This window comes from Emydura macquarii, unplaced genomic scaffold (assembly GCF_026122565.2).
Source record: "Emydura macquarii macquarii isolate MOO-44397 ecotype Brisbane River unplaced genomic scaffold, CSIRO-AGI_Emac_v2 contig_2531, whole genome shotgun sequence".
NCBI lineage: Eukaryota > Metazoa > Chordata > Testudines > Chelidae > Emydura > Emydura macquarii.
The window spans coordinates 3,049,937-3,122,025 of NW_027132668.1; the positions used below are offsets into that span (position 1 = coordinate 3,049,937).

The 72,089-nt window shown below is 38.6% G+C and overlaps 1 long non-coding RNA gene across 1 annotated transcript; it reads left to right on the forward strand.

The window, feature by feature from the left end:
- The first annotated feature begins 13,048 nt into the window (after positions 1-13,048).
- LOC137163353 (uncharacterized) lies at positions 13,049-44,193 on the forward strand. The gene is made up of 3 exons (XR_010922693.1): positions 13,049-13,141; positions 43,729-43,843; positions 44,088-44,193. It is a non-coding gene; the product is annotated as an uncharacterized lncRNA (long non-coding RNA).
- Positions 44,194-72,089: the final 27,896 nt, after the last annotated feature.

Consider the following 72,089-nt stretch of genomic DNA (forward strand, 5'->3'; position numbering starts at 1 on the left):
ACGTATCTGCTGCTTCTGTACTCTGTGTGCAATTGGGAATACACTCTCTTCTGCTTTCAGTCCTGGTTCTGTTGCTGTTTGCTGATAGTGAAGCAGAACTTTCTTGCTTGACCCAAATCCTATCATTCATGTTCTTTGTTCTTCTTTTATGCAAAGCTGACCAAAAGCTGACTTTGATTGTCTTTTGTTCTCATTTTGTTGGGGCACTGCATGGACAAAACTAGAACTGGGTGAATAATGGATATTTTGGTTGGCTGGTAATTCTGAAAAATCAAGTTTTGTTTTGGCTCAAACCAAAAACATTTTTTTCCAAATTTTCATTTTATAAAAACATGAGAAGCCCCTTATAATCTGTAGCTAGTGATTAGGATATGCTTCCGGGATGTTGGAGACCCAGATTCAATTCCTCCCTCTGCCTTAGGTGGAGGTAGGATTTGACCCTGGGTCTTCCACATTGCAGGAGATTACCCTATTCCCTGGGCTATCTTTTCTAAGACAGAGCTTCCTCCCCACCCTATGTGATTTTAGAAATTAAAATGAAAAATTTAGAGTCAGACTGAAACATTTCATATCAACATTTCAGTTTTTTTGTTCAGTCAGAACTATTCAGCTAACTCAACAGAAATTCACAAATAGTTTAGGGGTTTTCTGAAACTGTCTTTTTCAGCAAATAAACTATTTGCCAATTTTTTTCCCTAGTTCTAGGCAAAATTCTTACACTTACATTTCCAACCTTCCAATGGTCAGACTACTCACACCAGGGTGAAATCCTGACTCCACTGAAGTCAAAGACAAAAAGTCCTATTGACTTCAGTGGGGACAGGACTTCATTGTATATGTGTGACATACTTGGTGAATCAGCTTTGAGGAACTTGGGTAGGGAGGAGATGAGTAATAGCAGCATCCAGCAGCATAACAATATCCTTTTCTGACTCTGTCTCTGATCACCTGTGCAAGTTGTACAGCACTTCCACTTAAGTTCATGAATACAAAATTTTGAGCAAAAGGTGGTTTCTCATTTCTTCAGGGGAACAGAAAAGTAACATTTCATGGATGCCACATTGCCTGTAACAAAATGGAAAGCTGAGCCAAGTTTTGTGAAAACATTTTTATTCATTTTTGTACAGCTCTAAAATTAGCCACACTAACTGAAAACTAAACTTAGTTAATGTATGCGAGCTGTAAGTTCTTTTGATTTATTTATAAACAGTGAATATTTTAGAAAGTTGAATGGGTATTGCAAAAAAAAGGGGGGAAAATAATGAATATTCACTCTAGTTTAGACATGTGTTTCTTGTGTTCATGCTTCTTCTATGTTCATTTTCTATGAGTTTTCAAGTGATTGGAATTTAGTTTCCATGGACATTTGTATCAAACTCTAATATGCTTGAGTATTCAAGGATAGTGAATTTAAAACAGATTAAATGAGTCCAGAGCCGGATTTAGGAGCAGGCTACCCAGGCGACCACCTCGGGTCCAGGCTTGGGAGGCACTGGGCTCAGGGTTCTGTTTTTGTTGTTAACAACAAAAGGGAAAATAGAATGTTTGAAGTAAAATGTTTCAGGTACTCCCTATGTGAATTCATTTTTCACTAATCTCCTAGACCTTTGTAGAATCTTGTGGAACCTTCCAGATTTCCTGAGAACTACATTTTCCTCAAAGCTCCAAGATTGTTGTCAGCCATGCTCTCGCAGGTATATAAGGGGTGGGCGTTGCCTATCAATCATTGAGATATAGAAATGAACTGAAGTGAAATGAGAACCTAGCTGCAATATTGTGTTCCTTGTTTTATTGTGTAATTGTGAAAGTGTACTGAAGTCATGAAATGGGCTATAAAGCAATAAAAGATAAGGTATTCAAAAGTTTAACAAATGGCGGGAGGCATTGAAGACACTACTTGCCTGAGGTGCCATTTGGTCGAGGGCTGGGCCTGAATGAGTCAAATAACAATGTGTTCTGACCCATTGTAATGAGACTAAGACTGCACACAAACATACAATCACTAGGGCTGGTCAAAAATTTTCAGATTGCATGTTATTCACTGGAAAATGCTGTTTTGTCAAAACTGAAACTTCCTATAGGAAGATGTCAATTTCCACAAATTACATGTTGGGGGGAAAAGGTTGAAAACAAGTATTTTGATAAGGTCAGAATACTCTGTCTTGATATATGCAGAACGGAAGATTTTGATTTTTCAGTTTTAAATGATTTTTCATTTTGAATTTTTGTTTTATATTATAGATATAATATATTATTAATATTTTATATAATAAAAATAAAAAAGCCAGAATTGAAATGAAACATTTGATCTGCAACAAAATAGTTTTGGAAATTTTATTTTGTGGGAAACTTCAAAATTCTGTTTTCATTCTGATTTGGAACAAAACAAATTTAGAAATCATAGAATTTCCCATGAAAGGGAAATTCCAGTTCTTGCACAGCTCTAACAATCATTCTGTCAACAGTTGTAGTGATGATAGAAAATTACAGATTAATGCTAGGTATTACATTGTTGTTCAATACAGAGAAGTTAGTATGTTTCATAGAGGATTGACCTCTGATGAATAGAGAGGAACAAGGTTCCCAAAACCCCTTGCCAGAACCCTCACATAGGAACAATTGCAAGAGCCAGGCAAAAATTATATGCACACAGTTCACAACTAGGAACACCTCTATGTTTTTAACAGTGATGCGTGCATCTGAAACTAATGTAATTCCTAGTTAAAGAAAACTTAAGGGCTAGACCCTTGAAGTTTCAGCAATCAAAACTATGTCTAAAACATATCTTGTGAATGTATTTTTAAAAAGGAATACATCTGTTAAGTTATGGAGTGTGGACTGTAAATATGAAATAACAGCAAAAGAAAGGAATCAGATAATGAAGACAATAAATACTGGTTCTAATCCTCAACAAATAGCGCAAGTTCAGTATTGTTTAGGTTACCAGATGTATGTTTCTCCACCTGAGTATACTGAAATACATAATATTGTCCCACATATCTGCATGGAATACAAAACAACCAGGATCTCTTTCATACACATGGTATGGGACTACTGGATGGTTAAAAGTAAATAAATAATAAAATGGAAAACCATCCTGAAATAAATAAATAAAAATATTAGCTATAGAACTTAAACAGGACTTGAAGATTTGTATTGAGAGTTGGCCTGTTAAAGAGATTCAGACCAGGAATAAGGAAGTTACTCCTGTTCTTGCTCTTTAGAGGAAAATAAGTGGCCCATTAACACCCCTGTAGTCATAGGACACAAAGGGGGGTTAGTGGGTTACAGGTTGTTGTAATAAACCATAAATCCAGTGTCTCTGTTCAGACCATGATTTTTAGTGTCTAGCAAAGTTATGAATTTAAGCTCCTAAACTCATTTTTTGAAGGTGTTGTGCAGGTTTCCTTTGATGATGAGGACTAAGGAGTCAGATATAAAGTGAAATGTTCACCCACAGGTGATAGGATGTTTTTGTCTTTTATCATTTTCCTGAGTGAGTTCATTGGAGTGTGTAGTGATTGTCTGGCTTCATCCACACAGTTACTATTGGGGCATTTAGTGCACTGGATGAGGTATACTACATGTTGTGATAAGCATGTGTAGGACCCCTGGATCTTGAAAGGTGTGTTGTAGGGGTTGTTGATCATTGTAGCAGTGGAGATATTATCTCACACACCTTGACTCTCTAATATCCTGGGACCGACACAGATACAACAACACTGTATACAACAATGAAATTACTGAGATGTTTTGAAGTAAACACAACAATCCTATGTTTATAGAATAGTCAAGAAGGATATACACAGAGAACATCCCTCCTTCTGCTTTCAATTGCCTTTTTTTGTTTCTCCTGTGCTGGGACGTGCACAAGGGGGGGCAAGCAGGGGCATAACCCCCTCCCCCTCAATAACTGGGGGAGGGAGGAAGAGCTCCTCTGGCCCTAAGGGCTCCAGTGAGGGCACAGAACGTGTCCCTCCAAAAACACTGGAATTTAAATTCCTGCACACGCCCCTGTTCCTGAGACTCTTTCACCCTGGAAAACATTCAGCTTCCACCCCCAAAAATGTTGAATGTTATGAATAGTTTATCATGTTAAGGTTATATTTAAATAAATTTTGAAAAAAAGGAGGGGTAAATTTAATGATATAACAATATCTGGTCAATATTCAATTAGTTGCTTAATATTGTTAATTCGGTAATAAGATGTGTCCCAATTTGTGTCAAGACAAAGTAATTGTAATGTCAATATAAATGATCCAAAGTATCAATAAGGAAAATACTCTCCTCCACCTCCCAAAAAATTAAGGCGAGACCCTGACTTTAAGGAGTCACTTGAGCAGTCACTTGAGCACTGGAACCACAATTGTGATTGACTGTTATGTAGACTGTGCAAAGAGGGGAAGGGACTTCGGCTCCTTGTACTCTGTCCCCTTCCTCCACCCTAGCTATTCACCGACAGGCAAGCTACATTCTGGCCCTAAAGACCGGTATAGATTATTGTGGGATTCCATGTTTATTTTGCCAGTGCTCTCACTTTCAAGAACTACATATCGTGCATAATTTTCTATGATCTCCAGCTAAGACTTTTTCCCTGAAAAAACAATACAAAGAGAGTAAAGGGGGACTCCTCAGTATAGACCTGGAGCTGAAGCATTGTTTGCAACAAGAACAGAAAGGATATATCCTGTTATGACCTTGGCCACCAGCCTGTTAGCAAATATAGTTCATGGAAAGACACCTTACTAAATATGATCATCAAAAACTGGATTATATAGCTGAACTCGGCTCTGATACTGAAGCATTCAAAATCTATTTGGAAAAATGTCAACAATATACTGTATGTATCCATAAGAAACTTCAGGCGGCAGCCTCTGCTTGGGTTATTACACTGTCACCTGAAACCTGCTGTCTGAAATGAGAGTAACTGCAGCTTTCAAACACCTGACTCAGCTCTCATTAGTCTTTGGACTAGTTTGACAGCTGTTTTTAGAATTTCCTAAAGAAGCAATGAGAGGACTTAGAGGCTAAGCAAAGGGCTTTGTGGGTTATTTTTATGTTGTCCCTAAGTTATTGATATGTATTTCACTCTCTTAGGTTGGTAACCTATGGTCAGTTATGAGCTTTCCATTTGTTTTATTCTTGTATCAGCTGCATTTTATATTATTTCTAAGACCCTTTATGCCTATGTCAATTTAAAATAAAATAGGAAAAGATGCAGCATAGGGCAATCATGCTTGGGCTCAAGGTTCTTGATTTATTAGGAGTGTTAGGGAAACTATGCCTGTGTTCTTTGTAAAAGATGAGCTTAAAGGAACCCCACTGAGGCTTAATGGTCAAAATAACAAAGTCAATACTAGCCTACTTTTACTGGTGACCCTAGTAATATTTTTAAGTAAAGGGGCTACTGGTGTACTGAAATTTAGTATTTTGCTGGATTGGGACCTTATTAGAGGAATCATTTTACATTTTGGTTCCAAATGAAAGGAACAAACACTATCAACATTAGCTAGAAAAAGACCAGACACAAAATAAGTTAGAAAAGTATCTATAACAAGTACCGTACATACGAGAAAATGTGACAATCAGTCAGTACATAAAACTGAATATTCATTGCATAGGGAAAAAGCAGTAGCAGGGGTAACTAGTGCAAGCTTCACATATTTTAAATGGTGATATATACGTGTTTTGAATAAGAAGAAATTGTGGGTACATACGCTAAATCAGAGAAGAGACTGGCCTACACAGTTTCCTAACCTTTTCATATTTAAAAACAGTATTGCACCATACATTCATGCAGGTGCATGTGTGTTCAAGTGCATCAGTGTATATTAGTAATCCTTTCCAAGATTGTGTCATACAAAGCATCATAGGACGTCTGAGCCTGAATCCACAGTATGAAGACATTAGTAACAATGGGTTCTCTTCTAATGTCTCTATGGACAGAGTTTTCAGACCCTAAGGAGGCTTCCAGAAGTGTGACAGTCTATCATATGAATCAGTATAGAGAGAGCAATGCCTTTTAACAATGCCTTCCAAATCATAAAAGTCTGTCATATCAATGTACACTATTAAGGATACTTAATGTGCAGATTATGGATCTCAGTTTGTCATAAGAACCCTGGAACAATTATCGTACAATATGAGAGTAGAAAATTGAGCATTTAAAAATAGTAGCTGCATAATGTATGTATAAAATACATAATACTATAGCATCCATAGTTAGTACATGTCATAAAGGTGTTTTCAAAAACTACTGCAGTTGCTGTCTACCCAATGTATCCCCAATATACCAACATTTACTTTAAAAAAATCTTAAATTGGTGTATAAAGATTTAGCAACTCAAGTCCTATAAGCACCAGTAGGAGTTAGTATCCCACCTTGCACCATTTGATCTTTTCTGTAAATTCAGGTAATAAAAGGATCATGGATTAAACATCTGTCTAATTTCGGGTTGTACAAGAAGATTTTGGAATGTTAAAAATATATATCTCTGAATCCACAAAAACATGGTTTGCCCTGCCCTGACAAAATAGCCAATTGAGTTAAACTAAGTTTTGTTTTAATTGTTTTCATGCTGAGGCCATGTATGCCAAATTTCATACCTGTGTGGATTTTTAAAGGCCGGTTATTTGTTTTTCATAGAAATGGTGGCTGAACTTAAACTGTTGTGACTCTGGTAGACAACACTATAATAAAGTGAGGAAAATATCTCTAAAATATAAGGATAAATGATTACTGTGTTGTTACCTCAAAATAAAACCAGATATGAAAGTGAATAGTTCGTGCTTACTTCATTTTAGAATCCCTTAGGTGTGAGAGCTGAGAGTCAGCTGGACTGTGATGTGGTTCTCATATACAGAAAATTACAGGCACAAAACTGTAGCCCTGCATCAAGTGTCCGGATCCTGAGCTCAAAGGGCAAAGGATAAAACTGTTTTAAAATCTTTTTCAGTCAAATGACAGCTGTCATCACCGTTTTGCAATTGACCATTTAGTCCCTGGCGCTCATGAATGCCTGACAAAGGATTAGGTTGAGGCATTCCGATTTACAGACAGGGAAATGAAATTGATAACAGGATTTTGAACTCAGCACCCTTTCACCAACAGAAGGATACCCTTATCGTGAATTCAGCTCATTAGTCTATATGAAAGACTTTGAAGGTATTTTTGTTGTGCCTATCCTAGCTGTTCTCAAGATTGGCAATCTGAAGTCTGATGCCGGTTGGGCCAGAAGTTACAACATTAAATAACACCTTCTTTGTTCCCAATGAAGCCAGCAATAAAAATTATAGAATGAAAGGTTTGAGGCTGGGGATATTACTCTGTAAGATACTGGAGAGAGAATAGTGAAGAATCTGATGGGGAAATAAATCAGTTATACTTGTTGTTTCCCACTGTAAAGAGATGTTCAGGTTAATATGGGCATCGGAAAGACTACAGATTGTAATGAAGCAATGAAGTAGAGAGCTTTACATTTTCAAAGTGCTTTGTAAGTTATGGGCTATCACCCTCAGTCTTTGGGAATTCCACCCAAGTAAGGGCTGAAGAATTTGGCTCTTTAATTAACTTTACAGCACAACTCTCAGATAGGTGCATGCATATTTCTGGCTGAGAAAACTGAACTGAAGAATGCAAAGTCCATGGTAGTGTCCGAAAGAGAAAGTCCATTGTATTTCAGTACTATCTGTTTCAGTAGTCAAAGGAAATAGACTGGGATAAAATTACATTGTTTTCTAGGGTTGTAAAGAAATTCCTGCCCTGTCATAGAACTGCATATTATCTGAACAGGTGTATCAAACTACTGTGTGCAACAAGTAATTAAAAACAAATGTGCTAGATAGATTCTTCTTTTAACTCCTCAATGTCAGATTTTTCATCAGCCATTTAAAAATCTAAATAGCATGCATTTTTCCAAGATTCATTTAGATATACTGAGTGAGTGGTTTCTGAAATACAACACTTAGTGCTACCACAGCAGCAGTCTGTATTCCTCCTGGGTGGTTAGAGAAATTCTCTTGGTTTTTTGTTTTGTTTAGCTGTGTACATGCATCCCCAGTTACATCCCATACCCACCCCCCATCCAGCTATCACACAAAGGCCTTTGGTCAGCCTGTGTTCCCACCTGCTCTTACAGTGTCTTTGAAATTAATAGATTTGTATTAAAAGTTTTGAGTCTACTGGAGAAGCTCACAGCACACAGAAGGTTAAATAACTTAACCAGTAATTACTGCTCTTTAAACATTTCTTTTTTTCTTTAATCTGGTATTCATTCCATCTCTAACCTTGCTCCTGAGATCATTTATTGTTAGTGTAAAACAAAAATCCCTCTTTGTCATCTACACTGAAGTCTTTGAATTAAACCATTTGAATGGGAGATATGTTAGGTATGGTTCCATAGGGTTTATTAATGAAAATTGTCTTAGCAAATATGTCTGTTTCATTTGATTCTGAGGAATAATTGGTTAATGAGGGAATGATTACTTTGTTCAGACATGATTACTGAAGAAATGTTTAGTCCATATGTTCCTGAATAATGGGAAATTCTCCAGTGAAAGAGGACAATGATTAGAAGAAATCAGATAGCTAGAGAATATATTCCCCGAAGTGTTACAGTAGTTTTTGTTAACAAGCCAACTCTAAGGATAGTGTTTCCCTGAACAGGCATGGAAGTTCAAACTACCTAACCGGTTTAAACTGTTTGTTGAAAAAACACTAGGTAGTTTTCTTTGTTTTTTAGATCAAAGAGCTGTAGCTTCCTCTGATAAATGATGTGAGTATCACAGCTGTTTGCTTTCCTAGTTTCCTGTAACCCAAAATCAATCCATTATTGGATCCTTCACAGGCATATACTATACATTAAGATTTACTCATTTTTTTACTATTGCTTATTAGTTTCCTCTTGGCATGGGAATTCAGCTTATTGGGGTTGTGAAGTACAGTGGAGGCACGGACATTATAGCTGATGTGTCAATGCTTATAGTTAAGTAAGAATGGCCAAGTAATGGGTCATTTTCCCGTTGCTTGTACGTTTCTCTCTCCTACTTTTACAGCTGAAATTTGATATGCTTGCTTGCAGTCAGAGAATGTATTTTTTTCTGAAAGCTTCATCAAAATGGCTGCAAGCATAGAAGGAGTGAATAAAATGCAGCTAAGACCAAACAGAAATTGCAACCTTTTTAGACCAGCTCTAACACCTCAGCAGAAGATGATGGAAACTTGAAAACTGGCAGGCATTCAGGACCCAGTTCAGTTAAACACTTAAGCATGTACTTAATTTTAAGATTGCGAACAATCCCACTGACATCCATGGGAGGGGAAACAGAGACACAGAAGCCAAATGACTCACCCAAGCTCACACAACAGCATGGGTATGTGCTTAATGATCACTTCATAGCAAACAGCTTAAAGTACTTTTTTGTTGTTGTTCTCTTTCTTTAGAGGCAATCAGCTCCTCACTGAGCTCTGACTATGGGCAATCAATAGCCAGAATTATACTTCATCAATTCTGCAGGAAAATTTATTGTTTCATTTTTCATAAGCAAAGCAGTAAGTATTTGTCAGTTAAATCCCCAGGTAGTTAGCTTTCAAACAGTCAAATATAAACTTAGCAAATGAAACATCTGTTCAACACTATTATTTTATAATAACATTAATTGGCAGATGTCTTCAAATGACAAAGGAAATGTATCAGTTCTGATTTGTTCTTTTTCCACTGAGCTGAACTTGCGGTCATTGAAAAGTACTTACCTGAAAGAGCATGTCAGCATGTGGAATATTTCACAGGGCTCAGTAATGTGGGATTTTCCATGCAGAAAACTGAAATATGAAAGCCAACTGCCCACTCAATATCCAAAAAAATCACCATTTTGGAGAAAGTTACCCTCACCATTGTCAGGACTGGTATTTCAATCTGCATATAGTTTGCACAGAAGTACTGTGCCAATTCAATTACTGTCTGATTAATGAAGTGTTGCAGGTTTATTTCAGGGGTCTAGCTAGCTATTAATTAGCATATTGGGGCCTATACTCTGCTGTTTTGCCCTGATATGCTTTGAAAAATCCCAGTGCAATTAAATAAACTCTAATATGCTATAAATAGTTACTTGAGAAAACACATCCAGATTTTTTTTTAAACTCTTATGGGATTTTTAAGCACATCCAGATTTATTGTAAAGCATCTAAAGTTCTTTGTAAAAGCCATCGTTGCTTTGGTTTACACTAGTCAGCAAAATAACTCCCCACTCTCTAAAACAAGAGGCTGATTTAGTTCTTGCCACGATCCTGCAATAAGAAGCACTAGTGAGGGCCTTTGAACCCTTGCAGAATCCCACTCCAATCAGTGGGACTCCACAAGGGCTCAATGGTCCCACTGGACCCCTGTAGATTTTTAAAAAGATCAGTTCAGTATTTAGAGGTATACTGTACATATATATGCAAAGCATATGCACCTTACATGTACATCCTTAATGGGTGCCAGAGGGATATTCTATCAGTCGTCATATGTCAAGCCATAAGGATCACAAGTGGGTCAGAGAAACATTTTCTTCCATGGCATTCAATATTTACGATAGGTGAATTATGTGAGATGTATGAACTTATCAGGCTAAATTAATGCAACAAAAGAGATCCAAGTTAGAGAGTTCTGTTTCTGGGCTTTAGTAACCCATCTCCTCTCAACTTGAATGCTTTCCCGGGCTTTCTGTATTTCATCATATACAATTCAAGCTACTCAGCCTCACATTCAAGGCCTTGCACAGTCTTGCCTCTGACTACATTTTTGCTCTCATTTCCTCCTCCTTCCTGTGCTCTGCCTAGCCTCTCTCTTTTTAATTCTCCCTTTGTCTCCTTTTCCCTCTCTCGCCTTCTTGTTTTCTCTAGTCTTTAAATAGCCTGGCCACACACTTTCCTTCATTAAAACGTATGAACTATTTAAATCATTTTTCTCCAACAAATCTCAAAACATGTTTTGTTCACGGTGCCCTTTTTTGGTTGGCCTACTCACCAATGATGTCTGTGTGCTCTCCCACACGTTAATTGTTGCCTTGTGTTTGCTTTTGCCTGAGTAAGATTGTATCTTTTTAAGTCCCCATTCTGCTTCTACTGGCGTCAATGGGTTTTTTGTCATCATCTTCAATAGGAGTAGGCTTGGGCCTTTACATCAGGGGTGGGGAACCTTTTTTCTGTCAAGGGCCTGATGGTGGCCCTGGCGGCGGGGGGGAATTCAGCGGCGGTGCGGTTTCACGGCGGCGGCAGGGTTCCGTGGGGGGCGTGGGGCAGTGCCCACCGCCGAAGTCCCCCCGCCGCCGAAAAGGGACAAACGGCGGGGGGACTTCGGCGGCGGGCACTGCCCCCCCCCCCACGGAACTGCACCGCTGCCGAATTCCCCGCCGCCGCCAGGGCCAGACCAAATGATTTCAGCCCGCGGGCCGGACGTTCCCCTGCTTTACATTATAAACTATTCTCTGCTTTATAGAACACTGTGCTTTACATTGCTACATAAACCCAAAAGTGCTGAGTTTATAGTTAAGGTTGCTAAATGCAAGTTAGGGAAAGTGGTCAAAATAAAGTTTATAAGGGAACTTTCAATGCAACTTTATCTACAGTATCATTGCCATGACTCCAAAGTTTTTTTTTGTTTGTTTGTTTGTTTATTATTATGTATTATTACGTTATGGTAAGGACAAGGACAGAGACTGAAGCTAGTTACTATTCTCAGCAACTTCTTTTTACTGACTCTCCTTTTCGTTTTGTCCTAGAGTCCATGCATAAATATAAATCTAAAAAAAATCAAAGCGTCATCTACGGGCAATTTCCTCTGTTTTCATATATAACTCTTCCAGGTCCCAGTGCAACTTGGAACTTCACCATATACCTAATTTTAAATATATGAATAGTCCTTTTGAAGTCAGTGGAATAATTCACATGCTTAAAGTTAAGCACATGCTTAGGTACCTGTCTGAATTGGAGCCAAAAACTAATCACTTAAACTATTATTGTTTTATAAATACAGAATGTTGTTTCATAGTATAACCTGCATTTGGTTATTTCACATAACTGAAGCAAAGTATAAGGTTGTAGTGGTATTCTAAATTGTTGTACAGTACTAAATAACTTGTTTCTAGTAAGAGATCCTGAAGGTGATCCTTAAATGTATTGATTAATTGACTGACTAGTCCAGCAGGGTACCATTCACTGAAATAGTACTGATAGCACTAGTTCATCCTGAATAGAGGTACTGTCCCTAGCCACCACTCACCCACCTCCTTCCCACCCTCCCCCAGCCATACAGCTCTTTACCAGGTGGATCTCCAAGTATCTTTCTGTAGCTATTCAAGAGGAGCTATTCACGAATGGGACTATGTAATTCAGGCCTACTCTACATAGAGTAGCTTGCGTAGATCCCGTCAACTTCCTAACTTCTATTTACTGCGCGTCCCCACTATGCTCCACCTTCTGGAAACACCCTCTGGTTGACACAGCGTAACTCTTTTTGCAGGGATGGATTAATGCCGTAAACTTTCGGATTGAATGAGTGGGTCTCCACTACCGCTCAATCGATTCTGCAGAATTGATCCGTCAGTGCCATCAGTGCATCAATGTAGACATACCCTTAGTATCATTAGCATACAATAGTTTACAATTCTAAGGAAATGCTTAGATTATCTATGTATCCATCTGTTTCTTTTCTTTAAACACACAAAACTGTGGTGTCTGAGCAATGACCTTGTTTAAATCAAGCAAAAAATGTATCCTTTTAGGGGAAGGTTTTCAAAAGGACAAATTACAGTGAGGTATCCAACTCCCAATGACTTTCAATGGCAGTTAGTTGCATAACTATTCCTTGTGTCTTTGAAAGTCTTCCCTGAAACAATATTCTACACTCTTTCCTTGTTCTTAGCATGTCTCTTTGCTTGCTGTCTAAGTGTAGTTATTGGGGGGGAAACTCATTGAAAGAGATTAATCTCTTAACCTTAATTGTCCTAAACTGACAAATGAATTAATTCTATAATGTCAATCACTCACAGATGAGCCTGCCCTAGTAAAAGGAGATAATGGAGACATTTTGGAAGATGCTTCAAGGAGCTGACTGACATCATTCTAGAACAACTGATTTCCATCCAGTACATGACCAAATAGGTAGGTGGAATGAGACTGAGAGTGACTTTGCAATGACTTTGCTTGGGTTTTAATTTATATTTTCCTGGAAAGTATGCTGGCTGTGACTGTGAGAAAGCAGACTGAAGAGCTAGATGTCCAACACTATTACTCTTTTACCCATCATGTAAGTTCAATTTGTAACTAATGAGTATGCAGTAGCTTTGCTTCTATAATTTGATGGGGGCAGAGGGAGTTGGCTGATGTGAGAGGGGAAAAATAGCTGTTTGTTTGCTTGTTTTCCTCTCTAGGAAAAATGTTTAACCAACTTCATACGGGGAAGAGAATATTTTATGTAGATATATTATTTTCTGATTATAAGGCCATCTTTGCCTTCCTATCTTGAACAGTCAGGGTATGTCTACACTGCAATTAAAAACCCATAGCTGGCCCATGCCAGCTGACTCAGGCTCGTGGAGCTCAGGCCGTGGGGCCATTTACCTGCAGTGTAGACATCTGGGATCAGTCTGGAGCCATGGTTCTAGCAAGATGGGAGGGTCCCAAAGCTCAGGCTGCAGAACATCTACACTGCAATTAAACAGCCCCGCAGCTTCAGCCAGCTGGCCTGGGACCAGCTGTGGGTGTTTAATTGCAGTGTTGACGTACCCTTTGTGACTTACAGTATCTCATAATCACCCCTTACCTGCCTAACAGGCAATGTGACATGAAACTATTGTTCTAAGTTGTTGGATAAGAGAAGTCAAACATTATTTGTGATGTTCTGCAGGCTAACAGAATTATTTTTTTCCCCTGCCTGGCTTCTGGTGTTGGAGAGCCAAGGGAAATCCTCATCGTTTCTGTGATTCTTCAACTGGTCAATCTATAAAATGTGTGCTGTGATCTCAAAGCTAAGTGGATTAGGCTGGGTCAGTTCTTTGATGAGACCTTCAGAGAAAACTCAAGTGCTACATGCAAACAATGGTCTTGGTGATCTAATATATTCTATATATAAAACTGTTTCAGTCAATAATGAACCAACGTCCCAGCATTATGTCAAGGGGCCACTTTGCTGTTAGAGGAGCTATCTTTTGATGAGCAGTAAAAACCTGGAAGATTTGTTTTCACTACATACACATTTACTTTCTGTAAAGCTCAGGCTGTCTAAGACAAATTGCAAATTGGAGAGTTTATAATTCTCCTTATAGTTTCAGTTGGAAAAGTGCTCCTGATTTTCATTGCAACACTGCTGAGTAGTATTGAGGCCCATTGTTATAAAGATGCCACATATACATTTAGAAGTGGCTGCATTTTAATGGTAGCTGATGTGATTTCTCTATATGGTTTGTACGTCAGTTTAAGGCATTGATCCTGCAACTGGACCCATGTAGATGGACTCCTGTGCCTGTGTACAGCTGTGCTAACAAGATTCTGCACAGACAAAATCATACAGCCACACAGAAGACTGTATTATGGGGGTCTAAATTTGTAAAGTACTTTGACATTCTTTCAGATAAAAGTCACTAGTCCACTCAAAGTATAGTCCTTCCACTGACTACCTGCTCATGGCCAACAGAGAACTGGCTGGAAACATAGTGCTGGTTCTCCTCTTACAATAGATTGTAAGTACATTAAATATTTTCCTAATATTACTCTTCCAAGTAAGCAATTGCCATAGCTGGCACAGGAATGCTTGCTAGTGCAAATGGGAGGGGGAAATGGATCAAACAGAAAGAGAGGTGCCTTCTATTAAGAAATTGATGCTGGAGCCATATGTCAAATACATTGTGCATGATTATCCCACGTCACAAGATTAACGTATTTGTTACACACACACACACACACCCCCAACATGTCATACAGTATTTATAGTGCCATGTTCAACTTTCTGGAAATGGAAATGAAGTTAAAATTAATATTAACAGTGAAGGTTTCTTAGTTTTAGTTCCATTGACTAGAGCAGTAGAGTACAACTAGGGATGTCGAAAAGAGACCTCTTTATCCATCCTCTGCTTAATTAAAATACATTAGATACATGGATTTCTTCGAGGCTTTGATGTTAAATGAAGACAAATAAAATGCTGTATGGAAAGTGATGAAACACATTATTTAGTCTGAATAAGCAATTCTGTTCTATCCGTATTTAGACTTCTATTAAAGGATATGCCTTACGCCTATTTAGTTGTGTTGTATGTTACATGTTAAGGCTAATAATGCCTGATGTTGGAGGCAGTTGGCACAAGTGTCTGATCAGGCACACTGGCAACAGGCATCCTGCCATTGCAGGGCAAGAGTCTTCATGATGGGCAGGACGCTTGTGATGTGGAGCACTGTGCTTTGCCTCTGAGCAGGAGCAAAGTGCATCCTGATCTGTTCTCAGCCAGCACATGCTACAGCATACGCACTAGCCTCCTGGCAAGTTGAACACAGCACCTTTTCCATCAGATCACACCTTATGTGGAACAGTATTATGTCCTAGCTACCTCCCACTCTTCCGAGCTATGGTAGGATTCTGCCCAGCTCTTTGCGCAGGGGGGGACTCACCCTCCATTCCCACACCCATATCCATTAGCAGTGGGCAGAATTTATCACGTCAGGTATACTGATTATTTACATGCCTTCCATGTACAGTGTTTATGTACATTTATTGTTTACCAGACAGACTGGCTGGTGACGTGTGTACAAAAATAGTAATGTCAGAAATGTGTGTTCGGCACCTAACTGTGCTCAACAGCTTTTTTCTACATACTCCTGAGTAAATCAACATTGTACTTTGTGATGTTTTCAAAACAGTGTTTCACCCAGTAGACCTGTCTCTTTCCTTTTAAACTATTAAGCTCTATGAGTATAAATGCTAAAGTTTAAAGTTAGCAAATTGAAATTAACAACTGAACTATGCAAATCATTGATCTGAGGAACCTTGGCAATTTAAAGTTGGTATTGTTTTCACATATATGCAGTAAAGGGGCAAATCCAGCCCCTCTTCCATGGCAGCAGGGGGCAGAAAGATGATGCACAAGAGACAGGACAAGAGGCATGGCCTGGCTCATGGGAGATGCCAGAAGCCTATTGCTTTATAGGCTGTCCCAACCCCTCTACTGATGCAGCAATGTGTGTAATGTCTCCATGGAGCTTATTCTTTCTCTTGGCTAGAGTACCCTCCACAGAATGGCTGAGAGTCCACAGAGTCTGGTGAGGTTATGATCCCTTCTCTTCAACCCCCTTCCATGGCTCCCAACCACCCACACCAGCTACTGGGCCCAGAGGCTGAATTTTGCTCCTTACTCAATTTATCCTAATATTTTATGGTAAAATTCAGTGTGGATTTTTTTTGGTAATCAAGGCTGTCAACACGTGCACAATGATGATTATTTAAATGAAATAACCTGTTCTTAAAATGGTTAAAATCAGTCCATTGATGTTGTCCAAAGACAAAAGGCTGGTGAAAATTAGTATAGCTCCATGGAATTCAGTTCAGCTATGACAAATTGACACTGCTCAGAATCTCTCCCCAGGCCTCTTTTGACTCAGTAAGTGAGTGAGGAAATGGCGGGGAGAGCAAATTTTGCAAAAATAAATAAAGAAAAAAATCCTACCTTGACAATCTATGCCAACTTTCAGCCGAGAGATAATTTTTATGGCTGAGATAAAAACCCCTGAAGTAAAAATGCAGAAACAATGTTAAGTATAGTGTTGCAAATGCAATATTGTAATTTTATATGTTAATCTATCAATACACAGTATGTGCAAACATATGTTTATAGACAGAGAGACAGGCATATATAAATGAGAGGATAAAAAATCCCTATTTCTCATTTGGTGCTATGCAATTTCTATCAATTTAGGAATGTCTCATGATTTTATTTTAGGATGACATACTATAAATTGTGCTTATTTGAGAACACTCTGAGGGTTTATATGATAGAAAGGAAAAGGTGTCTTTCAGAAGCTCTCCCGTGACCTAAACCAAACTAATAAATAATACGAAAATTGTGGCCATTCCCTGCAAACTTGTTACCAATATTCTCTTTGAAGCAAAATATCAGCAAGGAAATAGTTCTTGGATGGTTAGGAGTTACTAGAAAATATGATACCTACTAAACACATCAAAGAGAGGTTGTTTAAGGGATAGGTTTTCTTTTATACTCAGATTACAAGAACTTTAGGTGAAGTATTTTACAAAATGGGCAGATGGCTTTAATTTGTATTTGTGGTACAGAATCCTGTTCTAATTTTGTTTTTGACTAGAATGTTCAATAAGTTCTGGTCCTATTAGGACTTCCTCTATGTAAAATGGAATTTGCAAATTATAGATACGATTTTTTAAAAAAATAAATAAAGCTGCTCCAGTGGCTGGGAGACCCTGACTTAGAAGTTGCCTTTGTGACTCTCACTTAAGAGGCTGATAGGGATAAGAACAGCCATGCTAAGTCAGATCAGTAGTCCATCTAGCCCAGTATCCTGTCTCCTGACAGTGGTCAATGCCAGGTGCTCAGAGGGAATGAACAGAACAGGTAATCATCAAGTGATCCATCCCATCAGCCATTCCCATTCTCTCTGGTTGTTTACCAGGCTTCCTGCTTCTGATGTACTTAAAAATAATTTTGCTGTTGCTTTGTGAGTCTTTGACTAGCTGTTCTTCAAATTATCTTTTGGCTTTCCTAATTATATTTTTACACTTCATTTGCCAGAGTCTATGTTCCTTTCTATTTTCCTCAATAGGATTTAACTTCCACTTTTTAAAGGATGCCTTTTTGCCTCTGCTTCTTTTACTGTTGTTTAGCCACAGTGGCAATTTTGGTTGTCTTACTATGTTTTTTTAATTTGGGGTATACATTTAAATTGAGCCTCTATTATGGTGTCTTTAAAAAGTTTCCATGCCGCTTGCAGGGATTTCACTTTTGGCACTGTACCTTTTAATTTCTGTTTAACTAACTTCCTCATTTTTTGTGTAGTTCCCCTTTCTGGAATTAAATGCTATTGTGATGGGCTGCTTTGGTGTCCCCACACCCACCCCAGAGAGATGTTAAATTGTATTGTCTTATGGTCACTATTACCAAACAATTCAGCTATATTTCACCTCTTGGACCATATCCTGTGCTCCACTTAGGACTAAATCAAGAATTGCTTCTCCATTTATGGGTTCTAGGACTAGCTGCTCCATTTAAACAGTCATTTAAGGTGTCAAGAAACTTTATCTCTGCATCCTGTCCTGCAGAGATATGTACCCAGTTAATACGGGGATAGTTGAAATCCCCAATTATAATTTTTTAAATTTTTACAGCCTCACTAATCTCCCTGAGCATTTCACAGTCACTATCACTATCCTTGCCAGATGATCAGTAGTATGTCTCTACAGCTATATTCTTATTATTCAAGCATGGAATTACTATCCACAGAGATTCTATGGCACAGTTTGGTTCAGTTAAGATTTTTATTTCATTTCACTCTATGTGACAAAGTGCTACTCCCCCACCAGTACGACTTATTCTGACCTTCCAATATATTTTGTATTCTGGTATTGCTGTGTCCCATTGATTATCCTCATTCCACCAAGTTTCTGTGATGCCTATTATATCAATATCCTCATTTAATATGAGGCACTTAACTTCACCCTGCTTAGTATTTAGACTTCTAACTTTTGTATATAAGCACTTAAAAAAATTGTCACTTTTTAGCTGTCTGCCATTATGCGATGTAATTGAATGGGACTCTTTTTCATTTGACTGTTTCTCATCAGACCCTACCCATATTTTATCCTCTTCCATCCTCTCTTCCTTACTAGGATATAGAGAATCTCCAGTAATAAAAATTCCCCTAAGGGATGTCTCTCTCTGATCTACATGCTCCTTTGCACCTGTTGGCTTTTCCCCCTTAGTTCCAGCCCTTAGTTCAAAAACTTTTTAATTTTACATGCCAGCCATTCAGTTCCATTTCGGTTTAGGAGGAGCCCATTCTTCCTATATAGGCTCCTCCTTTCCCAGAAGGTTCTCTAGTTCCTAAAAAATCTTAACCTCTCCTCCCTCACCATCATCTCAGACACACATTGAGACCCACACATTGAGACACTGTCTAACTGGCCCTGTGTGTGGAACTGGAAGCATTTCAGAGAATGCTACCATGGAGGTCCTGGACTTCAATATCTTACCTAGCAACCTAAATTTGGCCGCCAGGACCTCTCTTCCATCCTTGCCTATGTCATTGGTTCCTACATATACCACAACCACCAGCTCCTCCCCAGCACTACACATAAGTCTTTCTAGATATCTCGAGAAATCCACAACTTTCGCACTGGGCAGGCAAGTCACCATGCAGTTCTCCCAGTCATCACAAACTGAGCTATGTTTCTAATGATCAAGTCCCCCCATTACTATTACCTAACTTTTTCTAATACCTGGAGTACCCTCCCTTAGAGAGGTATCCTCAGTGCAAGAGGATACCATGACATCATCTGGAAGGAGGGTCTCAACTGTGGGAATGTTTTCCTTTGCTTCAGTTTGATGTTCCCCTTCCCTCAGACTTTCATCCTCCTCAACAGTACAGAGGCTGTCATTCCGGGTGTGGGACCATTCTTTTGTGTCCAGGAAAGTCTCATCTATGTACCTTTCTCTCTCCCTTAGCTCCTCCAGTTCAGCCACCCTGGTCTCCAAAGCCCATGTGCGGTATCTGAGGGCCAGGAGCTCCTTGCACCGAATGCCCACATATGCCACCCGTCTATAGGGCAGGTAATCATATATGTTGCATTAAGTGCAATAAAATGGATAGCTCCCACTCTGTTGCTGGACTTCTGTCTGCATTTTTTATTCCTGCACCTCTTTCTTTTATTGTTGTTTATTTTTTATCGGGGATAGGGGGCCGGGTTATTGTCTTTAGTTTACAGAATATTAATGAAGTGTATCTACTCTCCCACTTTCCCTCTAAACTCCCTGGCAAAACTACCCTGTTTACTAGCTCCTCTGATCACTTAGGAGTAGGCTTTTTAAACCCTGATTCTCCCTGAGTAGTCCCGGCCCCTGGTTTAGGGTTGATGGATGCTAAAGGGCTTAAGGATCAAAGCCTCGTGAAGAAGCTTTCAGCCTTGCCTAGCAGACCGGTAGTATCAGAACACGGTCCCCCAAACAAACAGACCACGCAATATCCTTCAGTCAAGGAGCAAGCACAAACACACACACACTGCAGACCACGAACTGCATGTAGTTGCTCCTCCTTCACCTGGAGAACTCCTTCGCAAAACTCCCCTGTTAGCTGCCTCTGGTCACTAGCTCCGGGATGTGGCAAAATGCAGAGCTGATGCATTTGGACCCCAGGTCAGAAATGATAGTGCCTATTTAAGGAGTATCTTCACTGATTAATTAGTATTTGTAAAGTTCTTAACTAGATTTCTCCTCCATTTTCCCTCAGGATGATGCTTACAGTCTGATTGCGTACTTACTGGGGCAACAGAGGTGATACTAGACCCTCACTGTGAGTCCTGTTGGCTACCTTCTTCCCCTCTCTCCCCAACTCTCTCCATCACTGCCTATGCCTCCCTTCCATACCATTCTACCCACTGCCCCATAGCTGCTGAAGGGGGAACAGTGCTACTGAGAGAAGGGGGAAAGAGAGAGACTGTCTGCCTGCTTGCTTATAAAGATCACATTGGCCCAAAGTGTCTGGGAAAAGATATGGCAGAGGAATTCCCTGCTTGCCCCTCCCACTGCATCTGGATGCCTGAGATTCCGGCAGAGCTGCTGTAACATGTGAAGGGGAATAAATATGTGAGTGTCATGACCACAGCTGGTCAAAATTTTCCAAAATTCAAATTTTCAACAAATTTTGTATTAATATTTTTTAGTTTCTAAAAATCAGACAAAGTTTTGATGAAATTTGCACATCTTTTTGTGTTTCTCTAATACTACAGAGCTGGTTGAATATTTTCTAGTTTCAAAATTTTGATGGCTGAATATTTCAGATTTCATTAAAAATGTGAAAAGCATTTTGACAAAACATTCATACTTTTTTTTTTTGCATTCTGTTTACTTTTTTGTTGTTGTTTTTCGATCATTACACTTGGTAGTTCAGCTTCCTAGAAATGTAGATACGTAATTATTCTAATTGTTGTTATTTATTTATTTTAATAATATACTTCATAAAGGATGGATCAAATCTTCCTCAGATCTTCATCCCCCCTCCCAAAACATTTTGTCTGGCAGGAGACCATATACTTCAAGTGGGAAAGACACTTATGGAAGTCAGAGGAGTCAAAAATCAGGCTGATCATAACAAGTGTTTTATATCTTTAGGATGGAGTCCCTAGCATGGTTTTGTAATAAAGAAGCCTCATGTAGTATTGTCTCCTTTCCATTTCCCAGGAATCTTCAAGGCACTGAAAAGGATGGAATACTGTGATTAGTGTCAAGCTTGGAAAAGGTTTATTCACATTTTACAAGTCAGACAGAAGAGTAGGTAGCAGCCATTCAGCCAGCTTTGTTAGTGGCTTTTGTGGAAAGAAGGATTTAGTACTTAGCCACACATTGTAATTACACTCTATACAATAAACCCAGTCCCTCCATTGAAAAGTGTCTTTCCCAGAAATAGTACTAAGGAGCTCTGAATCAGGCCAATCATGCTTTTTGGCAAGACCCCATTATATTTCAAATGCTGGCAATGGACGTCCCTTTGTATTGTAAATTCTGGCAATAGCCAACCAATTCTACTTAAACCAACAGCTAATGTTGGCTCCATTTGTTTTAAATCCCTTGTTCTCAACAGACCATGTAATCAGAACAACAGGCTACTCATGACTTCCCTGGTGCTCAACTGCATGCAGGTCATGACAAAGCCTAGTTTTTGGGTGGATGGCAGTGCATAATGCCTTGCTACCTGTAAGTAAATGAATCGTGTGCGTGCATGCGTGCGTGCGTGCGTGCGTGAGTGAGTGAGAAGCACAGCAGCCCAATGCTTATATCCAATAAAATATAAAGGAGTGGACACTGTTGTTTCTTTTAAAATTTAAAAAAAAGACTTGCTGCTTTCTTTTGGCAGCCCAGGCAAATCTGCTCAGCCAACATTAAAAACATTATATTATAAACAAAAACTTAAAGGCAAAGGTCAAATTTTCAATGCACGCTCTCTCAAAGAAAAACAAAACACTTGTTAGCACCTGTCTCTTTAGCAAATCATGTGATTACACTGGCTGATGCACCAACCAGACACTATTATTTTATCTGTATTACATTCAACAGTTTATAAAAAAAAAAAAGTCCAAGCAAATGCCACATCATGGACTTTTGTTGTCATGTGGTAGGAATAAGTTACTTTATTTAATTTACCTATTTAAGTTGTTAGTTAAAAGTAAAAGATTCATCACGTGTCACTTCCCTTAACGATATAAATGGACGCGAGTGTCATACGTCATCATTAGTGCACTCGAGAAAGTTAGCTATTGTGTACTTATGGACAATTTGGAGGAAGGGTATATATAATTACCATCCATTAATATAATAATATACTAAATGCAAGAAGCCAAGTTAGTGCAATGTTGAGTTGCGTTGAAATAATTCTAAATAAAACCTTGGAAATGAAAATGCTACGGTCCACCAGCATCACCGCATAATACACATCCAGTATATAGCATTTTGGCAACATACTGTAAACAACAATTACACAATATATTTAACCAGTGTTGCATTAGTGTATTTTTTTCATTTCCATGCTTTTTTAAAAGATTTTTTAACGACCTTTTCTTATTGACATTGGTATTTAATGGTCCCAATTAGGTTCTGCAGTTCTCAGCACACTCAGGTGAAAGAAATGTGGGACAATGAATTCCCTCTTTCACTACTGTTCTTGCTTTGTCCAGAGAAAACAGCCTTGCAAAACAGTCATAAATTTTACCAGCCCAGGCACAAAAACTATTCTCCCACCCTTTACTTTTCTGATGAAGTTAATGAAAGAAAAAAAGAAAACCCATACTAATGACATTTTACTTGCTTTTATGCAGTATTTGGACATTTTTGTTGTTAGTGTTTCAATGAGAGATGGGCCTGAACCAAAATCACGTACCTAAATAAAACTTTGGAGATGTTCAAAATCCCAAACCATGTTTATATCTACAATTCTGCAAATGATTCCTATCTCAGTAATGGCCTGAACCAAACCCAACATCCAAACAGCACCTTCACAGTTATGGGGTATGGATTCAAAATAAAGGTCTCAATTATGAGGCTTGTATCAGTCTCTAGTTTCAATAAGACATTAACAGTCTAAGCAGCAACTCCCATCAGGGTGTGCAGAGAAAATGGACAGTGTTTTACAAAGTGGGATGAGCCTTATTAGGCTCTACCAAAGTTTTAGCATCTGCCCACTGAGCACGCTGAGATCTGATTAAAAACAAAAAACAAAACCCTAAACCATGCAAAGTCACTGGTTCTCAATGAGAGCTATATACAGACCAAGTTTCATGTTGTAGACACTAGCTCATTTTGTCCTGTTCAAAGGACTGAAGGTAGAATCTTTTGCAATGAAAAATGTTGCTTTCACTTTTCCTAATTGAATGAATAAAGTATATAAACACACACACATGAGCGCCAAGTCACAAATTAATGTATTATGTGGCTTACTATGCAACTTCAATGTATGAACGGCTGACCTGCTGACCACCTCAGCAACTGTACGCTGATGACATCTGCCTGGCAATAGCCAGAAAAGAAGCTCTGAGCAGCTGGCGTCCTGCCTGTCATTTGACCTTGACACCTTGGCCAAACGCTTTTTGAAGTGGATACTTAAACTAAAAGCACTAAAGACAGTGCCATCTTGTTTCCATCTCACTCCCCAGTTAGCTCATCAATAGCTGCAGGTCCTGAACAACCAGACAATTTTTTTTTTAATCAGACCCTACTTACTTGGGGATAAAACTTGACCACACCTTGTCCTTTCAATAACACATTGAGAAGACGTGCTAAAATTCAGTTGAGAGTTGCACTCCTCTGCAGGTTTGCTGGCAACTCATGAAGCGCTAGCGCCACAACCTCATGGATATCTAATTATCCCTAATTATCACACATACTGAATACCATGCAGGGGCATTGGCCTCCAGTCATCATTGTGGCAAGCTGGACTCAACAATCAACTCTGCCCTTATTGTCATTTGTGTGACAACTCCAGTTCCCAAACCTGAAGTCCTGGCTGGAATTGCTCCCCTAGTGATTAGGCTTGATGACAGGTCACATTGCTGCATGCAGACAGCTGTCAAGACAGTTTACCTCACAATTTAATCTCAAAGAAACATGAAAACTGCTGGCTAAAGTAAAGATGCCTCTTTTCTGAAATAGTTGAGCCTCTCAGACAGTACATCAGATACAACCTTTCTAAAGAACAGCAGCAACAGGACTATATTTTGGATCAATGACACCTTTCCTGCCAAATAGATAACTTAGGTCTGCGTCCTCTACTCTCTTCGGATCAGCTCTCACATGCCTCTCAGAACAACCATAGGAACCAAAAGATTCTTCTTCATTACAACAAGCCATGGCCGGTTTTACTGGGGCTTCTTGAGCTCCCTATCCAGCCCCCGTGAAGCTCAAGAACAAACAGTATCCCATGGACTGCTCTCTTTGCCGTCCTGATGGTGGATGGAGGTGCTTGACATCTCTGGATGCTGCTGCTGTGATAAAATGGTGCTTACCGGACATCTAATTCATTGTTTGTGCTGCCAGAAGCCAAACACCAGAAGGCTATGAACTTCCTTCTGTGGACTAATTTAACTCAAAATATAGTAAATATGTTTTATTTGTAAATTTTATTGGAGTAATTCCTTGTATTATGTGTCTGAGGGATGAGCCACATCACCCACGGGTGTCTTCTAACATTCCAATTCCCTAAGGAGCTTCAAACAACTGCCATTTAAAAAAAAAGAAACCTGCTCTAGTAACACTTCCTCCACCTTGTCCTCTTATATGCAGAATTTCCCTCCAAAATTACGTCTGTTTGAGGCCCAGAATGGGCAACATATTAAGTCCTGGAGTGGTAGACTTTTCTGTATATAACAGTATCACAATGGTGAAGTACATTATATCATTGCTCCTAAGATATAGAAATGGGATTTTTTTTATTGTGGAAAAGTGGAGATTCCAGATTTCTCAGTGAGTGTCACAGCACCTGTTTCTAGCTGTGGAAGGTCAGGAGATACTGGATATTTAGAATGCTGAGTTTTGTGTACAGAGATGTTTAATTAGGTCGTGTGTGTATAAGGGATGGGGATGGAGGTTACTGGTTCTCTCTAAGCCATGTTCAGTTTAACTCATAATAATGAAGATATCTGTCTTTGCAGTTGGAGGAACACAAAAATAGTCCCATTCATATAATAGCAAAAACAAAATATAAAATAATTTTCTCTGAAACATATATGGTATATCAAAATACATGATATGTAGTGTGGTGAAGAGTTTTTATTGGAACTTGCTTGGGATGATCTGCATCTGTCTCTGATGTATAAGGCCGGTTTACATAATTACATTCTACTGTCCTAACTCCCATCTGCAATATTCTTGCAAAGTTATTTCCCTAAGCTATTTATGTGTGCTGTTAGAGCTGCCAAGTTTCACTACGTAGGTGACTGAACTTCAGTGATGAACGTAATGATTCCTGTAAAGTTTGCAAAGCATTGGGGATCCTTGCTAATGAAAGAACCGTCTAAATCAAAGATATTCCACATGTGAGTTTTTGGAAGCCACAGATCTGATATGAGCTCTTTTTACACTTCTTGTGAGAAAACAGGCAGAGTCCTTAGCAGATCCCTTTCCCTCTCTCCAAGCCGCCAGGACATTAGCTTATATATTTCTTTCTCTATACAATATACTCAACAATGACAGTGTGTGACATTCTACAACATATGCTCATGAGATCTTATGATACATAGCAATGTAATTGTAAAGTGAATGTGTATCCCATTGTACAGCATATCAACACCATGTAGCTTAGTTAGTCCTGAACTGAAGTAAAGTGCTGACCATGGAACATCATAATCAGTAAAATTGCAAGAGCCTGAGGTCATTCAAACTGGATTATGACTTCACTGGAAGGCAGGAGTCAGTTCTGACTTCCTTTAACTGCTTCACCTATCTCTCTTATTACAGACTCAGAATACAGGGAGTGTGAATGATGAATGAGCAATGCAACCAACACTTTCAGCAGGAAATCTCTCTCTCTTATGCCTGTGACCTATTCACTGAGCAGCTGGCAAATGTCTCCAGTGAAGTCATCTTGTTCTCCTCCTACCAAAAATCTATTGTGTAGGCAGTCTTTCCAATGGATTGAAAAGATATATCATTCATATCAATTGGTCTTCTGTATCTGTGGGCAGTGCTTTTTTCAGCTCTAGAGTATTATGCTAAAATGCAGTCCAATATTTATCAAACACGCCATAACAGCAAATGAAAGGGGGAAAAAATGGCTTCTGAGTCATCACTGGTTTCCTCAATGGGAATGGTTGTTTGGGACAGTTTTATTGTGGCTCTGGAATGTAAACAGGAGATGCATAAGAACAGGGAGCATAAATGTAAAGGTAGTTTGTTGCCACAAGTAGAGGTGTGCAAAAGTCAGCACTCCCTAGCCGCCTGCCTGCCTTTCTTTCTTCCAAAAAATGTACTGGCAGTGTGCGTTATGGGTCTCCTTCTGTGCAAGTCTAGGAATTGTTACCGCCCTCAGCTTCAAAGCTTTAGCTCAAGCTTAGCCCCTTATGTGTTTTAGTTCTGGCAGGCCTTGGTTCAATCCCTGGTGTGTTGACCAGGATGGTGGCAGTCACATTTGCATTTCAGTGTAACTCCCAGCATCCTCAAGCTACTGCTTACAAGTGTTAATGTCCGTAAAATTAGTACTTCTATAAGGGCTATCATGATAATGTTGACTGACAGAAACACTCTATGTATTTTCAAATATCACAAAATAATTGAAAATACACAGAATAATATTCTGGGTACTAATTTTGTCTACACTAGATAGGAGTAGGTGGCCAAGAGAAGGAAATTCATGTAAAAAAATAGATCAACATAGAAATAAGAGGGATGTATTTAAAACAATACAGACCAGCAAAAATAACTAAACTACGGTGGCTAGGAGTCCGACAGGAGCCCAAAGTGGCTAGATGCCCAGTTCTCAATGAAATTCAGTGGAAATTGGGTAGTAGCTCCTTTGAAAATCCCAGCCTGTATGTTTAAGTTTCCAAAAAAGAGTTGTTCTTTGTTGTTATGATAGTACCTAAGGACCAACCAAGAACAAGGCTCATTGTACCAGAAACAGTACAGAGTAACAGAAGGTCCCTGGCCTGAAGAGCTTACAATCTAAATAGACAAGACAGACAAAGTGAAGTTGAAAGGGGTATAACATACAAGCAGTGTAACCATCTCCATGTGCTTTTTTTCTTTCCCTCCTAACACAGTCTTGTGTGTGTTTCTGATCTATTTTTTCATTTGTTTTCATCTTATTCAATCAATGAGAGATATGGTCAGCCCACAATTTGGAGAAAAAATATACTAATTTCAATAAAACGTCCTTGGCAGAAAATTATCTATTAACAATATTTTGACTGTGGGACAAAAGGTAGTATTGATCTCCTCATCACCATAATGACAATATTGTATCTTTACACTAACTGTACATTATTTCCTGATCGGACCAAAGGTGCTTTGCAGATTATGGTCTTAATTCAGCTAGTAGCCTCCCTGTCGTATGTTCAGAGAGGGTGAATTTCACCGCTGTGCAATGAGCCAACACATGACCTGTTCATCACTTGAGCCTGAAAATAGGCTTAAGTGGGGCTTAATTAATGATTAGGCCTTGTGTGGGACCCTCTGCATAGAGAGGAATTTCATCCAGAGTGAGGCAGCAGCATTGTGGACTGGGGAGAATCATTAATGACATGCTGAAGATGTGCATCCAAGTAGGAATATAGTACGTTAGTCAGTTATGTTAAACTAAATAACTTTGGACTGTTCATTAAAATAAAACGTTAGAGGGATTGTGAATTCTAGGGTGCCATCACAACTCCATTACAGTTACTGTATTGCAGTAATTGTATTGCACTGTTGTATTGCAAAACATTCAAGTAATGGTTTTCTTCTCCTTTTTTGCATGTGTGTTTGCCTGCAAAAAGGCATGTGTGCTGACCATGCAGATGTGCATTTTAGAGCTGGTTGGGAATTTTCCATCAGAATGATTTTGTGACAGAAATTGCCCTTTTTGCAAAATTGAAATTTTCCACCTTTTGCCCGACTTTTTTTTTTTTTTTTTTAATTTGTCTGTAGGGAAAATTGAAATGAGGGCTGTCCATCTGGAAGGCTCTTGTCAATTTCACTTTCTGCCTGCAGGAGAAAATGAAATTGAGAAGAGATTTCCCATGGGCAGCCTGCAAGCAAAAATATTCCATATTTGTTTACCTAAAAGGAAATGTTTCTGAAAATCTCTATCCATCAAAAAATTCACATTTTTTACTTGTTTTTCCTGGTTTGGGGAGAATTTTTCTGGGGAAAATTATGCATTTTTGAAAAAAAGGATTTCCAATTTCCAGCCAACTCTAATGCATATTAGTAATCTCTAAAATTCCAATAGCTTGGTAGGGGGAATGAAGTGATGCACCACTTTTGCATGTATTTTAGTTTCATTAGTTTATTTTTGTTTTTGTATTGTTGCTGTGTGATCTATTTTCATATTGTAATTTGCTGTTTTGGAGCACAAAGTATATAACATGGAATCCAGGTCTCATTGAAGTCAATGGCAAAACTCCCATTCATTTGATTGGGGCTAGGATTTTGCCTTTAATTCTTTGCATTGTAGGCCATCTGTGCTAGGTGAGGATTTCACAAAATTAAATTTTATAGCAACTGTGACTAAACCATTTCTATTTCTGATGTGATGCATGGGCTGTGATGCAAGATTACTTATTTGCTTCATGTTATTACATGCTCCATAATCTCACAGATTCATATATTATTTTTATCCTATACTCAACCATTGAGCCCAACCCTGCACTTCTTGCATACCTGAATTCATGTTAACTTCAGTGGGAATTTTGGGTGCATCAAGAATGTAGGACCACACTGTCCAACACTGCAGAAAAGACATACTATGACAACCACAAAGACACTGTGCTTCACTCAGCATAGGATGAAACTCTGATATCCAGTGTACCAGGTTTTCTCAGCACCTGCAGTTTTTTCATCAGAATTACCACAGATCTGGAACTCCCTTCCACATGAACCACTAAACACACTACCACATACTAGGGAGATAAGATGTCCTGACAATCCCGATATTCAAAGCTTTTTCTTATATAGGCGCCTATTACCCCCCACCCCCTGTCCCATTTTTCACACTTACTGTCTGGTCACCTTACCATCTACAGAACTAAATGTAACAGTCTCATCTCTTCACATCAGTGTTTTTATAACAAATGCACAGAATGAAAATCAGATACATCAATTGAAGAAAAACATGTACAAATTCTTCCCACTAGTGCTGGTTAAAATTTGTGTGTCAAAACTGTTTAACAATGGAAAACTGTGCTTTCAACCAAATGGAAAATTTTCATGAAAAGTTTCTTCTTTCCATCACTTTTAATTTCATTTTTCATCAAAAACAAAAACAGAAAGAGAGAAAATAAATGCATGTCCATTCTATATCTATAATGGGACAGGCTTCACAATTAGACTACATCTCCCATGATTTACCACAGCCATACACACCCATGACATATCACATCCCCTCACCAAGAGAGGAGGCTGTAGTTCTCCATGGATCTGGAGGTCTGACCAAGGAACCCAGGGGGATGACAGCAAGAGGCATACAAACTACAGATCCTGTTAGGCACCGTGGCAACATTTCCAAATTGAAATATTTTGACTTTTGATTTTTCACTGAAAATTCAAAACATTTTGCAGGAGGGGGAAATATCCAACCAGCTCCACTCTCTACAGACAGGACAGATGAGAGTGGATGAAAGTGGGGAGAATTGTACTGGGGCCCTGAGCTGAGGGGTCCCCCAAAATGTCTAACTTGGGTGAAATGGGAGGAGGTGAGGTCCCAGTGAATATGACCCTAAATTTTCCTCAGTGGGCCTGACTACTGCATCAGGCTGGAGGTAGTATACGATCTTTTAGACTTACTGCTTGCCTTTTGTAATTTTGGCTGGGCTCAGATACCATCATGAGGGTCATGTTATAAAAAGCCTAACTAGGTGATTGGGTAGATAGATCAGATAGCATCTGTAGTGAAAATTCTTATCTAAAACCTACTTTTAAAAAAACCAAACCCTTAAATGTGATCTGTGTAGAGCGTTAGACTGTTGCATTTAACTTAAAATGACTAATTTGCATCCGAAATAATAATTAGAACTGTACACTTGTTGCATTGATCATTTAGAACCAAATCTTATTCTATGGGTCTCATATGAAATGTTTTGTTTTGAGTAACTACTGTTTTGTTTTTAAAAATGAGAGATAGGGGAGATTTCATTGTAAAACTGAAAACTGTGTTCTGTCCACTCTGAGTTATGAGTGCATATTGAATTCTAATGAAAAAGGATAAATAACTTGTCTCAAATTTACCATCATCTACTACATTCAATTCTACCCATTTAATATGTAATAATCTAAACGGTTCAATGTTTTGCTTTATGTGATCATTTACAACTAGTACTAATGCCTGAAAAATTGTCATCTTGCAATAGTTCACATAACCAGTCAATAGGCTCAGACCCATAATTGTACATCTTGATTGAAGAATTCCCATATCTTAAAGCCTAGATAAAAACAAACTGTGACACAGAAGTTATGCTAATTAAAATATGTTGTCAATATTTTAGATCCTGGTCCTGACTTCAACGGCTCTTCACTTCCACTTTAGCTATGGTACTCAGCATTTTTCAGGATTTAGCCATTATTTTTAATGCAAAAAAAGGAGAACAATCCAGTTAAACAATTTAGATATTGAATGCCCCATTATCACATTTTGAATGACTTACAGATGTTGCCTGTTTAATTAAATCTTCCATTCTCTATTAACACCTTTGCCTCTATTAACAGAAATATTATGTTCCAGAGATACTACGGAACTAGCTAGAGCATCTGCCTCATAATACAAATCTTCCATATATTTGCTGGTGAATTCCAGAGTAATGATGGTTGGGGGCTGGGGACAGGGAGGAGAGACTGGAGGAAAGGTAGGTGTAAGACGCTGCCATGGTGACTGGAAGAATTTGACTGAGAAACTTTAGTCTTTACTCTTCTTTGTTCTGTTCATCACAATAGCCTTCATGTCTCTGAGATTATGAAAAGAAGAAATGTCATGTGATGGTTGAAAGTCATTAAAGAAGCTAGTGATAGTTTTCTTCCCAAATACCTCATCTCAGCCTGATCATGGAAGATGGTATGCATCAGAATTCCCACAGAAGTTAGTTGGAGTTGTAGGTGGTTCTCCTCTTTCAAGATCAGGACTTTCGGATTAAAAACCAGTGGTGTAAGACTTGACCAACAGCAGTTCTCTTAGGTAATAGAACATAAGATTGTTTTTCCTAGAAAGTGACATCTGAGAAGGGAATCTACTTTGCATGTATTTTCAGCCCCATTCTTGCTACTATTGATTTCATCAGGAATAAGAACAAACCCTATAGTGGGAAAGCTCCTTCCTATTTTGAAAGGTTCAAGTTAGTGTAAATAAATAGTGAACTTGAGAAGAAATTTCATGTTGAGGAGGGAGAACTCTTTTTGCAGTTCTTATTTCCTGAAGACCTGTTGCTTAGAATATCTTTGAATATATGATATGGATAAGGGCTGAAATTACCAGGTACTTGAAGATATGTACTGTATGAAGCACTAGATCATTAATTTTTTGAAACATGATTATTAGCTACTTGAGAACCTTTTCTGTAAAAGGAACATTCATCATAGATTACTTTTAGAAGGTAGTTTTAAATTGTTTAATGCTGATTCAAAAAGAAATGCCACAGGATGTAGTTAAAGATATTTCTTTAAAGGGAAATGATTGCACAGTTACTGAAAACTTTTTTTTTTTTTTTAATGTTCTTCCACAAGTACTTAATTCTGCAAACAAAATGTACAGCTAATTTTATGGCAACTCCAAAGACTTTGAAGTTTGTGGTTTTATTTCATGGCAGGAGCACTATTTCAGTTCTTTTAAATCAATTTATTTTAAGGATCAGATATGCATTTTTGTGCGTGCCAAGTTCACTACTAGGGACCTCCCTTAATTTTTTTTTTTTTGATGTTACAGAATCTTTCATGGTAACAAAGGACTAGATCTTGCAAAATGCTCAGTGCCCAGAACTCCCACTGAAATCAGAGGATGTGTTTCTTGCCTTCTATGAGAGATTCCATATTTCTGAAGTGACCTATATCTAAATCTGAGCATATAATTATCAGCAAATAATTTGTGTTGATTTTTGCCTTATTTCCTGTATTTACAAATTGTGTGCAAGAAGCTCACAAATATCCCACATTTATTCATTATATGAAATTATCCACATGGGTATGAGCGGTTAGATGTAAATAATTTGTATTCAAAATCTGAGTTGTATGAGCGGTTAGATGTAAATAATTTGTATTCAAAATCTGAGTTGTGTTGCTTAGCTGTAATTGGACATATAGATCACAAAATCTTCTTCTTCTTCCTTGTTTGGATGAATGTAATTCTTAAAGTCAGGCTGTGAACACTTATAGTTGCAAGTTCATAAAGGTTGCCCTCCAGGAATATTCTTCAGTATTCACTTAAAATTTTGTTTCCATGTACATTCCCACCAGTAAACTAATTTGCAGAAAGTGAACACTCAGTCAGCTTACTCTATATTTCCAAAGAAAATCATGGATTTTATTTTGCAGTTTCCTCCCTGCTCTGATATTATCTTTTAAAATTCCTAAAACTCTGCTGACTACCACATGTATAACCTGTCCATGCCTAGGGTAAACTACCTGAAAGTGCTAAGGTCAGGGCAGCCTGCAAAAGAAGAGCAGATTTTTCCCAGCACTGGTGGGTAATATTGAAGTCAGATTTCCCAGTCAGCCACAAACAGTGCTTCTGATTCCCCACACTGGTTATCAAGAAGCTAAAACAAAATACATACAGCCCGCTTTACTGCATTTCAGTCTCTGGCTCCCAATCAGCCACTAGGTCCAGTAAAGAAATAAGTTATTTTAAACTTTATGCTCTTTATCAAAAAGGTTCTCCTGACCCCAAAGGGTCAGCCACAGTACCAGATCAGTATAGGTTTGGATCTTACCTAAAATACCACGCTGCCAGCCAGTCCTTTAGTAACTAAAACTAAAGGAAAGAAAAACTATAAGAGAAATGTTAAAGGATTAAAGCAATCAAATTTGTCTTCCCTGGTGAGAGAATTTTATAAGCAAAATCTAAAATCTTATTGTAAATTGTATATGTCTGTTTCACTGCATTACTTTATTCTTTTGCCATTTTGATAAATACAAATTATTTGAAAGTCCATATATATCAGGTTTTCAGTAGAATTGTGGAGTTTGCACGCTTGTATAGTCCTTCTGATGTACATCCAGTATTTGGATGGGTCTCAGACCTTCGTTTCACAGCTTCAGTTGGAGATGAGTTGATCCAGAGGTAGGTGAAGACTAAAGACTGACTGAAGACTGACTGTAGACAAAATGAATGTGGTGCAGCTGCCTTTTATGTCCTTTGGCCTTTGCCATGCTGCTTGTGAAAATTTCCACAAATAAGATGGAGTCCAGGGACACATGAATAAGTCTTGGTGACTCATCAGGTATAGCCCCAGCTTCTCTCCCCGAGCCCATTGTACCTGCGAGTTTCCTTAATGGGCCATTAAGCAGCTTATTGCTGCTGCCATCCTGTCTGGGAGTCACCCAGAAACATAGCAGAAGTTGAAATACAGATACATCAGACATATCCATAACTTGAATACAAATATGACACACACATAAACAATATCATCATCCTTAGCAAACTATAACCTTTCTAACGGTACTTGACATGGCATAACTCATATGAATTATTGTAATTTTGAAATATTGATGTTAAATAGTATCATAAATGGTCCCCCTAATTCAGCCAGTGGGACATGTGTTTTTAATGAGGAGAGGGAGAGTCATGAACCCATTTAATCTTCCCTTTCCACTTTCAGTGGAAAACTTTACCTTGAAAGTGTTCTGCCCCTTGTATTTCACATGGATGGCTTTTAGTACTGAACATTTCTGAAATAAACATGCTGGATGAAGCCAACAACACAGAGGTTACATTAGCCTCTCTTTTTAGCAGGTCCAATTGAATGATATTTAAGACTTAATGGAGTTTCAAGAGAGTACAGTGACAAAGAAACCAAAGTTCTAATAGAAAAGATGAGAGAGGCAGAACCAAATCAGTACTGACATTTTTATTTCAGAAAGAAATCCTGACTCCATATCAGTGGGTCAGGTTACCCAAGGCAAATGGCAAAAGAATAAAGTAATGCAGTGAAACAGACATATACAATTTACAATAAGATTTTAAATTTTGCTTATAAAATTCTCTCACCAGGGAAGACATTCTTTAAATAGTTGATGAAAATCTCTTCTACTTTCAGCTCTTCCTGCACCATTTCATTTAAATGGTCTGGAAGTGTATTTGAAAGGATTTTCCTTCAATGTTAAAACATGATGTCTCAAAATTGCAACCTGTTATTTGATGTGTCGGACTTACCTGAGGATAAAGTTTTCAGATCCATTTCCTGGTTTCCTGTTATTCAGGACATTGGTCATGTCAGTGAAAATAGCTGAATTTTTTTTAAAAAAATGCAACTTTAAAAAGAGGAAATAGTATTCCTAAAATTAGTAATAATCACTAATGAAGGTGGGGGGAGGGGTCAGATCTCAAGACAATAAGCCAGTAGCCAACATTTTGAATAAATAATGAACCAAATCAAAATCAATCATGCATCTAACTGGGACATTTTCACTACACTGCTTGAGTCACAGAATACTTTCTATGCTAGACATGTGCTGGCAAAATTAAATTATATTATCAGTTTGCAATCTCCTCTCCAGTTTAAAAACTCTGTTGGCACTAGATATGGGTCAAGAAAGCTTTACCTTTATTGCCAGTGGGTTTGGGTGATGAAAAAAACAAGTAAGTGTAAGCCAGCTATGACACCCACTTCAATAAAAGGAGATTCTGTGAATGTGCATTAGAAAGCGTAGGTTAGGCTGAGTGTTCTTGATAAATAATTAGTCTGAATCTCTGCTATTTCCTAACATACTAGCAGGTTCAGGCTCCATCCATGATCACAGCAGTTTTGAGTACCCTGGCATGGACTTCAAGACTCAAAAAACAATTGTATTGTTTAGAATGGCTAGGTAGGGAGTTGGCAACTCCAAGAGGAAAATTAGCAGTACAGTGTCAGCAAATTACTATGACACCATTAAATAAGATTAGGCTTGGAAAGATTAGATTTTTATTGATATGTCGGTAAACGTTGATTTCACTATACACACACAAACTGACACAAATATATTTCCACTGATGATAATTGAAATTTACAGATAGGCAAAGTAAAGAAAAATGCTGCTTGAGAACTTTTTTTGAGAGTTTGATTTAAAGATATTTACTTTGTATATTTTGACATGGGATGTTGACAATTTGTGTTTTAACAGTTATAAAGCTTTAACCTTTTCAATCTTAATATCTGCTATCGTTAATAATTAGTCTGAGCCCCCCCTCAAAATTTCCCACCACTGTGAAAATTTAAATAAATAAAAATGAAAAAAATGCTTAAAAATAAACATCAGTGTTATCTGTCAAAGTTATAAAATAAAAACTGAATTCTGACAAGCCTAAATAAGATGGAAATCTTACCAGAAATACTTTTGAGGTCCTATTGTATAGATTAGCCAGTCTAGTGGCCTTTATCAAAATTTTATTATCTAAGTTGGCTCCAGATTCAGAATTTTTTGAAAGCACAAATATCTTGGGAAGAAGAATATATTTTGTCCTGCAGAAGAGGGTATTTTAGGAATTAAATTGCCAAACTCATTAAAGAAGGAAAGATACTGAAAATCCTGATTCCTGAGTATTAAAAGGCACCGAGTATGCCTGAGTAGGCATTTGCTACTTTGTTGAATTAGCCCTATTTGCTGATGTTATAATTAATAACAAGCCCTGAATAAATGTCAATTTTCTGCTATGCTAATGCAGGGCAGTCTTGAACTAGATCCTTACCTCTGCCAGACCACTACTCAGGCCAGTTAAAGAGGAAAATTAATTCAGGTACTCACTGTGCGGATTCAGTCCCTGGTGTAACTTAGAAAAGGTAACATGGGTATTATAAATTACATTGCCTTGTAATTAGCCCAGGACCACCATAGCATATTCCACATCTACATGAATCCCAACGCACCTTCCATGCCTGGTGGAGGATCCAAAAAACAGCAGCACAGAGCTGACCACGCTGGCCCTGCGCTAGCAGAGAAATGCCCACGTGCCTCTTTGGGGGAGCTTTAATGCGTTTTCAGACATAGCTTTACAGCTCTTGGAGTGGCAAGGAGGGGTCAGAACATTGGCCAGAATCTGGCATTTTATGGTTGAAGTGGCAATGAGCAAACCAATCTGAATAAAATAGGAACCAACCCAAGTTTTCCCTCACACTGAATGTTAACTGAAAGCTTTTCTGAGGTTTAAAAAAGTTTGTTTAACTTTTTTGAGTTTATTTTTTCAATCTGTCTATTTCCTAGACATAGGCAGATGGCTAAACTGGAACAATGAAATATTACAAGAAACTATTCTTGACAGATGTGTGACCTGGCCAGAAAGAAGGAGCACTGGAAATTCTGTGTGAACTCCCACTTCTCACAAGATTCATGGCCTGATACCTTTTAAACCAATGAGTTTTATAATGAACTTTGGCAAAACACACAAGATGCTTACCAGAACCCAATCTCCAAACCTTTGAAAGTTCACCAAGCCCTAATATGAACCTATCCAACTGTGGCCCATAATCATTCTATATATGACAGCAGATCAAGTGGATTTAAAACAAATGTCATTAAAATGTGGTACTGTAGAAGGTAGTCCAGTAATTGCAATATAACATTTGTATAAAAGTAGCTCAATCCTACTCATTTCTTAGAAATCTTATCTTTCAGAGAAGAATGTGGTTTAGAATGTAAGAGATCAGAACATTTGCTATTTGGTAACAATTTTTGGTAACCTCTTCTTTTGTGGGTTGGGAACAATAAGATATATGTTTATAAAGCCATCGGAGGCATTTTTTGTGTTTATTCTGTTATATTTATATCAGCACAAAAAAAGTCTGTAAAAAATTCAGATAGCACACAAGTAGACATAAATACACTGACACAGAAAGAAAGGTAGAAAGTAGGCTAGGTTGAGTTCCCTTACAGAAGCCCTAGGGCTAAATCCTTGGTGTAAATATATTTACTTTAGTAGGGTCACTCTAAGGATGAATTTGGAACCTACCTGTTAGAGTCCTAACCAGTCTGGAGAGAATAATCTGATAAACAAATAACACTTGATTAAAAAGCAGAAAACCCAGAACTAAAACAACTTGATCTTCTTTGTTCCTAAAATTGATTTGGGGGAGCCTTAAGAAACCTCAGAGGCAATTGATCCAAGCGTCAAACAGATTAGTATACAGTTGATATATTTCTGCTTCTTTGTTTGAATTCTGATGCTCAGGGATATTCTCACTGGGTTTTATTCTTACCTCACACACCATTAACTTTATTCGAGTTACTCCTGATTTACACTGAAGCAAGTGAGATCAGAATCAAAATCCTAGTGTCTGGACACCCAAGAATATCTATCAATGCTTTAATCATACAATTCTTACAAAGAAATACTAAACTAAACTATCGTTCTGGCCCCAAATATGGCAGCTTGTAATAGTTTAGGACCATTTCTGTAGAATAACTAGAATTATTTTTCACAAGCAAATTGAGGAGAAGGGGGCATTTTTCCATGGGATCACCAAATCTCCCTTGCCATTTTAGGTTTGCTGCTGGGAAGAAGTAACTCTCTATGGCTGTGTTAAATCTTTAAATGCTTTATTTTGAATTCCAAGCACATATTTGAGCCATGCTTGTCCTCAGATCTATTTTTCAACTGAAAACAAAGTACTATAGTCACAGAGGAGCTGTATGCCAAAATATAAGAAACAAAAAGGAAAGATTAAAACCATCCTGGTTAAATGGCAATGTTCAGAAGTGAGTTAGGGCTAAAAATCCAGCCTTTAAAAATTAGAAATCCAGCACAAATTATGCTTTTAGAAAGGAACAAACTTTCCAACTTGATATCTCAGTGTAGGACCAAGAGGAAGTTCTAGATCACCTTTCTGTGCTCTCCATTGGGGGACTGACCAGGGGTGTGCCAACTCTAGTGTAACTTAAGTGTCATGTCAAGAGCTGTTTTGAGTTATACCAGCAATAACTATTCTTTAGGGACCATTTCATCAGCTGGGACTCACTGGAGTACATTGCACTCTTGTCATCTTCCTTCCCGCCCCCCAGCCCACTCATCTTCACATGCACCATATGCTGAGGGGAATCTCCAAGTGCCTCTTTAGGGCGCTTTCTAGCCAACTTGTCTTGCCTGAGCAGCACAAAGTAACCAGAAGGGGGTTTGAGGAACTCACAATACAGTGTTCTCAAGATTTTTTAATCAAGAGTTTTGTCAACAGTTTCAGTCGACAGGCTAGTTATAAATAATCTTCTCCTTGGTAAAATATGAGCAACCAGTCCTGGACAACAAGCTGGTGTGAGCAAGCAATGATATATTATTGATTTTTGATAATATTGAAAATAACATTGAGAATGTTTCCAAGATCTCTGGCCTCTATCCTCAAACAGAATGGGAAGAGCTATGCATCGCCTACTTTCTGTGCCACCATTTCCATCTGCCTTTATTTTACCGTAAACTTTGTTTTTGCTGAGAATCCTGGGCTGTATTTCTCTGCATCTTTTTGTTTTCTTTTCTTTCCTGGAGGATAGAATTAAGACTGCTGCTCAAGGGAGAGGTGCTGGCATTCATATGTTTCTTGTTTTGACAGTGACCGCACTCATTGGTCTCTTGGTTTGTTCATGAAACTGCCAGTAGTTCCGAGGTGCTAAAAAAAGCCAATAAGTCATTTTAAAATTTCCTCCATACCAGGGATCCTAGTAGCAGAATTAATTAGACCCATCTTGCATCCACACCAAAAAATGATGTTTGTTTGATTTCTGAGTAGTAAATAAGAACATAAGAATAGCCACACTGAGTCAGACCAGTGGACCTTCTAGGCCAGTATCCTGTTTTCTGACATTGGCCGGTGTCAGATGCTTCAGAGGGAACTAACAAATAGGGCAATTATTGAGTGATCCATCCCTGTCATCCAGTCCCACCTTCTGGTGGTCAGAGGTTTAGAGACACCCAGAGCATAGGATTGCATCCCTCACTATCTTGGCTAATAGGCCTGTCCTCCATGAACTTATTTAATTCTTTTCTGAACCCACTTATACTTTTGGCATTCACAACATCCCCTGGCAACGAGTTCCACAGGTTGACTGTGTGTTGTGTGAGGAAGTACTACCTTTTATTTCTTTTCAACCTGCTGCCTATTAATTTCATTGGCTGATCCTTTGTACCTGTGCTATGTGAAGGGGTAGATAATATTTCCTTATTCACTTTTTCCACACCATTCATGATTTTATAGCCTTCTATCATGTCTCCCCTTAGTCATCACTTTTCTAAGATGAATGGTCCCAGTCTTTTTAAGTTCTCCTCCTATAGAAGCCATTTCATACCACTAATAATTTTTGTTGCCCTTCTCTGTACTTCTTCCAATGGGGCAACCAGATGGGGTGACCACAGTATTCAAGGTGGGTATGTACCATGGATTTATATAGTGGCATTATGATATTTTCTATCTTGTTATCTATCCCTTTCCAAATGGTTCCCAACATTTTGTTAGCTACTGTTTTACTGAGTAAACGTGGTCCCCCTTCCCCTACTCCCCTCCCCGCATTAGTGTTGTTCTCACTTATCCATGTTACAAACATATTTTTGTAGTGCTGTTGGAGGTTGTTCAGATCCTTGGCTCTATGGATGATGAGATTTACCATGGATAGTCATATATTTTTAATGTTATCTCAAGTTCAATAATAATATCTACAGTTAACTCAACTCCATTGTCATTTTGGAGCATATATGGAGCATATACTATAACAGAAATAATAGAAATAAATATGCCAGTAGCACCTAATCCCCATTAGGATTGGTGGCCCCTTTGTGCTAGGCACTGTAAATGACCCCAGGAAGCTTACAATCTTAGTATATATTGAGAGACAGCTGGCAGATACAGCTAATAGGCAAAAGGAGCACAAGGAAACTCAGATTATTATGATTAGCATATTAAGCAGCAGTGATAGCACCCTAGCAACCTAGCCAGTGTCAGTTTATTTTGTAAGCATCACAGGAGAGGGAATTTTAAGGAGAGGTTTGAAAGAGGATAACTGAATGGTGACTTGTATTTTTACAGGATTTTCTCCCATGGATAAGGAGTAGCATGGGAGGGAAGCATAAAGGTGTTTGAAGTAAAATTGGACTGTTGAGTGATAAAGACTGGCATCATTGGGAGAGGAGAGGTGGGGTCCACAGCTGGATGGCACTAAGCCAGGAAGGGCCCTAAGATAAAAGACAGGTAGTTTGTTTGATGCAGTGGGAAGTGGATAGCCAGTGTAGGGATCCAAGAAGGGAAGTGATATATTCAGAGCAAGAAGCCAGGAGGATGATCTTTTGTGGCATTTTTTAAGGTAAGAATGGCGAGATGATATTTGTCAAGACCAGAAAGGAGAGGGCTGCTGTAGAGATTCTGTATGCAAAGTTCTGCAGACTCTCTTGAAACATTTCCATTATTACTTTGCAACATCATTTTGTCATATTATAGAATCATAGAAGATTAGAGTTGGAAGGGACCTCAGGAGGTCATCTAGTCCAACCCCCTGCTCAAAGCAGGACCAACCCCAACTTAATCATCCTAATCAGGGATTTGTCAAGTCGGGCCTCTAAGGATGGAGATTCCACCACCTTCCTAAGTAACCCATTCCAGTGCTTCACAACCCTCCTAGTGAAAAAGTTTTTCCTAATATCCAACCTAGGCCTCCCCAACTACAACTTGAGACCATTGCTCCTTGTTCTGTCATCTACTACCACTGAGAACAGCCTAGCTTCACCCTCTTTGAGACCCCCACTTGAGGTAGTTGAAGGCTGGTATCAAATCCCCCACACTCTTCTCTTCTGAAAACTAAATAAGCCCAGTTCCCTCAACCTCTCATAAGTCATGTGCTCCATCCCCTTAATCATTTTCGTTGCCCTCCACTGGACTCTCGCAAATTTATCCACATCCTTTCGTAGTGGGGGGGCCCAAAACTGGACACAATACTCCAAAAGTGGCCTCACTGATGCCGAATAGAAGGGAATAATCACTTCCCTTGATCTGCTGGCAATGCATAGCCACCATGATCTGTGTCAGTATGAGTTTGATTTATGACATCATATATATCTTCTGTCCTAAAAAAGAGTACAGTGACATTCCAGGCATTTGTCACCTGACTCAGTTTTCTTAATGGTTATTTTCCATATCACCACGCAGTAGGATCTCATACCTGAGAAAATACTTCAATAAAATTAAGCCATATATTGTTGTAAAATAGAACAAAATATTTTACTTTGAAACTAAACTCAAATAATTTGACTTTCATGAATATTTGCTTATTTTCATAGAAACATTCCTCTCAGCGATCATGAATATGGAAGTGCAACAGCAAACTACATTATTAAACAGAACCTTCTATTTCACACTAGGCTGTTCACCGTGGAGATCAGAGAGGGAGGCAAAGCTGTCTTTTCATACAGTTGCATTATAAACATGTCCTTAGCTGCTGTTTAAACCAAAACTTGCAAGAAATGTTAAACCACTGCTAGTAACTTGGCCTACTGTGCATCATATGAATAGTTCATGAAAATCATGCATTAACCATTTTACCCTCACATTCAACTTAATGGTGAATTGGGAAGAAGCATGTAGACCAAGGGTTGCAGTGTTCCTGTGATACTGCAACCCCTTGGTCATGCAAGATCTTAGGCCATGGCTCCAGCTCTTTCCTATGCCTGCCTCTCCAGCTCCCTGTGAATTTTTCTCCGCTACCTGTGCTGCTCCAGATTTTCTTGCTTGATCCCACCCCATTGCCATTTACCCACCTAATTCCAACTGAATATTACATATATGTGAGAGGTGTGAAAAATTAAGGGCCCAATTCTCATTTACACTAAGAGTCCTTTACACACTGCTGTGAGTCTTGAAGTAAGTATAAAATACATAAAGGAAAACAGACTAAATTCTTCACTGGCATGGTTGTCTCTATGCTAGAACTCTATCCAGGAGCTTTACACACTCCTAACTATGAAAGGTTTGGTCGCATATCATTGTCAATCTTCTTTTATTGTGTTAATGCCAGAGCTCTGGCCACGGTTATTTGGAAGACAGTCCTGCCCCTTGTTGCTATGTTATTATCAAGCATTGTACAGCAATAGTTCATCTGTCTATTCAGTATATTTATTGAATGTACTGGTCTTCAGTTCTCTGACATTCTGCCTGGTTTGTTACTTTAATTGACATAGATGTGGTGGTGTGCATGTATACATACTGGTGAGTGTATGTTACAGGTTCCTCCCCAGAGTAATCCCAGAGGATATGAGTTGTACAGATTCATCTATAGAGTATTGGCTTTTAGCTCTGGAGGGTCCCAGTTCAATCCTTGGTGTGTTGCCCAAGGTGGTGACTGTCACACATGCACATCCATTGGCCTAGCTGTGAAGTTTGTGGTCAGATTGCCCTACTAGCCTCAGACTCACTGATCTTACACAGGGCCTGGGGAATATCACAGTGAGTCTGTTACATAGATATGGTACTTAAAAGTTATTCTATTGGTATTTGCCTTTACTGGGCATTTTCAGGCATAATGAAAAAGCAAGGTAGATGGACAGAGAAAACAATCTGCCCAGAAAAAAAAAAAAAAGGGTTCTGTGTAGGTGATGGGATCATCAGCATAGCCTTTTTTTGTCAAACCTATTAATGCAAGACCATGGCAATCTGCTGCCCAGAAATCAGTCTGCTTTGTGCACTTTGAGAAGAGCAGGCACACACAAATTGTAGAACCCTTTTAGAGTACAGAAAATACAGGCCCGATGTAGTTTAATTGGAAGATGACACAGGTGAGATCAGTATATCTGAAGAAGATGCTAAAGGATGTGTCATGGGTTTCTTTTCTGAAAAAAAGACTGGATGATGGTGAACCACACGTTCATTGTGGTACACGTTATGGAGCTTTCTGCTTAGGAGCATAAGGGTTACAGTGGGAAAGGACAGAATGCTGAGGAATGGAAGGGTGTAATGGAAGGATTCTTTCAAAGGCCTGGGAAAGAGTTAATGCAGCCTCAAATGGAATTAATCTTCTGCTGGCTTTTAGGTATGGCTAGAGAGGGAGGAGATAACTGGCATTTTTTATTCCTTTCTGTATTCCTTATCCTGAGAGGCTGCCCCCTCCACTGCCTCAGAGCTTTTACTGTATTTACAGAGCTCTGTGTGGCCAGGATGAGGAGGGACACTGCTGCAGAGGCACCTGACTCCCCTACACATTGCACAGGACAAGAGGATTCATACAGAGGACACACTAAGTATGGAAAATACTGGTAAGACCATCTGGCCCTATCTATCTGGTGCTTGTTGTCAGGGTCTACTATATAATATGGCTACATAGGCAGGCTATGGAGGCAGAATTGCAGATAATTTTTATTCTGCAACCTAATTATGCTCCAGACGCTAAGATTTCATTTTTAAAAAAGAATAAATCACTAGCCCTTATGTTTGTAAAGAAAACCTTCAAAGTAGGATCTTAATGTAAATTTATCCATTGATATCTGTTTGAATCTACAGACAGCATGAATCAACAGCTCCAAGAAGCGTGAATAGTTCTATCCATCATAATGCATGTTAACTCTGAAGATGAACGATGGCAAATTAAATTGCAATATGAACTATTTCTCTTCAGAACATTTTAGCAGAATCACATGACTAAAGTGCTTAATTGTTGCTGTTAGAGGTAGTGGCAGATATTGAGGCAGGAGGCAGTGGGAAATTTTGTTATTGTCCAGGGATGCTGAGGGAGAGCACAAAGCAAGGCACTACATCTTGATTCAGAAGTCTTCTAGGGGAAAAATATTCTATTTGCTTTTTTTAATGATTATTTCTTTAGTAGTAAAGATCACATATTTGCCAATGTTCTTTAGGGCTATTCTTTGAAGAACCCAAACTTTAGCTGTATAGAGTATAAAACAGATGTGCAACTTCCTTATGTTTTCAGCCTGTATACTAATTCGTGTTTCAATTAAAAGTAAAATTATTACATTATTTAGTTCATGCAATTTTTGATAGAATAGTGCATTTATATGTTAATTTTGCTAAGATCAACTTTATTTATCTACAGGAAGATATTCCAAGATTATTGTACATTTTCTTTGCTTCTGAAATGTTATCACATTTAATTGCCTGATCTTATTTGGGTTGCAATCATAGTAATTAATTAGCAAGAAGGTGAGGGACAGCATCATATCTAACTATCTGTTATGGCTGCTTTAATGAGGAAAATACCTGCCATCATTCTAAAGGCATCCTGTGTACTTCACAAATACAGCTTGCTGTAGCATTCTCATTTAGACTGTGAACATCAAAGGAAATTGATGTCAGGTGTGAACAGAAGCTGTTGAATATATCTGTTGAAGAATCTGAGTGGTATGTCTGGATGGGAGAGATGAAGGGCAGCTTAAAACATTAACAAAACTACAGGTAATTAGTGTAAACTTTCAAGGGTAAGGTATGCTTGAGGAATAAAAATGTTGTTTATAGCTATTCCCTGTAGTGCTACTATAGCTAAGAGTCTGTCAATGTTTTCATTTATAAAGTCCTATTTTTATGGGATTGTGAGCTAATAATAAAAAATGTGCTTGGGGCTAAAATTTGACAATTTAAAGAAAAAGGTAATTTGTTTTTGTTTTTCTAAATTATCTGAATAACAGAAGTTTACCTGTTTTGAATGCTTGTTTGCCTCCATATAATTCAGCTGTTGGTTTAAAATCAAATTAATGAAATTTGGCAAGCAATTAATCCTTAACATAGACTAATCAGTGCTGGAATTTTGAAAAAAATAATAAAGCAACTGAGATACTTAATGTTTTGCAGGCACAAATAATATCTTTTTTAAAATCATAAAGAATTCTACTGTCTACTTCTCTCTTTATATAGCATATGCCAAACTAATATTTACATTCCAAAGAAAGCGTTACAATATATGACCTGAAAAATAAACTTAAGAAGTGCCGAAATGTAAATGCATTTGATAGATTATAATGGCACTGTACGTTTATTGTGTTATATCTGGCTTACTGAGTGGTTACTAATGGTGTCATCATACCTTGTGTCAGTAATTCATTGTCAATTCCATTCGGTACGATCTTTTTTTCTTTACAAAAATGGAAATTTCCATTTCATAAACCCTTTCTTGAGTTGTTGAAGTTCTTCAGGCTTGTGTCTCTCATAATTCACTTAGGAGACATGCAGTAATAATTTCCCAGAAATGAACTGCCTCTTAATTCTTATTATTTAATTATGGCTGAATATTGTTTCTCTATGGGCTTTGTTTACTGTAAATGACATTTTTCCTCATTACGTTATAAGAATTTTAATTTAAAAGATATAGCTCTCACATATTAGAGTCAGATGCTTTCAAATAGAAGTTTATAGGCCAAACTGTGCTGTGAGTCACACCACTAAATCTAAGAATAATTCCTAGTTCATAGAGAGCTTTTCAACCATTGATCTCAAAGCACTGCAGGAAAGTGATAAGGATCATTACTCCATTTTACAGATGGTGAACCCAAGGCACAGGTGATGTGACTGCCCGAATGGGCCACTGGCACAGATGGGATTAGAACATAAGTCTCTGACTTGTGCTTTACTTGCCAAGTCTCACCATCTCTGGCAACTTTACTGAAGTCAATGGAGTTACACTGGTGAAAATTCAGGCCCTGTGTTCATATATGCCCCAAACATTCCTCCTGCATGTGTGTTGATAGTGCATCACACAATGAAAAGTTGGTACTGTTTGGGAAGTTTTACTGGATCTGATGGTCATGTATATTGACTTACTAATATATTTCAAAATGGGGAAATCATTTTAAGTGCACCCACAGTACCCATTCTCTTCTCAAGTCTCTGAACATATGAGTATATCATTCCACTATAAAGGTCAATGGCTAAACATCTCCTGCTTTTTTATTATGGGAACAATCATTTAATCCGTATGTGACTTATTTCTCTGGACCTTACTCTGTGATCTCTCTTTCACCTCTATATATGTACAGGGGTCACTATTGCAATTTCTTAAATTACCAAAAGTTAGCACCTATGGTTTCTGAATTTTTTCTTATGTTTATAACAGAAAATAACTGTGATGTCTCAGATATTTGGTGTAGCAACTGGTGGTAAGTGGTGACATTGTATTGGTGATGACCATATCCGAAACTATTGATCTGTCTGCCAGATGTAATGCTGATGTTCAATCAATGCTAAGATTTATACAGTTGCCAATGGTTGGAGAGCCATCAAGAGCTGATTGTAAGAAAAGTGGTTCATATTTATTTCCCCAAGAAGCTACAGAGAGTCGTAAATTGTAAAGCCAGAAGGGACCATGATGATAATCTAATCTGACCACCTGCATAACATAGGCCACAGAATCTTACCTCGTGATTCTTTCTTTAAGCCCCTAACTTCTGGTTGAGCAAGGTCATCTTTCAGAAAGACATATAAAGACACCAAATGTTGAAGAATCTACATATCCTTTATGACACTAAGGAACTTTGCAGAACAGATTGTGAAATTTTCTTCCTCACATAATGTGCTACCTTCTAGGCAGAGATATATCTGACCCAAACTGGAACTCAGGGACAACCGGGGGTTTAAAAACCAGTGTCTATGTTACCAGAGGAGCTAGCAAAAAGGAGCAGCAATCAGGGGAGTTTAGCAAGGGAATCTAAAACGGAGCATGAGAGCCAGATACATCTAATAAACATTCTCTAAATTTAGGCCAATAAACTCCATACACACACGTCCCCCACAGGAAAAAACACACACACACATAAACAACAACTAAACAAACAAACAAAACCCTACAAGAATAAAGGCAGAAGTCCAGCGCCAGAGTGGGGGCTGTCCAGTTTATTCACTGAATGCAGCATGTCTGACTATATGTCTTATGAGCAGTTAGCATATTGTGTAAAAAGTTTGTGGTCCTCAGAGACTGAGTACAGGTTCTGGAGACTTGAATGACTGAACAGGGGGAGCTAAGGGAGATAAAGGTGTATATAGATGAGACTTTCAAGGACACAGTAGAGTGGTCCCACCCCCAGTCTGAGAGCCTCTCTGCTGTTGAGGAGGTTGAAAGTCTCAGGGAAGAAGAACATCAAGCTGGAGCAGAGGGAAACAATCCATATTTGGGATCCTGCTTTCAGATGATGTCATGGTATCCTCTTGCACTGAGGATACCCTTCCAGGGGAGGGAACCCCAGTTATTAGGAAGACACAGGTAGTGGTAGTGGGGGATTTAATTATTAGAAATGTAGATAGTTGGGTTTCTGATGACTGGAAAAACCACTTGGAGAATTGTGTGCTGGATGTGAAGGTGGCAGATCTCTCGAAACTTCTAGATAGACTCATGTGCAGCGCCAGGGAGAAGCCTGAGGTTGTGATACATGTAGGTACCAGTGACATAGGGAGAGGTAGGAGAGAGGTTCTGGTGGCCAAATTTAGATTGCTAGGAAAGAGATTAAATTCCGGGACCTCCATGATAGTATTCTCAGAAATGCTTCCAGTTCCACACGCAGGACTAGTTAGACAGGCAGAAGTGCAGGGTTTCAATGTGTTCAGACATCACAGAAACTTGGTAGAATGATGATAATACAATGGGACATGGTAACACCACCAGGATATAAAATATATAGGAATGACATTCACACTGGGGGGGGGAATGGCACTATATGTGAAAGAAAGCATAGAGTCAAAAGTGATAAAAATCTTAAATTAATCAAACAGTACCACAGAATCTCTATAGCTAGAAATTCCATGCTTGAATTATAAGAGTATAGCAGTAGAAATATACTACTGACCAGAATGGTGATGGTGACTGTGAAATGCGCAGGGAGATTAGAGAGGCTACAAAAGCAGAAAACCTAATAATAATGGGGGATTTCAGTCATAAGTGGCACACAGGATCTGATCAAAGAGATGAATATAGCTGAACCACTCTGTAACAGTGACCGTTATGTAATTAAATTTAACATCCTTGTAGGGGGGAAAATACCAAAGAAAGCCACGAAAGTATAATTTAACTTCAAAAAGGGGAACTACCCAAAATAAGGTTAAACAGAGACTAAAAGGAATGTTCACAAGAGTGAAATGCCGGCAAGCTGCATGCATAATAGAGGCTCAAACTATATGTATATCCCCAAATTAAAAAGAAAACAGTAAGAGGACCCAAAATATGCCTCCCTCGCTAAACAGAGTAAAAGAGGTGGTTAGAGGGAAAAAGACATTTTGTAAAAGTTGGAAATCAAATCCTATTGAGAAAAATAGAAAGGAGCATAAAGTCTGGCAAGTCAATTGTAAAAACTATAAGTAAGCAGGCCAAAAAAGAATTTGAAGAGCAACTAGGAAAAGACACACAAACTATCAGCAAAAGAATGCAAGTACATCAGAAGAAGGAAGCCTGCCAAACAATCTGTGCGGCCACTGGATGATCGAAGTGCTAACAAAGCACTCAAGAAGATAAGGCTGAGGTGGAGAAGCTAAATGAATTCTTTGCATTGGTATTCACTACAGAAGATGTGAGTGAGATTCTCACACCTGAGCCATTCTTTTTAGGTAACAAATCTGAGGAATTGTCCCAGATTGAGGTGTCAATAGAAGAGGTTTTGGAACAAATTGATAAATGAAACAATTATAGGTCACCAGAACCAGATGGTATCTACCTGAGAGCTCTGAAACAACTCAGATATGAAATTGCAGAACTATAAACATGTCGTGTAACATGTCACTTAAATCAGTCTCTGTAGAGAGTAAATCAGAGTAAACCTAAGAGTAAATTAGAGAGTAAAACTGTCACTTAAACCAGTCTCTGTAAAGAGTAAATCAGAACGACTATAAGAAAGTTGATGTGATGAAGAGTTTTTAAAAAGGCTACAGACGTGATCCTGGCAATTACAGGATTGTAAGCCAAACTTCAGTATCAGACAAATTGGTTGAAACCATAGTAAAGTACAGAATTATCAGACACGGAGAAAAACAAAATATGTTGGGGGAGAGTCAACATGTCTTTTGTAAAGGGAAACTGTGCCTCATCAATCTATTATAATTCTTTGAGGGGGTCAACAAATATGTGTACAAGCATGATGCAATGTTTATAGTAGACTTGGACTTTCAGAAAGCCTTTGACATGATCCCTCACCAAAGGCTCTTAAGCAAAGTAAGGAGTCATGGGATAAGAAGGAAGGTCTTTTCACGGATCAGTATCTAGTAAATATAGGAAAGTGTAGGAATAAATGGTCAGTTTTCACAGTGGAGAGTTGTAAATAGCAGGGTCTCCCAAGGATTTGTACTGGGACCTGTGTTCTTCAACATATTCATAAATAAGCTGGGAAAAGGGGTAAATAGCGAAGTGACAAAGTTTGCAAAAGTTTACAAAATTACTCAAGATAGTTAGTCCAAAGCAGACTGAAGAGTTAGAGGGGATCTCACAAAACTGGGTGACTGGGCAACAAAATGGCAAATGAAATTCAATGTTGATAAATACAAAGTAATGCACATTGGAAAACAGTCACATATATACATACAAAATGGTGGGATCTAAATTTGCTGTTACCACTCAAGAAAAAGGTCTTGGAGTCATTGTGGATAGTTCTCTGAAAACATCTGCTCAATTTGCAGTGGCAGTCAAAAAAGATAATAAAATGTTAGGAACCATCAAGAAAGTAATAGTTCATAAGACAGAAAATATCATATTGCCTCTTTATAAATTCATGGTACACCCACACCTTGAATATTGCATGCAGTTCTGGACTCCCTATCTCAAAAACGTATGTTAGAATTAGAAAAAATACAGAGAAGGGTAACAAAAATGATTAGGGGTATTGAACAGCTTGCATATGAGGAGAGATTTAAAAGACTGGAACTGTTCAGCTTGGAAAAGAAACAACTGAGGGGAAATATGATAGAGGTCTATAAAATCATGAATTGTGTGGAGAAAATGAATGAGGAAGTGTTATTTCCCCTTCACAGCACACAAGAACCAGGGGTCACCATATGAAATTAATAGGCAGGAGGTTTGAAGCAAACATAAGGTATACAATGCAGTCAACCGGTGGAACTTGTTGCCAGGGAAAGTTGTGAGGGCCAAAAGTATAATTGGGTTGTAAAAAGAATTAGATAAATTCATGATGGATAGATCCATCAATGGCTATTAGCCAAATGGTCAGGGATGTAACCCCATCCTCTGCGAGTCTTTAAGCCTCTGACTGTTAGAAGCTGGGACTGGATGACGGGATGTATCACTCAATAAATTACACTGGCCACTCTCAGATTACAGGATGTGGGCTAGATGGACCATTGGTCTGACTCAGTGTGGCCATCTTATGTTTAGACCTCCAAATCAGAACAACCCAATCTTTGCATTTGTTAAAGATCTGAATCCAAATTTTGCAAATGGATCCTGTCTTTATTATGAAACAAATCCATGGACCCAGCACCTCAACCTTTGAAGAGTTCATATCTTAATTTAGATCAGAATTATAATTTTGTGGTTTATGCTAATCTCCCCCCACTTGATAAATCAGGGCCCAATTCTTTCTTTAGATCCATGCCTCCAACTCCCATCAATGGAAGCTTAGCCTGACTGTCTGAGGGGAAAAACTGGCACACAGACCCAGTATATTCACACTTTCTTTTTATGCACAAGAAGCAATGGCTGAATGCAATAAACACCTGTCATATTAACTAGTAAAGGATATATGACATATCTGCAAACTTAATTGTTAGTCAACTAGGAAACTATAGTAAAGAAACTAAAATTCCAGCAATGGTGCACTGTTCAGGGGAAGGAACGGCAATAATTCCAAATAAATAAAACACACAATATTCTATTGAATTCCAAGATCATCTAAAATTACTCTTCAGCTGACCTTGGAATAGATATGTCCAAGCCATTTTGTTTAATAACAGTATGTCTAATATTAGTATGGAAATGACAAAAAATTATTTTAGAATTTCCTCAGTGACTGACAAGAAGTGATATCCTATGAAAAGCTTGTACAGAACTCTCTTTCACCGTTTCAACAATTATCTTTTTCTCTCTGAAATTAAACAATAGATGAGACCTCCTAATGGCTTTCCATGTGTTCATCACAGCTACCTGTATGAATTTGCAGTAATTAAGCAATCTGAAACACTGACTGACTCAGAGAGAAAGCTATTCCATACCAGTGGTGTCCTTGAAATGTCTTCATCATCAAGCAGTCTCTTCTCTTCATCTCAGCGAAAGCTAATGTCAGCACTACTGTGTATCAACCCTTTTGCTAGAACAGCTATAGAAAACTTATAAGGATGCTAAAATAAAAAAAAATAAAATAACCCCATCAGCAAAGCAATATGGTCGGAGAAAAGGCCTGTGCAGATTTTTTTTGCTATGGGGAGAAAGAGAATGGGGGCTGCATAAGGGGATGATTTTTTGGTCTTGGCTTTAAGGTCAAAAATATAATTAGCATTTGATAGGATGTGAAGATGCTCTACCTCAGGGACTACAATGGCTGAATTTGTGCCATTTAATGTCAACAGCTATCAGAGTTGTGATAAAATTAATAGAGGTTTATGTGATTGATAACCCAGCTCCTCTTCCATTCCGGTACAAAAGTCCCACAGGTTTAGCAGCTAGAAACTACGTTTAGATCAGTTTTGAAAGGAAGATGTTTGAACGATGTACTTATGGACTTTAATTATCTTCTGAATCTGTGACAACATTCTCTCCCACCCCCCCCCCCACCCCCCAAATAAAAAAAAAATACATGGTTTAATTCGTAAGTGTGGAAGGTGAATTTAGCTGATTTATCTGGCAGCAGGGCATCCTTTATGGCCAGTCAAATGTGAGTGAATGGTAACAAAGGCAGATATCCTGCAATGGATTTTTCACAGATATTCTAGAAAAATCATGGTGTGTGAATGTGAGCAGAGAGTGGGAGATTGTGTTTGGTATAAGAAGGCAAGACATACCTAGTACCAGGATTCAGCAATGAAAGAAAATTAGACATACTGTAAATACTGTATACTTTAAACTAGGGCTCAATTTATTTTTTATCAGTTAATAAGTTGCCTTCATTATCTCTAAGTCCAAAAAGAAAGCTCTAACATAGTGGCCATTGTGACTTTAAGAATCTTACTGATTTATTATAGTTTGAATAAAAAATGAAAATGTCATGGTAAAGGGACATACACGGCTTACAGCTGCCATGCCACAGATCTCATGGACAGCAGTTCATATAATTTTGATAAAAATGTACTAAAAATGAAACCATTCAGAAAATATGTTTTGATTTTAGAAGAAACAAATACTGTTAATGTAAAATGAGGTATTACATATACAAATATTTCAGATTTAACCTGTTTCCATGCTTATAGCTCTTCAGATGGCTTTTGTGAACCTTTGAAGAAATAGTAAGATTTTCTTTTTATATATTTTGGTTGATTTCAGAATTAAACAATAATGCAGTTTTTCATGCCCCCAACCTTCCTTTTCGCCTTAAAAATAATATGGTAAAATAATTTGGTAAAAATTTGTCCCCTTTCTTAGTGGATAATATCCTAGATACATACATTTTTGTGAAATGGAATTTCTTATCCAACAGAACACTCTGTGATTGATTAAAAAAAATACTTAGCCTAATTTAAAAATCATAGGACTTTGTGACTAAAATGTTGTGTCCATAGAAAATTCCAGTATCATGTTGCTCATTTAGGGCTTGAATCTGTGTCCGTTAAAGTCAGTAGTAAAGTTCCCATTGATTTCAATGCAGTATCAGGCACTTCAGCCCAATCTCTTAGTTCAGTATCTATGAACATCAGACAAAAGGGAGGCCACATTCATCATCTCCCAATTACTACAGCAATGATTTAGTAAAGACTTATACTGCAGGTCCTTACATATTCCTCAACATTGGCAGCAAAACAAGTCTGTCTAATCTTTCAAGACTAGAGCAGGAAAAAAATGGTGCAAAGGAAGTGGTTAATCAAAATTGAATTTTGATGAAAATATTCATCAAAACTTAAAGCAAAGAGGAATATCCATCACAAATACAATTCTCTTATTTTATCATAGTTATCTAATGCATTCAATAAATGCTGAGTCACTGTGATTTTTCCCATTGAAGGCAAAAAACTACTTGTTTTACTTGGGGAATACACCCTGGAACAAGTAAATAATGATATACTGTCCCTAAATGGACTTAGTCTAGTACTGTGTATGTTTTTAAGAGTCACACAAAATCAACTGAAAAGTAACTGAAATCAAAGAGAAGAAATCTCAGTTATTTACTGTGAAACCAGTACTTCCAGTTCCTCCTTCACAGGTTAATCCATGTAGCTCCACCTAAATGAAACTTAAACTTTATAGCAAGAGTGCATAGTGTCTTACATCATCTTACTCCATGCTATAAATAGTCACAATTACTGTGCCCATAGGATAAACCTCATTCTTGTATACTCAAATATGTAACAACTAATAAGTAACAAAGTCTGAAATGTAGTTCATATAACATGTTTATGGTGTGCAACAAGTATCATATCCAAAAAGAGCTGCATGCAACTAAACAGCAGTCATAAATACATCCAGTCAAATTAGAGAGACAGAAGGTTTAGAAAAAAAAAATTCTGAATAAGATAACCATGAGATAACTTAATGGGACTACCCATATCCCAGCTGATAAACACTCAGCAATCCTTATCAGGATATTGGCTATTAGAAAACTTGATGGACAGAATTATACCGTGCATATTATTTGCCTACTGGCTAACTACTGGCAAAAAAGGACTGGGCATAAGAGATTGAGGAACACTGAGAGATTTAACAATGACAGCTTCATAAAAAAATGCATGCAATACAAAAGGAACAGATGTAAACATTTTAATAATTACCACCTGTATCTGAGTGGATCATTGAATGTCGCAAAGGATACTAAAAGAAAATGGCATCAAAACCTTCTCAGACAAAAGATAATTCATGTTAAGTTTGTACATACATAGCAGCTCCTACCCAAAATTTAATTCTGCTTATATAAAGTAGTGTCTCAATAAAATGTTATATTATGAGAAGTTGGAGATCAGGATTATGAATATGTATTGGCACTATTAAGAAAAATTATGGCAAGAGGCCTGAATGCATGGTATGTATTGCAAAAGCTGTCTGTTACAGGTGGAGCAGGCAGAGAATCTATAGGTTGCCTGCAATTTTCCAGTAGAAGACCCTGTTTTTAGTTGCTTATTACTTTGTCAGGCTTAAAACATTTGTGCTGAAATTTTCCGTGCCAAGTGTCTGAATCAGGCTGAAATTTTTGGAAAGTTTCAGCTAAAATGGTTCCACTGTTTTTCATAATGAGGTTCAGCATAAATACATTGTTCTGCCAATGTTAAAAAAAATATATTTTACAACCATTTTTATCAAGTTGTACCACCTCCATGCTTTGCATCAGATATTTGAAATTTGTCAGGCGCATCACTCTGATGTCAGGGATGTGTCTTTGGCTATTCCTGTGAAAGTCCACCCAAATTATGCTAACTGATAGCCTCCCTAGAATCTTAGTGTACACATCTAAATAGAGAAGTGTTAGAGTGTGGCAACTTAATTTTCTGAAGATTCTTTCTTCACTCAGTATGTCCCATCTCCTCATAGCTTCTACTTGCAGCTAGACTGCCCTTGCTCTATTGCTTCAGAGTGGTTGAGTGTGCTCTAGACTAGGGTTGCAGGGGTCAAGTAGGATTTTTCCTGCAATTTTACCTCCCTAGAGCCAGGGGCTGCTGTGGCACTGTTGAACCAGAAGCAGGAACAGAAATTCTGAATTTTGACCAGATATTAATATTATATAGTTGCAGGTGGGAAAAGGGGTATAACACAGATTTAAATACACCCTCATCACTACTAGAAAAGAAAAATTCAACATGAAGTGAAATATTTTGTCTCCGGAATGTGCTCAAAACTCAGAACCAACATAATGGGATTAGATTGACCTTGTGCCCTTTAGAATACCAAACAATCTAAAGTAAGGGAAATCTAATAGACTAACAAAAAGAAAACAATTATATGTATGCTCTCAGGAGGATTCGCTGAATTAAACCAGCTATGAAATGCACAAAAACATCAATCATCAAAAGAAAGAGAGAACTAACCTTGAGAGAGGTGAGGAAATAAGGCCATTAAGAAGAATAAGTCAAGAACTCAAAATAAAAAAGCATTTAAATTGAACCATGCTCAGATCTGGTTTCAGGACTTCTCGTTACAGGAGTCATGGATGTGACAGGCTACTTTCCAAGTCTATGGTTCTGGTAACCCTACTTCTATGCATGATTTCTCCCCATTTTGCCACTGGCTAATCAAAGGAAGCCATGAATCTTGAATTTGTAAGTGGGGAAAAGCTTAATATGGATAGTAGATGATGATGATGATGGAACAGGGATATTGGAAAATAATAGTGTCAAAGGGTAGCTGATCCCTTTGAGTAGAACTTCCCCTGTGTCAGAGCAGGTGAACCCAGTCCAGCCAATGAAAGGGATCTGGGCTATACCTGGCCTATAAAGGTTTGCCAGAGGACAGGAAATGGAAGGTGGAAGGGAGTGATTGGGAAAGGCTATGTCTGGGAAAGGAAAGCTACAGTGGAGTAGAGCTAACTCCTGTGGTGGGTCTTTGGAGCAAGGGCTAGGTGTTCAGGGAAGCAGCCCTGGGTCTACTGCTCCAGGAAGGAAGCAAAGTTGACCAGAATTGGGACGCCACCATGAGTAGGAGCACCTGTTGAAGGGGTGGCCCTGAAGCATGTGAGAAAAGGAGTGAGTTCAAAGACCTTTTTTCTGTTTTCTTACTTGCCTGTTTTAAGAGAACAAACTTAAAAAGAGACTGGGTTTGGAAGCTGGGGAGAAGCCCTGCCCTGTGACATATGGAGAAGCAGCAGGAGATTCAGTTTGCAGCATAACAGAAGTGTCAAGAAATCCAGTTCCTACAGCAGGAGCAGCTTCAGAAACAACTGGGCCAAGGGGTATGAGGCAACACAGTAGTTTATGGGGCCCTGCGATGGTTGGCTCTGGGCCTGATGAAGCTCGGACCAAAAAATGTCCCTGAAGCCTGCCTTGAAATATTTCAGGGGGTGACAAAGGTAGGAAGGTGGGAGGATTCAACATGGACAGCTTGCATAGCACCATTCCTGACTGGCGAGGTGCAGATGGCTTACTGGGCAGTAAGTGACAGCTAGGCAAACTCCTATCCAGTAGTGAAGACAGACATTTTGGTTAATTAGGGCTGACTCCCAAGGTATACAGACATCGGTTTGGTAGAGCGGTTTCCATGAGGGGTGCAACCACATATAGTGGCCCAGAAATTACAAGGTCTCGCAACAGGATGGCTCTGCCCAGAGACCAGCTTGATAGAGAAGTCTTGATGGATCATATTGTCTTGGACCAACTCCTGAAAGTTCTGCCCATGGGAGCACAGAGTTCCGTAAGGCTTTTTCATGCGACCCCAGTTTAGGGAGGCAGTGGAGCCTGCTGAAGCCTTTTTTGAGGACACAGGGGGCAAGGGGCATATGGTAAACTGAGTGGGGCTCAACAAGGGATGACTGGGAAGCTTTCAAGCAGGGAATACTTTGAATAGCAAAAACTTGAGAGTGGGAAGGAGGACACAAGATCTACAAGGGTTAGATAGCCCCACAATTTAGCAGTACTACTTGTGGAGGTGGACCAGCAGGCCCCATGGTATGTGTCAGGTGTGGCCAGTCCAGGCACAGTAAATGGAATGGCTCAATTATGGAATGTTACTTCAATGGGACCAGGCAGCAGGGATCCACACAGAAGGGCAAGGGAGCCAGGCCTCGGGTGGTACCAGTTAGGTTGGGAGGAACAATGGCTAGGGAACCCATAGACTGTTGCTGTTCATGCACTCTTGTCAAGAAAGATCAGGCACTGGTGAATAACCTAGCAAACATCTCCCTGACCTTGTCTCATGTGTCCATGGTGAAACCCACATTTATCTGACAGCAGAAGTCAGCCTGGAGGTTCAAGGTTGAAAAACTTGACTGCATGTCAGGGTAGTCAAGAGTCTGCCTTGGCTGGTAGTTCCGGAGAGAGAGAGTTTGGGTTTCTCAGCCTCATGCAGGAGAGGGAAGAGAGCAGAGATGACTGGAATTGGGTGACCATGAAGCCTGAGGAAAAAGGAGTGAGTTCAGAACTGTTTTTCTGTTTGTTTACATGCCTGCTTTAAGAGAATAAACCTTCTTAAAGGAGACTGGGCATGGCAACAAGTGTTTGGAATCTGAGGAGAAGCCCTGCCATGTGACAGGCAATGTGAATACTCCTTGAACCCATCAATAGAGAGAGAAAAAGCTTAGGGTATCTAATACAGAACCATCAACCAAAGATGGGGAAAAAATCAAGATTGTTGAATCAGTCACTGAGTTATTTGTTCCTGTCTGAATATTTGTTAATACTGTTAAGCATGGTTTGTTGTTGTTACAGCTGGATTTACTCTCTCAGGTCACATCAGGTAGGTCACATGATATTATTCCCTGTCCTTGATTGGCTAAGACTATCCCAACTCATCATATGTCATTTTCAGGTAGTTTCTCAGAAAGAGAGAGCCTGTATTTCACCAGTATTACCATTGACAACTTCTACAATTGGCCATATAAAGAAGTTATCATGGGTGTGTCTGTTTATAATATATTCGTAGCGTAGCATAAATCAAAGTCTTGGGAAGCAGAAAATGTCAATTATTTCAATAATTTTTTAAAATGTCTTTCTTTCTTTTTCTTTTTGCCAGTTCTAGTTCCTGCATGTTGTACATACTAGGAACTTCATCCAGGTGAACAGTGTTAATACAGTGCCACTGCTATTACCAAATTGCTACTAGTATTGTTTTCTTTTGCGTTATCATGACTGATGTGAGTGTTGTAGTTTAGCATCAGTAAGAGAAAGGAAGGAGGTGAGTCACAATGAGTTCACAATGAATCAGCCTCACTTATGTGATTGAAAACAAGGCGGTGTACTGTATATTCTCACATGAATGTTAACTGCTTATAAAATTGCAGGTTGTGATTCACATATGAGCCAGGCTGCTTGGTTGCTGAATGCTGTATGAATCAGAATCAAGAGGGTTAATGTTCTGAGTGATCAATCCCTTTTGAATTAGGGATTTATGGTGGAAATTCTAGCAGACTGCTAAATATAATGTCACAAACAGCAACACTGTAATGATGAAAGCCTTCAAAAGAGCATCAGTCCAAACCTCTTATTTAACACCATTTCTCACTTGTCAGAAAGAGGTGGGCAGAGTCTTGTAAGCACAGGCCAAAGATCAGATCCTTGATGGAAGAGACCTTCCCCATAGAACTTTTTTTTTTTTATTGAAGCTGAAAAGGCAAAGATAGTTTGCAGGTGGCATGGTAATACTATGACTGTATTTAGAAATAGGCTGGTGACTAGGAATGAGTATTGAAAAACAGCACTCATCCATGCAACTGTTGATCCAAGCATAGTTTAAGTTCTACTATAACATGCAAATAAAACTCCATCAGTTTTACACACAATTGTTTTTTCTGACTACATAACAGTGAGTGAAAGCTGAAAAATAACTTAGCACTACATTTTCAAAGTGGAATCTCCCTGGTTATTTTTTGTTATAATATTGATGATCTCGAGCATTGTTCTAAGATTTGGGGTTTGATTTGCAAAAGAGACATTGCTAAGGCTGCCTCCCCCCCCCAAAAGCAATCCTCCAGCCCCTCAAAAAAAAAAAAGTATTCTTCTTGATGACAGATTCAGGGGAGAGAAGAGAGAGCTCCCTCCTCTCCAGTCCAATGTGTGCTTTTTTTCACTGCACAACACCTCAAACTCAACTGACTCATCACAACGCACCCCTCCATACTTATGTGCTTTTGGCTCTTATGTTATGCCATCCCATCTGCTCTACCAATGATGCCATCCTCACCACCTCCTAACCTGCCCTTTGCTGATTTCTTCCATACCACTCCCCACTTTTGGAATGCCCTGACTAAACAAATCCTATTTATTTTAGATTTACAATGTAATTAGACATATGCAGTAGGAAAGGACCATGGAATTGGGCTCATGACAAGAAAACACACGAAAACTTTGAGTAAAGCCTGGAGAGAGCTTGACAGCCCCTAATCTGGGGAATATGCACAAGGCACAGGAGAGCTCTTATTTAAAGAATATTTCTAGATCCAGAATTCTCAGTATTTATACAGGTTTGGTGACCTGAAAACATGCATCACTATAAACAGTTTTGTGGTTTACAATGGTTTTGTACATTCTATAAAATAATCACCATTCAAAGGTTCATTGGCATTGGTGGATTTTTGGGAAAGTCAGCTATGATGCGTATTTCATTTTGCTTATCCAGCAGGTGCACGTCTATTGGTTGGGTTTGTTGCTGCCACTGCAAGTCTTGAAACAATTTGCAGATGCACATTTCCACATGCCTCTATTGAATTCAAATATTTGAATACTGAATAGATAAGATGATAGAAAATTCTATTAAGATCCCTGATAAAAAAGGAGGTTGCAGTGAGATGATTTTGAACCGCTAAGCGACATTCCAAGTGCACTAGCTTTTACCTCACAGAGCTGTCACATATTTGCCAGAATCTTGTGCATGGTGTAAATAACAGATGGTTATTACCTGTTCATCCTGCTAGCAGCTGGTCTGTCCAGAAAAGGTAGGGTGATGAGTCTAGTGGTGTATTCAGGGATTCTTTATTATTAATTTCTTATTTGTGAGAAGTAAATAATAAATATAACGGACACATTTTGAGATTAGAGATATAAGAGAGGATGTTATTGGGCTGGTCAAACGTTCCTATAGCATACTGAACAGCTAACTGAATATCTTGTAAAGAATCACTTATCTGATGAATTTCATCTTTTGCAGCTTTTGAGTTGTCTATGAACGAACTATGAAATCTTCATATTTATTCATTATTCAAAATTATTGCCAAATTTCTTGGATGAATAATTTGTGACCAGTTACATGAGAATACTGACAATTCAAAATGTGCATTTTATTGTTTGTTACACAAGTAATGTAGCACTGGGTCTGTTACTCAACTGGATGACTTGTGTACCCAGCCAGCAACAGTGTGAATTTTGTATTGTATATTCAAATATAAAAATAATTCAAAAAATTTAAAAATCACATTGTCATTTACTTATAAAATTTGAGATTCATTTTCAGTAAACATTCAGGCACTTGCATTTAAAATTTGATTTTTGCAGAGACTTGTGCTAGTGAAGTTGATTTACTAGGGACCAAACCAAACCATCTTTAAAGTCAATAGAAAGACTCCCATTAGCTTCAATGGGAGCTGGATCAGGCCTTGTAATATTTGCAGAAAGTGAATGTTAATGGTGTGAATCCAGTTAAAAAACAAACTGACATTAAAAAATCAAGGAAATAATCATAAATTTTCTGCAGTATTCACCCAATTCTTGGCATCCATATTTTGCCAGTAGTTTATATATTAATAGTAATATATTAGTCCTGCTTCATTTTTCAGAGTTTAGGTCTCTTTTTTTTTTTTCTTTTTTTTTCTTTTAGTTGATGTGTTTTTGTTTTTGAGAGTTTTATTATTGTTATAGGAAAACATCAATTTCTGAGCCAGCATTTAAGAATTCCAAACACACACACACACACACACACAAAGTAAATAGAAAATAAAAGTAGCTCTGGATTCTGCAAGTTCACCTGCATAGACTGTTTATACATTTCCAAGCTTGTCTGTAATGCTGATAATTAGCCTCCTGGTATTGGTTCTGCTGAAGTGCCTGAAGTGCGTTGGAAATGTCAAAAATGAATCATGATAGAAAACACCATAAAAGCCCTACAATGGGAAAAATATATATTAAAAAGCAACAGCCTCTCCCACCTCTTTTCTTGATTACTTGAAAAGAAAAAATACAAAAGAACAAAGATAAATATTAATAAAGAAAGAAGAAATACAAAAAGGAAGGGAACTAGGAGGCTGAACACAAATGGAATTAGGAGTTAATGCAGTTAATCTTAAAGAAAGAAACCCCACCCTAGGTAGAAATAAAAGAAAATATGAATACACTAAGTGATTATCATGTTTCTACAGGTCACATTTTCCAGTCAGAGTTTTAAAAATTCTGCTAGCATGTTTGTTGGGAATAAAAAACCCTGTAGGTCAAGTCTTTCTGAGAGAATGCCAAATGTCTTTGTGTCCAGTTATTTATGGTTTCAGATAATTGTACAGAAAATATCAAATTTGCATAGTGTGATTATTGCTGATTATTTATCTAGCAGTCAAAATGTTTCAGTGGTTCCTAGGATGACAGATTGACAAGTACTTAAAACTCATTCATTTTATGAAATTTGCATGTAATTAGGCAATAATGAAGGGGATGTTTGTGGACAGCGGATTATACTACAATATGCTGGAAGCGATTCAAATGCTTGACAAAGTGTTAACATTATCTTTGGTTTCAACTAAGTCTTGAATGTTTGGCTCAGAAAAATCACTGGAAAAATGAAATGGGTTATGGAGACTTACTAAATGTATCAATAGAATAAAATACCTTTTCTTCCCTTTCCTTCTCTCCCTTTGCAATGTATTTATGCACTGCTGATGAATTGTACTTTCAATATTTAACTCATATCACATTCAGCATGGCTCATCTGTAATAGTTTCTCTGCCGTAGCTGTGGTCATTATTGTGGTGAAATCTCATGAAAAATGGCCTTCCTTGGTGTCTTGGCATTAGTGTGGGATCTGAATTTTAAAGCTCATGCTTCTTTGAGATTCACGCAAAACAAGGTGTTTTGAAAGCACTGATTTATCGTGCAAGATGTACTTTTAGTTTCCTAACTAGGTATTTCAGAACAACAAAGATATTTTACCCTTTCATTATGGTAATACTTTAAATGAAGGTAACCTTCATAAGTACTTTATAACAAATGATCAACCGCAATGGCATTTTTCCTAATAAAGTAGTATAAAGTCAGTTATAACATTATAAAAGTCCTGTTTATTTCTAATGACTTTTAGTGCTTCATAACAGTACAACCCTAACTTCAGGGGAAGGACTTCGCAGGGGCCCAGCACTCTGCCTGCCTGCAATCCATTTTTAAGATCTGTGTCTACATTTGTAGGATCTGTGCCTATATATGTAATAAAGTATGTGCAATATTAAAAGTGTGTCTGTGCATGTGCGCAGGCATGCATAATTCCCTGTCTTGGAACATATTTTATCACTTATTTTAAACCAAATCAATTATTTTTATATTACGCAGGTTACCTTAATTTAAAATTCTACCAAAGTAATATACATTACTGGGATTCTAATTTAGTGCCTAGCACATAGAATCCCTGCATGGCTTCTAGGGGCCTTTTTTTCTTGGTGGGGAAGGTTACATTCTGTGTAGCTCTCCTCCATTTAAAGAAGTCATCTTTGCAGTGTGAGGCAGCAGACTTGTTCATTTCAATAGCGTCTCCAGTGGTCATCTGGCCGCGCCTGATGGCAGGTGTGCCCAGCATAGTGGTGACCCTTGAAGAATACTCAGTATCCAGGGGTTTGGTTGGGACCCATGTCTAATGGAAATTACTGTTGGGGAAGTTGTGGCCCTCATATGACAGCCAAACCTGGTCACTCCACAGCTCCTTACATAGGATGCATATGACGACCAAAAGGATAAGCCTGTACTAATATGCTACTTTACAGTGAGATTAGGGTCACCTCCTCTGCCTGTGAGCTATGGAAATTCTTACCCTACTTCCCTCCTTTGCCTCAGCACATACCCCCCGGCATGGTTCTGATCAAGCACTGTATTTTGCACAGTTCTAGCAAAGATATTTCACCCTTCCTTGCCAAAACAAATGGCTTAAGTAAGTGGCTCATAAACAAGAAAAATATCTCTGTGCACACCAATTACTATATATCACAACAGACTTCCTTTCAAAATTTCTAGTAGTATTTTTCAGAAAAGATTTCATACCGAGGAGGGGGATGGGGAAAGCATTTAGGCCCCTGATGGGCCTTTCTCAATGAGTTATCTACATCGTATTCTCAACAGCTTTATATAACCTGAATTAATTACTAAATCTATCCCCTTCATTATCTAATTAACTCATTCCACTGATTTTTTTTTTCCTGTCTGTAAAAAGCTGTTCAGTTACTAACATTTCAGCATCTGCCTCTCTATTCCGATAGAAGGGATGATAATCTGGTAGCTCTTTTAGCCCATTCAGACTTTGAACATTCCTGAATTCTTTGTCTGATATCTATCTGCCAGTTACCCTTGTAGTGACTTTGTGAGTAAAAGATTTTCCAGTGTCAGGCAAGCAAGGACCAACCCTCCCATCCTTATTCACAGTGAGTTTAGATTAGATTAGTGAGTGAAAATTAAAGGGAGACTGGATATTAGAGAGAGAGGCAACAGGAACATGGGACAGTTTTTTGAGGATGCGGAAAACCAGGACAAGCTTCTAGTTTGAGGGGGATGAGGTCAGAGAAAAGGGAAGGAGGGAGAGGGGGTAAGGCAAAAAGCATTGGGAGGGGTTGATATTGAGTGGCATGTGGAAAGATTAAAGGTACAAGACCTCAGAGCTTGTGACAGAGAAAGGATTAAAAAATAAGGATTGGGCAGGAGAAGGAACAGAGGAGAGATGGTGAAAAGAAGGAAGAGAGAGAAGCCATAGTGGTTCTTGTTGGTCTTTCCCTCAAAGAATATCCAATATCCAGGGGCTGGTTTGGATACATCGCTAAAGCACTTTTATGAATCTGTGTTTGTGTTTGTAAATGTGGAAGGAGTATCCATCTCTGAAGTGTGGAGTTTTAATAGTTAGGAGTGTTGGTTTATCCATTGTTTATCCATTCATTCGCTTTGTTTCTGATACTATATGTCTTAGTTTAGTTTGCTGGTATTAGTTTTTAGAATACAAAGAACTCTAAAATAATTTTAAGGGCCCTGAAGAGAAATGTAGTTTTGAGTTAGTCACTCCTTTGTGAACTGTTGATTTTAAGTGGGCTACAGTGGGAGTTTACTGTAGTTGGAGAGATTTGATGGGCAGTGTTACTGATTAGTTAGCTATCTTCACACTGGATTATAGTTAACTTTATAAGGAATAGGAATTTGCCTGGGGTTGAGTTGATTTTCAGACTTTAGGCTTCTCTTTACTGTGAACAACAAAAATGCTTTCACTCTCCTTGCTATTGACTCCCCATGGGAATGACAGACTCTTGTTTTCTGAACCTTGGCATGGCTGAATTTAAAACTTCCCTCTGGCATTCCTTTTACCCTAGAGTACACTGGAATCCAGCTCCGACTTCTCCTTCCCTGGTTGGAAGACAGAATTCCAACAGCACAGGGCTGTTGTGTAAGAAATTCAGGATAACTAATGTGACTACAGTGAAGTTATTTTTCATGCTCATTTGTAACTACAACATAACTATGGTGCCAAAATATGACTATTATTGATAATGGTTGCGTTGACTGTTGTAACACCCACAGTATGCCATGTGCTTTTCAAATTGAGATGTAGACACACACTCTGCCGCTAACGCCACACAACACATGAGGACTCAATAATTCCTTGTACCTGAGCTCTGTGTGACATCAGTGGCTCCCTGATTCTGGGCAGTAGTTGGAGTAATCCATTGGCTGCTCTAATTTATGCCCTGGAGTAAGGTCTCTAACAGACTTTATGCCAGCTGAGGATCAATATAGTGAAGCACAGTTATGCTAGGGCACCTCCCCTGTTCCCTCCCTCTCTAACACACCCCTTACACCAAAACTGGGGGAAATGCTTGGTACAGGAGTTGCTTCTAACAGCTTTATACCTATGGTGAATTCTCCTCCATCAATGGAATTCTCCAAAGGCAGGGTAGGGACAAGATCCTGCAACTTTTTGACACCTGAAAAATGCAAAGTGGCCACAGCAGAAATAAGGGTCTGGCCCATAATCTTAAAAACAAAGATAGATGAAGAGTGTTGGAAAGGGATGTAACAATGCAGTAAAGGACCAATTTTCTGATACTTTTACATACAATGAATAGCATTGTGTTCCATAGTCATCTTTGACTTCATTGGGAATACTTGTACAGGTGGTGGTATTCAACACAAATTGGGGCATTAAAATGTGGCCCAAAGGGATAGCCAGGCATCTAATCAGTTATATATTTGGTGATGGTGGTCAATAATTCTGCCTCTCTACAACACTGGACAAATCACCAAGATGAAATGGGGCATATTTCTTGATAGTCTTGTAAACCAATTGGAAATCCTCTATATGCTCTATGGGAATTTATTAGTAGTCAATGCAGTAATATGGGCCATGTTCTCTCCTTGATCCATGTGCAGATCTCCCATTGTTAACAAGAGAGAGATTGGGAAAAGATCAAGAGAGGATGATGTCAATATGAGGATGAGGACTCTAGCAACAACATTTTGTAGCAGCTGGAAAGTTTTCCAGGACTTGTCAGGTACATACAATAATCTAATCTTCAGTTTACAGCAGCATGGCTAATAGTGGCCATGGTCTGAAGGTATTCCATAAGCAAAGAAATAATTCCCTTATCACGGAAGTATGTTGTGTTTGATGAACAGAACTGGACTGAATGTTTCTTTCAAATAGCATTTGAACAAATCACTGGGTCACTGGTAATCTGACTAGTATAGAAAGAAAAAGGATTGGGAGAATTGGGTGCCATAATCACAACAGCATGCTCAGAGTCATCAAGTTGCAGAATTCAGTAAAGGCATTCAGTTCAGGGCATTGACCAGACAATGACAGTGTCAAGAAAGCCCCCATTGATCAAGCGGGCAGAACAAGAGAGAACAGCTGTAACAACTCAGGAAAAAAACTTGACAGTTCAGTGAAGACCTCAGTTCAATGTTTGGTAGCAGCCAAGGAAGTAAGTAATATGTTCTAGGATTCCTAAATAACCAAGCGTTTTGGAAGGCAGGTAATACCTCATGCTTCAGCACATAAGCCACCTTCTAATTAATGGAGATAAGAAAGAAACTTTGAATGTGGGTACATTATGATTGCTTTCTGTGCGGTTTCTTGCACCTGGTACTGGGCAATTTAGAGATACAATACTGGACTAGATAAACCACGGACTGGATGGATCCAGTATGGTGATTTCTTTCTTCCTATAACTTGCCCCAAATCACAGAAGGAGTCCGTGCAAAACCAGCAATGAAGTCCATATCTCTGCAATCCCAATCCAATGCCTTAACCACGAGACCACCCTTCATCTCCAATTTCCTGTTTCCATTTCAGCTGAAAATATCAAAGGAACATGATATCTCCTAACACTGCAGCATTCCTTTCCTGACCAAGCCCATGAAGTGAGCAGCAAGTGAACAACAATTGAGTGAACATTTTCAAACTTCCAGCAATGTTTGGTATAATTCAAGGGATGGGTTTCGTATTTTACGGTTCACTTAGCTCTAGTGATAATCTAGTCCACAAGATAGTAGCCAGGAGGAGTGAGACCAATTGAGAGCTGCACTGGACCCAAAATCCAAAAAAGGGACTATCTATGGCTGTACGCTCAATAGAGAAAGTGAGGGGTTGTGTGTGGATAAAATTCTAAATCGTTTGACCTGGTGCTTAAAAGGAGTTTAAAAAAAAAATAAAGCAAACAAAACTGAGGTATGTATAAATGGAAGTATTGAACCTAAGTCAGAGAAAATATCCTAGCAATATCCTGAAAAAAGCCAGTGAGGCCACATTTGGAATTTTACACAAACGGAGCAAGTATCATGGAGGGCAGTAAGAATGCTATAGAGAGGCCAAAGGTGCAGATATCCCCAAAGGTGTAAAATAAGAATAATAAAATAAATGTCTGTTACTGAGACAGGATCTCACACAAGTATTATGCATAATGTTTTGAAGGAAATAAAGAGGACAGATGTTCCAGTGGTGAGTGAGCTAGTCATAAGTAAATGAAAAAAGTTACAAATGAAGCTCGGGAAAATGAGGAGTCTGAAGAAATGTAAAGAGAATTTCCTTTCACGGGGCCAAATTCTTTCTCTGTTGGTATTCATCTTTATTCAGCAAAAACATCGAGAGTCCTGTAGCTCTTTAAAGACTAACAAATTTAATTTCTGTAGGCATGAGCTTTCGTGGGCTGCAACCCACTTCATCAGATGCAAGACATAGAAATCAGATAGGGTGTATGTATATACATCCAAGGGTAAGGAACAACAATGGGGAGGGTAGGTGTTAGCAAAGTCCATTCAGTTAGAGTAGATGACGCCTATTCATAACTATTGATTAAAAGGTGAGAATGTGTGAACAGTGACAATTACTTCTTGTAATGAGATAACCATGCAAGTCCCTATTCAGACCCAGTTTGATTGTGTCAAGTTTGCATATGAGCTCCAGCTCTGCAGTTTCTTGCTGAAGTCTGTTTTTGAAGTTTTTTTGTAGCAGTATGGCAACTTTCAAGTCAGCTACAGAATGTCCTGGGAGATTTAAGTGCTCTCCGACTGGTTTATGGATGTTACCATTTTTAATGTCTGATTTGTGTCCATTTATTCTTTTGCATAGTGACAGTCCGGTTTGGCCAATGTACATAACAAAGGGGCATTGCTGGCACATGATGGCATATATTACATTAGTAGATGTGCAGGTGAATGAGCTCCTTATGGTGTGGCTGATGTGGTTAGGACCTGTGATGGTGTCACTAGAGTCGATGTACGGGCAGAGTTGGCAAAGGGGTTTGTTGCAAGGATAGGTTCTTAGGTTAGTGTTCTTGTTGTATGATGTATGGTTGCTGATGAGTATTTGCTTCAGGTTAGGGGGCTGTCTGTAAGCAAGGATAGGTCTGCCTCCCACGGCTTGAGCAAGTGAGGGATCATCTGATAGGATAGGTTGTAGATTCTCAATGATGTGTTGGAGAGATTTTAGCTGAGGGCTGTAGGTGTTGTGAATAGGCCCCATCTACTCTAACTGAATGGACTTTGCTAACACCTACCCTCCCCATTGTTGTTCCTTACCCTTGGATGTATATGTATACCCCCTATCTAATTTCTATTTCTTGCATCTGATGAAGTGGGTTGCAGTCCACGAAAGTTTATGCCTGCAGAAATTAAATTTATTAAAGTACTAAAGGACTCTTGTTGTTTTTGCTGTATACAGGCTAACATGGCTATCCCTCTGGAACTCTTTATTCAGGCTCCTACTGATTTTACTGGGTGTTTGTCTGAGCAAGGAATAAGTAATAAAACAAAGGTCAAATCAGAGATACAAGGTGGGTGAGGTAATATATCTTATTGGACCAATTGCTGTTGGCAAGAGACACAAGCTTTCGAGCTTACACATAGCTCTTCTTCAGGTAAGAAAAACCTCACCCACCTTGGTTCTCTAATATCCTGGGCCTAATGTGGCTACAACAACACTGTATACAACAAAGGTCAAAGTAGGCCTTTGAGATCAATGCACAGCTGTGATCCTTCCTGTATAGAGAGTTTTCCTGCTCTATGTGAAGGCGGAGTTAGCTACATCCATAGCTCCATTCTCACTTATGAGACACTGCAGTTGTCTTCTTTCCTTCAGGAGCCATAATCGCATCCTGAATTCCATCCCAGCATGCAGTGGGAGTACACACAAGCACCATTCCTTAGCATTCCCTGCTTCCTCCTCAACTCTCCCCAAAGGCACAGGGGATATGTGTAGGGAAAAGCCTATATACATCCACTGGGGCCAAACTTAGCCCTCTGTCATGCCATTGGAAAGCATAACACACTAAGTCCTCCGTCTCTGGAGAAAAGCAGACAGCTACCCCATGGTTTGGTGCAATAGAACATTGCTGAGTCAAGTTTTAAAATGCCACATTCTATTTTTCTATCCCCTAACATAGCACACGTGTGAATGAAAAAGGATGAGAATACCAATCCGTTACTGTGTTGACACACCTGGCCATCAATTTCTTAACCATTTATCTGTAACGAAAGATGAAATTCACTCCAGTCACCTTGGAGAACCAAGGAAATTGCTTTTTTACATTTTTTAAAGTATCTTTTTAGTGTGTGCTAATTAAAATAGTAATGTCCAATTGAAGGCTTCTCAAGTGTTATTTTTTTAACCCAAAAAGCTACTTCAAACCTTCCAAGCAAATCTATATTGATCTCTTTCCCTATGAACCAAATGCTTTATTCATCTGTTCCAAGTTATTTCTTTCTAGCCATTTGTCATTTACATAACACTGAGTAACCAGTCTTGGGAATGTCCTAAACTACAGAAAGCCTCTATAATAATTTTTGACACAGGGGACTTCACGGAGAAATCCTTATATTCATCAGCTGCAGATTCATTGCACTTTCTGTTTAGCTAGCCATTTCCTAGTGGAACAGTGATATTTTACTTGGCTGGCAATAGCTGCCAGCACAGGAGAACAGTTGTATTCTCGAAACTGGCAATCGGAAAGAATTTCCTTGCTTATTTTTCCTCTGTGTATGTGTGCACGCATGTTTTAATTTAAAATATTGGGTGCACGCGCCATTTCGGTTATTTGTTTGTTAGTGCAGCCAGGCAGATTTTTCATATTTCTATCGTATTTATGGTGCATGCGCATACTTAAGGCACTTGGTTTAGAATGTCTTTTTTTGTGTGAAGTGATACCGTTTTAATCAGCTATGGTACTTCATTAATAATGCTACAATTCCTGTATCACTGTTGCTGCTTCCTGTGTTCTTCAAAAAGGCTTAAATGGAAAGGTTTTTCTGTATAAGAAAAGAAAATGCTCACTTGTCATAAATCACCTCGTCTGTGCCAGAATAAAAATCACACTATAGCCAGAACTATATAGCCCCACCTCCTCAGAAGCAGGAGGCAAGGAATTTTTAGTCACATGCTATATAAATGGCCAGTTCCACCTATTTCCCCTTGGTCTTTTAAAATTTTATTTGATTTTTCCTCCTTTCCTGGAAGCACAGAATATTTGCTCAGTGCTTTCCACTTCTATTTATTACTCCACCTATGCAGTGTTTCTCAGCAGGAAGAGGTAAAGAAAATGACTGAGAGTGGGATCCCTAAAAAAAAAAAAATCCTTAAATGAATATATATATATTCAATAATATATGACCCATTACTGAAATTGCACGTTCCTACTTCACAAGGTTATAATGGATTTTTCTTTCAGAATATCTGTGGTTCCTCTTCAAGTCTGGATGGACCTCCACAGATCTTCCCAATGTGGAGAAAATGTGGATGTTGCTGAAGTTGTGATTCAAACAATCAACTACGTTTCAGTTTCAGAAATGTTGTATTAGCTGCCTTCAGTTCCTCAGGGACTGCAACATTTGCTCAAATTTTTCATCTTCTCAACCCCTTCAGTTAGCTATCAGTTCTGGACATTAAGACGCACAGTCCTTCTTTTCTTTTCTGCCGTTCTCTTCTTTTCCTATAAAACAGTGAGTATAACACTCTGAGAAACCCAGCCCTTTCGATTTTTCTCAGGGTTATTCTGCTAGTATTCTTCAGGTGACTATGTGAGCTTTGTGCAACTCCTCCACCTCCATCTTGAAATAGATAATGGGTAGAGGGACTCAAAGGCCACTCATTGGTGAAATGATATTTTGCTCTCTTGTTTTCTCAGGCTATGACTCTTTGTACATCATAGCCTGCCCACTCTTCTCACGCCTTTTTCTTTGTTTCTCTTTCCTGGTTGGTTGAACGTAACACTTAATCAGGTTCGTGTTGTAATTACTCACATTTACAAGTTCAGAGTTCACGCTCTATGAGTATTCTCTAATATTCATTTAAAATTTGCTCTTTCCACAAACATTCCTTCTACCAAACTTAATAATGAGAACACTAATGGCAATCAAATATGAATGGGCAGAGCCAAAGAGAATTCAGAAGCTTCTATTCCAGCAAATATTTGGAGAACACTTTTCCCCTTCCATCCCCCCTCACATAAAGACACCCAACATCAACACTGCTAAAACTTATCAGAACGGGCACACAACACAAAAGAAACACTGCACACATTCATCTAAGAAGCAGTGATGTAGAGACCTCAAAACGTTTTTAGTTCATGACTGGTTCAGATAGACCTCCAAATGCTTGGTTGCTTATCAGATTATGTAGAGATGTCCCCCCATCCTTCTTAGTTTCCCCCACATAGCCACACTTCCAGTCAACAGTCTCCATTTTCTGTTACCTGCTTGATGAAGGCCTGATAGGTTGCTATACCACAGTGATTCAACGGCAAAAGGAAAATCCTCTTTCCTTCCAGCACCCAGTTGCTTCCTTCCCATTCACTCCCAGTGTTCAGTTCTTCATATCCCGTGCTGTGAAAATCAGGCACCTGGAGTCTTGCGGGGGTCATCTGGCCCCTCTGTCTCTGACGTTTCCTACCTTTTTTTCCTTCTCCTTTGCAGAGGAACTCTGCACCGTTAAAGAAAGCAAACCACATAGGGCTATTACTTTTTATTTACCCCAGGTAAAACCCATTCAAAAAAGTCTTTTTCAAAATCCATTTGTTTGTTTGCATGGACAGAATATATGCTTGAGATTCTTAGATCATCACTCCTTGGTGG